The sequence below is a fragment of the Corylus avellana genome, chromosome ca9 (assembly GCF_901000735.1).
Source record: "Corylus avellana chromosome ca9, CavTom2PMs-1.0".
Taxonomy (NCBI): Eukaryota; Viridiplantae; Streptophyta; class Magnoliopsida; order Fagales; family Betulaceae; genus Corylus; species Corylus avellana.
The window spans coordinates 15,711,945-15,783,181 of NC_081549.1; the positions used below are offsets into that span (position 1 = coordinate 15,711,945).

Below are 71,237 nucleotides of genomic sequence, written 5' to 3' on the forward strand. Positions count from 1 at the left end.
TAGGATTTTTAACGGGTCATGTCAGGTCGGGTCTACCCGATTAGACCCAATTAGTTTAAACGGGTAAAATGGGTCGTGTTGGGTTACCTGACTATTTTCGTGTCATAGTCGTGTCAGACCCAATTACCCGTTTAGCTAAACGGGTTGTGTCTGTGTATAGGCTAATCATGTAATAAGTACCCGCAGATCGTAATCGGGTCGTGTCAAGTACCTGTTTTGCCACCCCTTAGTTTTTTAGTCCTTTTTTTTTTTTTTTAGGTGCCAAGCTATGTATGCAACTGACATTTTATTGGTCTTATATGGTTTTTTATACATGTGACAAATATTTTAGATGATAGATGAACGAAAGTATCAAATTGATTTTGTAAAGTACAAATATCAATTTTCTCACTTTTTAAAACTTAAACACTCTTTTTATAAAGAGACTAACCACATGTATCAATTATGCATTTCACATTAAAAATTGACCTTTATAATCTATGCATTTTTTTTCTTCTTATTTTTAGTAACACATTAAAAAAAAAATATGCCTCTTTTGCCAAAAAAAAATAAAAATAAAAGAAGAAGAAAGAAGTGATTTAAACACCTGATCACATATACTCTAAAAAACAATATTATATACAAGTTAAGAGAAGGCTTCCTTAACGGAAGGAGTCAGCCCAATTGTTTTTTAAAAATATTTCTTAAATGGGCCAAGCCCATTTAGGTTTAGAAAAACCATATTGGGATCCTAAGCTCAAACCAATGACCAGAATTTCCTATGATTTTGAGCTTCCGTCGCCGCCACCATCTTCTACCAGTGGCAGAGAGACAGGGGGGCAACCCAGGATCAAGCGCCCTCGGTAAAAAAAAAATCAAGTAATTTTAAGTCAAAAGTTGGAGGGCGCCCCTGCTAAAAAATTTCAATATCATCACCGCCCCTGCAAAATATTTTTACCACACTAAAAAAATAAAAAAATAAAAAATAAAAAATAATCTTACCTTAAATCCCTAACCCCTCTTCTAGACTCCAACCTATCCTGCGGCTCAAGCGTGGACTGTGCAGCACTCTGTCTCCCATCGACCTTGAATTGCTTAGCCGCACCACCGGTATTTTCACGCCATGGCCGCCGACGATGATAGCCCATCTGACTGATTTTTGTTTTTTGTTTTCTTTGATTGATTTTCATGAACTTTGTTCGATTTTAGTTTATCGGTTTTGTTGGTTTAACTCATTTGTCTAACATGGTGATTCGGTTTTGGTGGTTCAGAACTCAGAAGGGAAACAGAGAAAGAGTTTGATTGTGTGTGTGTGAGAGTGGTGAGAAATAGAGGGATTGGTTACATTGGTAGTGCCGTAGTGGGGAGAGATGGGAACTTGGGAAATGGGAAGGCTATTTGTGATCACACTATTGAAGCCAACAAATACCGATTAGTGACAAAACTTGAATTGGGCTCCACACTCCACTTTTGACTGACTCTGTTAGTAATAATTAAGGCATCAATTTTGTTTTGGTCTTTTTTTTTTTTTTTTTTTTTTTTTGTGCTACTCTCCTAAGTTCTAACCTTTAGAAAAGTGTGCTAAGGGTCAGGACCACTTCATAGATTTTTTGTGCAATTTTTATTTTTATTTTTTTGGTGCTACTCTGCTTAGAAAAGTGAGAAAGAATTTTATTGTTTATTTATCCTGTTCAAGAACTTTATAAATTTTAGGGGGTATCTTATTCAAGAACTTTATTGTTTATTTATTCATTTTGTAGATTGTAGTGCGGCGCTTTCATTGTAGATGCGTATTTCTCCTTTAATTGGGCAATTTGCAAACTCTAATATGATTGATTGAAATTTATGGAGCATTTTAATTGTGATATATCTATTATTTTCATCATTTTGTTTATCTTACTCTAATAAAAACAATATTGTTATTTTTTTTGTAAGGCGTGTTTTATATATTTTGGGATTTTGTCAAGCATCAACGAGTTTCAGAAGATTATTGTCAATCTCAGGTTTGTTCTTTTTATTAATTCATTTTAGGCTAATAACTATCGGAATATGCTAATAATTATATTATAATATCATTAGAGACTTAGAGTACGTTTCATTAGACATGAATTGTTTAGTGTGAGAATTAAAACTAATAGATAAATAATTTTTAAGGTTTCTGAAAATTCTTAGATTACATTATGGGCAAGCCAAAAACAATTGATGCATTTTTAAAGAAAAAAGATGCTGATTCAAATTCTAAAATGTCTTCCGCGACATCCAATCCTCAAACTTTAGCTCCTGAACAACGCAATTTTAAGATGCCAAGAATTGAATCTCAAGTAGTTGAGTCATTTGACATTTCTACTCTACAACATGATCTCGGGTTGCGTCCTCAAATATGGGAATATCCTGTTAATTAAAGAGATGAAATTAGATGTGTTTATCTTAAAGTTGGTCTGAATAGATTCATTCCTTCTAGTAGTTCTGGATATCCATTTTCGGGAATTCAAAAAAACCGCCAAAGATTTCAATCATCTTGGTATAAGATGTTTGATTGGTTAGAATATTCTGATGACAAAGATGCTGCTTATTGTTTACCTTGCTTTCTTTTTGCTAAAAAGCCAATGGGGCGGTTTGGAGGTAGTGCATTTACTATTGAAGGATTTCGTAATTTGAAGAAAGTTAATGATAGTACGCATTGTTCTTTTTTGGTCCACATAGGAAATGGGCCATGTCATAATAATGCTGTTAAGTATTGTGACAATTTGAAGAATCAGTCTCAACATATTGATAAGGTGATAGATAAGCAAACTTCGAAGAAAAATTGAACAATTGATTGCGATTGAAGACTTCAATGGAATCTATTCAGTATTTAGCATATCAAAGATGTCCTTATAGAGGTCACGATGAAGGTCCCGATTCTAAAAATCGTGGCAATTTTCTTAAGTTGATAAAACTTATGTCCAATTTCAACGACGATGTTGCCAAGGTTGTTTTAGAAAATGCTCCACAAAATGCAAAATATACTTCACTCCAAGTCCAAAAAGATATTTTACATGTCTTGACAAAAAGAGTGCGAGATGCAATTCATGAAGAAATTGGTGATTCAAAATTTTGCATTATTGTTGATGAGGCACGAGATGAGTCTAAGAGAGAACAAATGGCTATTGTTTTGAGATTTGTTATCAAATATGGTTTTATACAAGAACGTTTCTTTGATATTGTCCAAGTTAAAGATATATCGGCATTGACTTTAAAAGATTAAATATCTGATGTTCTTTCTCAAAATTGTCATGATATTCAAAGTATTCGTGGACAAAGGTATGATGGTGCTAGCAATATGCGTGGTGAATGGAAAGGATTACAAGCATTATTTCTTAATGAATGTTCTTATGCATACTATGTTCATTGTTTTGCACATCAATTACAATTAGCATTAGTTGTTGCATCTCGAGAGGTAATTGTTGTTCATGATTTCTTCAAAATTTAAATTTTATTATCAATGTGGTTAGTGCTTCATGTAAACGTCATCGTGATCTGCAAGATGCTCAAGAAGCAGATATCACATATTTGGTAGCTATTGATGAACTTGAAACTGGAAAACACTCCTCCAAAAATTGAGAAATGAAAATTGGGATAATTTTCTTGAGAAAGTAGTCTCTTTCTCCAAGAAATTTGAAATAGACATTCCAGATTTGGGTGCTCGTTATGTTAAAGGCCGAGGTCGTCTTCAACAGGATCACATTACAGTGGAACATCATTATCATTTTGATGTATTCAATGCTGCTATAGACTTTCAATTGCAAGAGCTCGATTGTAGATTTAGTGAAAAGGCAATGGAACTCTTGACACTTAGTTCAGCTTTGGATCCAAATGATGCTTATAAATCATTTAATATTAATAATATATGTAGTATTGCAGAGAAGTACTATTCTCTTGATTTTTCTGAGCAGGAAAAATTATTTTGAGATTTCAGCTGAAACATTTTGAAGTTGATATGTTTAAGGACAAGTTCTTATCCAATTCACTTGAACATGCGAGAATCTGATTTCTCTTCCTTGAGTGTGGCCACCCCTTGCATTTATAGACTTTTAACTCTTTAAGTTTTTTAAAAATTTTCATTTTACTTCTTCCGTCTCATTAGAGGGATGGCTTGCATGGACAACCCCAATGTAAGGGGTAGCAATGCGGGCGGCCAATACCAGAGGAGTGCCCAAGCTACCCCCATTTGCTGGGTGGGTAGCCCCCCTTACAAGGATGGAGCGGTGGCTCTATCACTCCTCTCAATTTGTTTTTTATTATTATTTGTTTTCTTTTAGATTTTTTTTTTTATAATAAAATAAAAAGTTCAATTTTCAACAGAAGTGGCAAAAATGCTGAGGTAACATTAACTGGGTTAATGCCATGTCAGCATTTTTAGATAATTTTGGACAAAAAGAGTGAAAATGTGAAATGAAAAATTAGAAAAATTTAAGAAGTTAAAAGTCAAATTTAAAAATATAAAAAATAAATTAAAATGGCGTGATTACTCCCGAGTAAATTTATATTTACCCTAAATTTTATCATCAGGAAGAATGGACCAATTTAAGGTACTCAAAAAGATTACAATATGCATGGGCCCCAGGGCTGGGGCATTCAAAAAAGTTATCGATCTCCTGCTATACACTATCAAAATGAGCTTTAATGGAACAACTAAATAATGAAAAATCATGTTACCATTTCCTGTGTTTTTAGGCATTCTAGTTTGAAGACTATTGAGTTTTCAATTTAAAAGATTTACAAACTATTTAACTTCATGACCTATGTTTTGGTTTTTCATCAAATGGGTGACCAAAGTTACGAGGTTACAACATTATAAAAATAAACATAAAAATCTTACAATCAAATCATATCTATGACCTTCAACATCCATTAATTCATGTCCAAACTTCATTTATATAACAGATTTACGCAAGACAAACTCAATCTAATACATAAGTAGCTCATATTCCAAACTCTTATTTTCCGGGCCATAAGAGCAAAACCTTCATACCAAAACTAATTCTCTTTGACCCAAAGGGCAGAACAAAAACTTTCACCCCAAAGAAAGCTCATGAAAGCAAATCTAAGGAGAAGTCAAATCCTTATTCAAAAAACAACAAAAACACAATAAAAATACCAGCAAACAGCTACAACAGCTAAGGCGAGGGAGGTGAAGCGCACTAGCCAACACGTGGTGGACGAGATGGAGCTATTTTGCGCTGATGGGCAGCTGACAAGCCAAGGAGCATGGTGGGCCGGCACGTAGCTGAGCGAAACCAGTTGAGGAGACTAGATCTAAATTTGAAAAACTAAATCTAAAGCCCAACCGTTTCCGGGGAAGCGAAGAGAGGTGCAACACGGTGGAGGACGGACGGAGACAGCACAGCATAAGCAAAGTGATGGACTGGTCGAAAAAATAAACTGAAAAAAGAAAGGAAAAAACAAGGAGGGCACTAAGCATCTATTTTCTCATACACGTCCATAAGCCAAGTAAGAGAAACACCAGTTTGGAGCTAGCCGTAAGCCATCCCTCAGTTGGAATCGGCCGCGAGCCACCCCTGAGTTCCGGCTTGGCTATGAACCACCATGCATTGGATTTTTTGCCAAAAATTGGGTTCATGAAGAGCTGGAGGTGAGGGGCTTCTCCTTGAGATCAAATGACAATTTTCAACAAAGCTTGTGTGGTTAAGCTCAAGTAAAAACAGAGAGGAAGAAGGTGAGCTCCAGTGGGCTGGCCAGTATAAAGCCCAATTCAAATGCACTAGTTTTCAATAGGTCCTCAACCTGACCAAAAAAGAATGTCCACAAAAAGTCCCTGGCCTAGAAAAAAGTTGCTGTTTGAATCTGAAACATATTATCTGTCAATATGCAATCTTTCCATTAATTGCACATTTAACTATATATAGTTTTAGACAAGACATTGATGGCCTTATCGTCAATATTATGTCCACATTAATTGTCTCCGACAATGATAAAGAAACGCTTTGCATTAGATAAGATGCTAAAAGAATTGTTGCTTTCAGTCAATTGAGTTCATCCAAAGCTCCTGATTCTGATGGTGTTACTATTCTTTTATACAAATATTACTATGGCATTATTAAAGATGACAATCTAGCAACTATATATACATAGTTTTTTTACTGTTGACTTTCTTCTAAATTAAGGAGTTTCGGTCACACCAATCACTACAACAAAAATGGCATTTTAGAAACATCATTATTAGCGACAACCCAAAAGTCGTCGTTGTGATCGTTACCAATGTCATACAAGAATTTAATATGCTGATATGCCATTCCTAACACAAAGGGAGGGAAATTTTCACAAGCCAGAAAGTCGCAAAAAGTTACGAGTGACGGAATTTGACCTATTCAAGACCACAATTGTTGTCACAAATAGCAATTTATCTTAGCGATGACTATTGTCGTTGTTGCTAATACTAGACCATTAGCGACGACAGTTGTTGTCGTCACTAATATTATAAAGAATTTAGATTTTACATATAAGATATATATTATGACATGTATTAGCAAACATATAAGAAAAATGAATACATATTAGCGATGATCCTCGTCTTCTCTGATATGTATAATATATACTTTAAATCTAAATGTATTAGCAACGACTAACATTGTTGCTAATATATACTATATTAGTGACGACATTTGTTGTAGCTAATATAAAATCGATACCGTTTTCGTATAAGAAACTTGAGCGTGGGTCTTTTTCACTATAAATATGAATGATTATTTCATTCCAACTTCTTGTATTCTAGTTAGAATATTCGGAAAAATATATTATATTTTTCATATATTCCATATTTAAGGGCCGATTATAATCAAATATTGTAATTGTAATAAAATTTGATTATCATACTTGTACTTACTCACTATGTTATAAATAGGGACAAATTAAGTCAATGAGCACAATATAGTCCATAGGACTATTCCGGGTGATGGACCACGTAAGTGTCTAACACCGAACCATCTGTAATCTCTGTGTAATTTCTCTATTTTATAAAATAGAGAAATTACTTCCGCTGTTATTCCCGTATTTTAGTTTTTCCCACAAACTTCAAGATAAATTAGAGCCTCATCAGTATCTTAACACTTGTTACTCATGCATATTCTCATGTAATCATCAGTACCAAATGTGCCAGCCAACTAAATAAGGTAAAATGTGGGAAATAAGGCAAGGTTTGCGTATGCTAACAAGAAAAGTATAAATCAAACTAACAAAAAAAACTATTTTTATTCTTTAATTTCATCGATGTTGTAACCCTGTTAGTTGTCATAAAAAAAGGATATATATATATTTATAATCTTACTACTGTGGGCAATCTCGAGAATTTTGATTCCTTTGTCACACCAACACGAGTGAGATGGAGAGGGGTTCATGAAATTGTGGTTCCGAGGTTGTCGAGTCATGTACTCATGTCCAGGTACGAAGGGTTGGTGGAACATTTTGGTTTCTTACGCTTTTGGTTTGACTTGCAAGTGTTTTTCGACAAGGCCAATGTTGTTAAATATTTATAATTTATAATTTATGCACATGCATTTTGCTCCGGAAACATCATAAGAATTAATAAGCATTTGGTGTGAGCTTTCATGGAGTTCTTTAATTTTCTCTCCGGGAAGGAAGGAAGATGACTTTGGAGTTTGGACTACTATGGTCAATGGTCTACTCCAAATTAAAAAGAGAAAAAGAAAAAAAGTAAGCGGAAAAGTTGAAGTTATCACGACAATGCCATTGTGTTCGACTAATTAACCTCTATCATTGCAAAAAAGGAGGAGGAATTGGTGGATGGAAGGCCTAAGAGATTTGACAGGCTGATGATATTAAAGGAAAGGCAATTATGAGCAGAGGTTTCACATAATGCTCGAGGAAATGGAGCACCACCTCTTGATGACTCCAATATTAATGCATGTACGTTATTGCGGGAGTGTTTTTTGTCACTAGATGTTGTCTTCAGATCTAGTGACCTGCCATATGCATGCTCACTTCCCCGAAAGATTTGAAAGGGAAAAAAGAAAAGTTAAAGGTATTTCATTTCGATCGTCCGAAAATGAAAAAGGAGGAGAGCAATGGGACCATCCTCCGACCCCAAAACATTTGAAAAGAAAAAACAAAAAAAGTTGGGGATGTTTTTGTTACTTTTTCGATGGTTGTTTTCGCTGACGTTTAGGGCTATAAATGAACAAGTCCATTTGAGAACCGGCTTGATAACTGCTTGTATAAACTCGACTCGAATTCGGTTTGTTTAATAAATCAGCTAACTAATCGTGAATACAAAATTAGGCTCGATTATTAAATGAGATATATTCATTTAAACTCGGTCGACTTGTGTAAGCTCGTATAAATTCATTTTTATTATTATTTTGATTTTGTAATTAGAATATCTTAAGTAAAGAGATTTTTTTTTTTTTTTTGTAAATATGACTAATTAAAGATTTCTTTTTTTTTAATTGTGTGCATTTGTTAGATCTTCAGTCTCTTTTTTCCTTTCCTATTTCTCCATTGAGCACTTCTTAATTTAATTTAAATGTTTGATAAATCATGTTTATTTATCGTTGATGTTCTATTATCTTTTTTTAATAATATTGACAGAAATTTAAAAAAAAAAAAATGCCAATATAAAATAGCTGCATTGTTTTTGAGCTATACTGAGTGATAAATTGGTTATAGGAAAAAACATTACTTTTATTTGTTCAAAGAACTTGGAGTACTATTAGAATAATTGATTTTTTTTTTTTTTTTTGTATATTAAACTTTAAAATTGGCTAAATACTTTTGCACTTTTTGATCCTTTTATGGTGAGTAACACATGTCGTTATATGATTTAATCTAACATGACAAAGTTCTGAACAAACTTCTATACGACATGGAGCTAATTACAAGTCGATGTACGAGATTGATTTTACATTTATTCATTAATTAAATCACAATGAATCATATGGTCATATATATATGGACCAATTCTGATTTATTATATAGAATTTCTATTATTATTATTGCACATATCACAAACACCGAAGACCATCAAGGGTAGTGGTTCAATGGCTCAAATGAAATCTCCAATGTGGTTAGGCATATACTAGGGTGTTGATTTGAATCTCCGCAATGTTGAATCCCCTCATATGTCTGATTAGTATTAGCCACCTTAGTTCGCATTGATGCTCTGGTGAGGCTGGGAAGGCTATGGCTCAGTCGGACTTGAGGGAGAGCCTGCGATTCCCACCATCTAGGCCCTTCTTGTGTGGCTTCCAACGGGTAGATGCTACTATGGTTACGCCCAAATAGAATAGACACAATTGGTCTCCATGGCCTATCCTTTTTTAATTAGAAAAAAAAAAAAAAAATCACAAACACCGAAGAAGCACCTTTAGTCCAAGCAAGTGTTATTTTAATCAAATCTATGGTTTAACATTGTTGCCGCTAGTGTCAGCAGTTGTGAACGAGGCAGCATTGGCTCCTGCTTCACTCTCTTTCAACGGTCCAACACCATTTGCATTCGAACCCGTTTGTGTCTCCGCTTCTTCTCTGAACTTCTTGTAGATGTCACCTTTGTAAAACTTCCTCGTCCGGAGCACCAAAACAATCGAAGCAAGGAAACCGAACAATGTCGTCCCTGTGATGATGATAAAAGCCATCTGATAACAGTGCGCGCCGGTGCACGTTAGCGCCTGCCCGGCCTTCCGAGTGACACCCAATGTTCTCATTTGCTTCACTGCCTCCTTATCATACAAACGACCGGCGACTCTCACATTGAGAATGTATGACCCGATCGGGCTCGCCACAGCGCCGAGATTGTACAAGGTGGAGTAATACTTGAGGCCGAAGATCTCGGAGATGATCGCGAAAACCAATGACCACTGTGCACCAAAGCAGAATCCAATGATGACCGAAGCAAAGTAGAGAGAATTTGGGACGGCGAAGGCGATCAAAATGTGTCCAATGGAACAGAAGAGGAGGACCAAAGTAAGCATTAATGGCCGAGGGAATTTGTATTTGACTAGTAAGATTTCGGAAACAAAACCAGACAAGGCTCGTCCGAGATAGTTCCAAATGCTCACGAGCGACACAAAGGTGGTGAGGCTGTCGGTCGGATAGCCTTGTGATTTACCTGTAAAATATAAATTAAATGATTAAATTTTTTATTTTTTGGGTGTGATGTTTGTTTTAATGAACAAAAACAGAACAAAAAGGCATATAGAAACAATTAATATAGCAAAATATAATTGCCTAAGTAGAAAACTCGAAGTTAATATCAAATTATAAGTCATACTTTTAATTGTTTGCAGAAGTGTTAAAAATGGAGGCTTATAGACAATATTGGTTATTTTACTCATATAAATTATTGGTAATTTGGTATATGCTAATGTTATCCAAACACTCAATTGATAGAAAATAAATAAATAAATTAACATGTTTTACCAACCGCCCTATACGATTTTAAAAAGTAGTAACTTTTAAAAATGCACTTAATGAAATCACAATCTCAAACGAGCCCTTATTCATTTTCTTAAAGTACATGCATTAGCTCAGCAAACTAGGGATCCAATTTCACAATTCTAGTTAAATGTTCTTTTTTTTTTTTGAGAATTCTTTATTATTTCTCCAACATTCATATATTTGAAAATTTGATTTTTTTATCGGTCATATTTTTTAAAATTTATCTTTTTCTAATTATCATATATATATATTCCTAACAATTATATTTTTCAAAATTCTTCTGTTTCCTAACCGTCATATGTATTCAATATAAATAAGACAATTTCCTTCCCAATTTTCATTCAACTCAACCAAAGTGTTTTTTTTCAGAGAGGAACGGAGAAATGAATATATATATATATATATATATATTATTATTATTTGGCTTCCCTGGTTTTAGCAATAGAATGCTTTTTAAATAATTAACCTTTTGGGAATAAATAGTAATCGAAAATTACCAATCTGCCCCAAGTTGTCAATGGCCGTCAATGTCCCGCCGAGACCAAAAGTTACGGCGACGAACAAAATGATCATGTCGATGCTGAAAAGTGCTTGAAAGATGGTGTAGTCTTCACCTCTGTCAGGCGGGTTGAATATGTTGCTCATGCAAGAATCTGGCTTCCGCTTCTTATAACTTGCTGAAGCTTCTGCAGCTGACGCCAATGGCTGCTCGATTAATACTGACGAATTTTCAGTTACTACTTTCACATCATCATTCAATTTCACCACATCCTCCTCCTTCCTCTTCAAAAGCTTCAGCTCTTCTCTTATAATAATGGCAACCGGGAGAAACAAAAACACAAGAACAACACAAGCGCTTCCAATATATGCAATCCTGGAAAACCGGAGCCGGTTTTGTATGATTATCAAAACCATGAGAAAACCGGCGAGGCCGAGAGAGATGTAGAGGAATTTATAGAAAACGTTGAGCTCGTTGGATTGTCGGACGGTTTTCATTATCCGAACCGTTCGGAGAAACACAAAGGAAACCGCCGCCGGAACCCAAGCAATTAGCAGAATCAGCGCCGCCGAGTTATTCCCATAGAGAGCGTGGTAGAGTTGCGTCATGATCGCGCCGCTTAGACCCACGAGTCCCTTCAGAAGTCCGATGACGCTGCCTCGGCTTTCTGGGAAGTTCTTGACGCACGTGACGAGAGCGCCGGTGTTGGCGAACGACTGCGAGTTGGCGCCGATGAATATGTACATGCACATTTGCCACACCCGGGGTTCGGCGATACGGCCGGTGACGGAGAGCCATATCATTAGGTAGCCGAACAGGTTCATGATCGCGCCGATTAATAAAACCACCCATGGCGGCGTTATCTCGTTGATAAGCCCGGAGAAGATTCCGAGGTTGCCGCCCATGTCCTTGAAGAAGCTCAGCAAGTTGAGTGTCGTTTGGTCATAGCCCAAGGATGTTTTGATGTCGTTTGAGTATAGGCCGAATATGTACGTTGAACCGGAGACCGACATGATTAACAACGACGCGAAGACCATGAACCATCGGCCTAGAATCACGCGCAAGCCGGAACTCTTCAAGCCTTTCCAACCGCCGCCGCCGCTGCCCTCTGCCACCGACATCTTGTTTGTGTGTGTGAGAAGGGGGTTTTTTTTCAGAAGTTCATCATGCAAATATTGTGGGTGTAAAAGTAAAAGGGATCTTTAGTTAAAGGGGGTTGGGGATCTGGGCAATGAGAAATAATTGAGTTTCAAATTGACTGGGAATTAAGTTGACTTGCAGTCCACATGGGAGGAAGGAATGGACGGTGAGGTTTGTAAAAGAGGGTAAGAATAAATATAGAGTGGGCAGCATGGTTGAAAGAAATGTGCAACTATTATGACATATGTGAAAAGGAAATGACAGGCACTATTCAATGATACGTAGCAACTTCTGTTTGATCATCACTGCCAAAAAGGAAGAAAAAAAAAAAAAAAGGGGGGGAAATTCACTTTGCCCCCTGAAGTTTAAAAATTAGCAATGTACTCCTCTAATGTTTCAAAAATTTTCAATTCAAACCCTCCGTTATTAATTTCCGTCTAATTGGACAGAAATCATCCCACGTGGGATTTTAGTGCCCTCTATTCCAATTTTGCTCTCATTAAAACCTGTTAGTTCTTGTGTTGACTTAATTCAGTTCCAAAATGCAGAGGCTACTGTTTACGGGCTCAAACACTAATATAAAATGCTCAGAATCCAATCTCCACCATTCATAATGTAGATTCATGTGTTATGAACGTCCCTGTAAAATTTCATCTCAATCGGACTACAAACGCCCATCAATCGGAGCTTTTAATCAAGACTGGACAGCATTTCCAAAATGCTGATTGCATGCCCGGTCCGGACCACCCTTCCTCGGTCCGGACCACCCTTCCTCGGTTCGGACCGCATTTCCAGAAACTAAAATTTTGCTCCACAAGGCCCTGTCCGGACACCCCGTAAGTTTTAGGCTAAAAACATGATTTTAAGTGGGTTAGGTCTAGGGTTTTGTTGGGGGTATATATACATCATTATAGAAGAGAGAGGCACGAATTTTCACCCCCAGAGAGTTCGTCGGAGGCTGTGCTAAGAGAGATCATATGTGGTGAGCGTTAAATTGAATCTCTTAGAGTTTTAATTATTCCTTTGATAAATCTATAGTTGAGAAGTCTATCGGAAGAGTCCGGTAAAGGAGAATCACGTTGAAGAAGATTGTGAACAAGGAGACGAGTTGTAAGCTTGTCGATCTTACAGAGACAAGGTCTTGCAAAGGGTTGTAAGTGTTCCTAGTGTCTGTAATCTCTAGATAATCTTTTGATAGTGATTTTCTGGGTTTGGCTGCCCCGGAGAGGTTTTACTTTTAGATCGGTTTCTAAAAGGTTTCCTCTTCGTAACCAAAATATATGTGTCTACCTCTTTATTGCTTTATATATTTTGGGTGATTGAATTGTTTATTGCTTCATAGTATTAATTCCGCATAAATTGTGTTAAACAAGTTTTCGGAGTCGGCATAGCGTTTTTCAAAACCTATGAAATTGAGGATAATTACGTAATTTCATAGATTTTAATGAGAGCAAAATTAGAATAGATGGCATCAAAATTCCACGTGAGACGCACGTGAGATGATTTCTGTCCAATTAGACGGAAATTAGTAACAGAGGGTCTGAATTGAAAATTTTTGAAATATTAAGGGGGTACATTGCCAATTTTTAAACATTGGGGTTCAAATTGAAAAACTCCTGAAACTTCAGGGGGTAAAGTGAATTTAACCCAAAAAAAAAAAAATACATATACCATTCCATTGTCAATGTGGTCCGTTTCTCCTAAACTTTCCAACAATGTCGATGTACAACCCTCAAAATGCAAAGAAAACAAAGATGAAAGTAGCTCTAAAAAATCTTCAATAAGACAAAATATTCTTATAAATTTGAAACTTAAAAACAGAAACTAAAAATGTGCAACTAATATGACATAGGCAAATGCTTTTTGGCATTCTCCTCACCATTTCCTCTCTCTTGAATTTTTTATTTTTTATTTTTTTGAAAAAAATCAAGATTTTAAAAGAGGGAAGTTGGTGGGGGAGATGGTGAGGAGAATGTATTATAGCAAATCTCTATGACATATGTGAAAAGAAAATGACAGGCATTATTAAATGATGAGTAATGCTATGAATTATTATTTTTTTATACTCTTAAAATTGATGTGACTATTAAATTTTAGATGAATCATACTTCAATTTTGATCTAATGGTGATTTTGAAAGCCACATCAACTTTAAGATGATAAAAAGACACGGCCAAAATTCTAGGAAAAAGGAAGCAAAAAAAAAAAAGAAAAAGAAGAAGAAGAAGTACACATACCATTTTATTATCATTGTCATCGGTTTTGAATCCCCTAAACTATACAAACTATACAACAATGTCAATGTGCGTCCCAAAGGCAAAAAACAAAGATGAAAATAACTCTAAAAACTCTTCAATAAGACAAAAACATAAACTAAAAAAAAAAAAAAAAGGTACACATACCATTTTGTTGTCAATGTCGTCTGTTTCCCTAAACTACCCAACAATGTTAGTAAATTAAACAGAGATTTACCCCCAAAAAAATTATAACAAGTTAGGCATTGATGACCCTTTGAGAGAGATAACCAAAAAAACCCATCTTAGTCAACAATCATTTAATATCCACGCCACGCTACATACGCAAAAACGCATCAATTGTTTGCAACTCATAAGAATTATAACCAAAAAAAACCCAGAATGTACATCTCTCAAAGGCCCAAAAAAAATGACAAATAAAAAAAATTCAATAAGACGATATTCTTATCAATTTGGAACATAAAAATACAAACTAAAAAAAATTAAAAAAAAAAAAAAAAGGAAAAGAAATTTAAATAACGAAGGGGGTTTCATTTTTTTTTAAAAATAGTATTTTTTAATAATTTGAAGAATTTTTTAAAAAAGCTTTATCGATGGTATTTTTGTCATTGGAGAGACATTGACATTATTTAATAGTTTATGGAGGATATTGACACAATTGATAGTTTGGAAAGAAAGGACATTGATGATGAAGTGCTAATTTTAGGAGAGTATATATATTTTTGTCTAAAAAATAATCTAAAAATGTGTTTCAGACGGAGAGACAAGAAGGAAAGTATACGAATAAATGATTAATTTCTTAGTATGGTTCCGAACAAAAACTTAATTAGTGTGTTCAATTGGCGATAGCATATATGTTTTGCATCACAAAGTGAGGTGAGTTGAGCATCAATTCAAGAAGGGTAAGTATAGTTTCTACATTTTCAACCCATAATTTTTTAAAAAAAATTATTGTTTTTAAGCGATACATTTTATTTTATTTGGTTTAAAATTACACGTTTTAGCCTGCAAAATCGCAATACCAAACACTCTTCATAATGATTTTTCATGTGTTGCGTAAACTACATCAGTCTAAAATTCAAAATTACAAATCAAAATACAGCAATTCAACACAATGTTTATCTTAATTAAGAATGTTGGATTTTATCTTAGTAGGTAATTGAGTTGAAAATTGTAATATATTAAGATTTTATATCTTTTCTCTTATTTATATTTTGTTAACAGTACTGCATAAATAGTAATTTTATTTTTATATATTAATTTAATCTTCAATCTTAATATATTTCTCATTCATATTTTCACTTTCTTCATTAAAATTCTTTATTCGGTATATATATATGGTTTTTTTTTTTTTTTTTTTTAAGGTGTTGAGATTTTTTTGTTAGATAGGAGCTTCGTTCATATCCATATGTATTAAAGTAGATTTCATTCGTGAGGAGTCAACAAAGGTAATATGAATATCTCTTGAATTGTACTTTTTTGTCTGTTTTCAATTGAATCGTATTACATTGGCAATGTTTTTTATTGGCTTAATATTCTACTATTCTTATTACTCAGATTTTTTTTTAAAAAATATTATTAGCTAAAAAAAAAGTTCTTAGGCTCCCAAGTTCCAAACCATTCTTCTCTTATGGATTTTGTGTTTACTGCCCAAAAGATTTGATGAGTAATGCTACAAGTTTCTCTTGAATTCCTTCAAGAATGATATGGCTATTAAATTTATTATTGTTCTTATGATTAATTATTATTGAATTGATCAAATTGTGAATTTAATAGTCACATTATTTTTTGAAGGGATTCAAAAAAAGACATAAGAAAGACTTGTAGAATTATTTAGATTTGATTGAAAGAAAAAAGTAGCTGAATTTTTATTTAATTATTTATTTTTATAAGTAAGCAATTTGTCTTTTTAATTGGGATTTGAGAATCATAAACAACGGCAGTTGGGAAGGCGGAAAGCGTGGATCCCGGTCCACCTCACTATCAACAGCAAGTGCAACAAATGCACGTGTAAGGATAACGCCAGGACAAGGAGATGGCCCACATGCTTTAATTAGCTTAGATTTTAATAAAATCGATCAAAAAAGCACGCAAATTGAGTGCATGCGTATTATACAACAACTTTCCTTTCTTACCTGTCAGCCAATTATAAACTCAACGGGACAGAATTATGGATCCGGATCCAGGCTATTCCTTCAAAATTACCAGCCGATTTTTTTTTTTTTTTTTTTTTGTTAATTTCAACCATCGAATCCCATCCAATTGTCTAACTATCGACACATATGTTTCACTCAAAAATAATAATAAAATATTATTTATATTTTAAAAAATAATTAAAAAATTAATTTAATAATATAAGATGGTTCGCTACCCCCATTTTTCCTATAAAAGATGGCCAGCTACCTCCAACCAATCCTTGGGGGTGACCGACACCACCCCCTAGGACCCTAAAAGGTGGTTCGGCCACCCCTATAGCTAAACTTAAAACAAATTTTTTTGAGTTTAGCTCTAAAGGGTGGTTCAGGCTCAAGCATCACCCCAAGAATCGGTTAAGGGTGGCTGGCGCCACTCCCATGGCTGCGATGGGGTGGCCAGCCCCCCCCCCCATGAGAAAAATGAGGTAGCCAACCACCTTGCATTATTTTTTTAATTTTTTATTATTTTATTTTTAAAATATAAATAATATTTTATTATAAGTAATTTTGAAGGAATAGCCGAAGATCCTCGTCACAGAATTATAGGTAAGGGCATTGAGGGCAAATCATTGCTATGGATTTTTTGGCCGTCTTTTCCTCAATATTGGAAGCAAATTTTGGTATAATATATTTTCACTTTCCGACCAAAAATTTTGGTTGTCTTTTCATGTTGACGTCTGATAGAACTTTAAAGGCCCTTCTTTTTATTTTATTTTAAATTTTTTTTTTCTGTGCTTGGCAAGTCAATGTCACCCACAAACTACGTGTACCCTTTCCATCCATGAAAGCCTTAGTTTAAACTTTAATTCCCTATATTTGCAATAAAATATCAGCTCAAAAAGAAAGTTTTTTTTTTTTTTTTTTTTAATTTTTTTATTCAAAGCAAGAGAGGAGAAAAAGGGAAATAATAAAAAAAAAAAATTTGAAAAAAAAAAAAGCAACTCTTTATTACATAATTTGATGGTACTCAGTTTTCGGCAATCGGTTAGTGACCATATCTCATAAATCGAAGGTTATTAATTCAGAATTTTTTACCTCTATTTTTCTCTCTTTATATGCAAGGATGAAACTAGGAAGTTCTATTGACAGTAGCTAAAATATAAATGATAAATATATTAAAATAAGTGACCAAAGAATGAATAACAAATATATTAATGTTAAATATTAAATCAACATATAAAAAATAAAATAAGTATCCATTCAATGTTAAGAAAATAAAATATACAAAATAATTGTTTCTTAAAATATTTAAATTTTCAATTCAATCACATATTAAAATGGAACTCGACGTTCCAAACAAAAAAATAGATTAGAGACACTAGACTAATGTTGTAAGTCGGTCAAGAATTCTACTATTGGTGCTAGGAAAGAATTGGGATTTTGGGAGGCAATGAGGCAAACTTGACTCATCTCAATATGAAAGAGTTAGGGCATTTTAATTCATGGGTTTGTGACGTAATGGTTATATGTATTTTCTTGTTTGATAGGCCCAATTCTTTCTTAAAAATTCTAGACTATTTTTTATGGGTGAAGACTAGGCAAAATATTATTGGATTGCTTTTCTTTTTTTTAGCGAGGGGCCATGTTACTAAATTTTGTCTAAAAACAAAATTTAAAAATATATTTAATAAAATATTATAAAACCATGGCCGGCCCGACTGTAAGCACTTCCATCACTGCTTATACGGACATGTCCAAAAAAAAAAAAAACTTGATAGTCATCAATTATGGGCTAAATTTTTTTACAAATTGGGTTATAAGAAAATTTGTCTAATTGAATCTCTATAAATGTTATGTGTCCTTTATCGTTTAAGAAGTACATGGCTTTTTCATATGCTTTTAATATTTCTGTTATACGTTTCATTTGGCCTTTTAAGTAACCAAGAGTGAAATTAAAACAAAGTTAAAATTGTTTTTTTTTTTTTTTTTTCTTTTCTAATGAGTTTTTTCTTTTTAATTATTTTTCTAAAAGGGTATAACGGGGTGACCAGACGTGACTTCTACACTTGCCCACAAACCGAGGTAATTTATACATGACATGCCCACTAAATCATAACTCTCCAAGATTGACAACGAGTCCATCTCATCTCCTATCATCAACCACCCAAGATAATGCAAATTAATGTTAGCTTGAATATTGTTGTAGATAAACAATCATTTGAATTTTGTATTTGTATTTCAAATAATCCTAGCTTAGCTACACATCTTCAATACAGTGAACTCAAATCTGATTACACTAATCAGATATAAAAATTCTTATTACAAAAGCTTGATTACGAAAAATTAATCTGAGATCACTAAACCGCCGCCGCACTGGTAATATTTTATAATGAGTTAAAAGTGTTATACAAAGCGTTGCAAGTTGTATGATGACCATAAAAACGTAGTACAAGATAAGTTAAAATAAAATCGAGCACAAAAACAAAAAACTGCGTTTGTGGTCAAGTAGGGTTCTACGGTCCCATTGAAAAGGTGGGATCAACTTTGGATTTCAATGCAAATCAAGCTTGCTGACTACTATCTTTTCTTATGGTTTGATCCCATTTTAAGGCTTTCATTTATATTTTTTAATATATATATTTTATGAAGATAGTTCGTGCTTTAGGCCCCATTTGTTTGGATATAAACCAATTTCAGCTAAAAATATTTTTTTGGTGATTAGCTCGTACCAAGAATTAACAAATATTTTTGTATATTTCCATTCAATCATATTAACTAATAAATATAAAATTTTATTCACAACATAAAAACATTATATAAAGCAACTAAAAAAAATCAACCTAAAAATTATGTTTAAATAAAATATATTGATTAGCAATGATCATTTATTTTTGGGAAAGTTTATAATAAATCTATGAGTCAACGCATGAAAACATGGGTGTACAGAGCATAAGATTTCATTTTTCACCGCTTGGACAAAATGGTTCGTTTTGGAATGGATGGACGGACGTTAGGAATTTGGGAGACAATGTAATAGAAGGGTTTAAGACACCTTTTCAATTGACTCAGTGAATTAAAATTGAAAAAAAAAAAAAAAAAAAAAAACATTGAGGGTGTTTTTAATTTTCATGCGTTGACTCGGGGATTTATACTTTCCCTATATTTTTCTATAATCCGAGGAGCTGCGACAAGACAAAAAAAATAAAAAAAATAGTGAAAAGGAGCCACTGAGAGCAAGAATATAAGAATAAAAGGCCTTGGGAGGTGGAATTGAAATCCAGTGCAATTATCTGCTTATATTATTTGCAATTTTGGCAAACAATTGTGAGAAAGCGATGTTAAGGCCCACCTGCACAAGTAGGTGTTCGGGCAACTCGAGACTTATTTGAACAGGTAAATCCTATAAAATAGACTCTCTCACAATTGCCTGTTCGAAGATGTAGGAGTGAAGAAATGATTTACGTGTGTAAGAAGCATAAACACCTCATAAATATTATTTTCTTTAATAAACTGAAAACATTTTCAAATTTACCAATAAATTAGGCAGTGCCAAAAACTCAAAAGTAGAAAATAACCTTTTGCCATACAACATTTTATAGGACCTAGACTTTGTTAACTAAATATATCTTTATATATCTCTACCAATTTGCTAAAAGAATTTTTTCTTTTTTTCTTTTTTCTTCTAATAACATCCTCCCAATTTTTTTCTGCTCCTCATGACTATCCTTTCTCTCCTCTCTCAACAGGCTTCGACCACCTCCATGGTCGTGACTCTCAAGCTCCATGACCATGGTCGATTGAGAGAGGAGAGAAAGCAAGGTAGAGAGGGAAAAGAAGAAAGAGGAAAGAGGAGAGATAATGGGTATCTGTAGAAAAGAGAAATAAAAAATTGAAAGAAATATAGACGTAGATCCATAGAAATATTGAGACAGAATGAAGCCAAAGCACATGATAGGAGTTGGATAATATCTCATGAAAGAAATGTATGAGGCTCAGATATATGTTATTTTTCTCGTATTCCATTTAGGTACACTTGTGGGAGTGGAGGGTGCAGGATCAACCCCATCATAGTGGTGGTTTTGAGTGATTTCAACGATCAAATTGATGGTGCTGGTTTGTGGAGAAGCAAATCCCAAACTGAATCCATTGCTGGGCCTGGACGACAAACAAATCACATGGACACTAACGATTGTCCATCGCTTGCCTGTCACCTGCTCGCTTTCTTTCTCTCACCCAACCCATTCACACCTATTACATCAAGAGATTTTATAAAAACCACACTTTGTTTAAATTATTATTCGTTTAAAATAAAATTAAGGGCTGATTGATAGTGTCAATGGAAGAAAAATGTGATAAAGTATTATATATATATATATATATATATGGTCTTTTGGCCAAGAAAAATGCTAAAAATTATATTTTTATTCCACAATACTAACATAACAGTCTCAGCCAATCATTATTTATTTATTTTTTGATTAATAATGACTAATTGATTGGGACTGTCATGTAAGTATTGTGAGATAATTGTCCCCAATGAGTAGCTCAATTGGCTGTGAACCACGCCTCATAAAGCGGAGGTCACTAGTTCGAATCCCCCCTCCCTCTTCCCTTGTGTGGACATGTCAAAAAAAAAAAAAAAGTATTGTGAGATAATTGTGAAATAAATTATTTTTTTTTTCTAACATTACTCCTTATCTAGGCATTTATGATTAACCTCGAACCTTTTTGGCATAGATTCCATCCCACACCACACTTCTATCTTACTTGGTTGATGTAAGTCTGACAATCATCTCTTAGATGAACCCTTATCTTTAAAAAAATAATAATAAAATAAAATAAATAAATAAATAAATGATGATAGTCTAACATTAGCAAAGTAGAATATTGAGGACGAGAAAATACGAGGAACGGACAACGCATGAATCATAATATTGAGGACGAGGAAATCATGACAACAAACATGACATTCTAGAGTAAAGATCCCTTTTACGGTATTGGATTGAGGAATCATAGGACTACTAAGGAAGGCTGAGAAGGGAAGTGAGTCTCCAGAAAGAAGGGAGCACTGATTTGGGAAAGAAAAATAAGGGTTGTCACTTGATTTATAAGAAATAATGACACATTTGGTACACGGAATGGTCGGAAATCAAAATTTCAAATTGTGTTTTAATAGGTTGTCAGTCAAGTTGGGTTGGGTCGAAGAACCGACAGCTGACTTGACGGCCGTCAATTATTGACATCAACAACCAAAATAATGAATTAATCATATTTTTTGCCAACCTTTCCTTCAAGGCAGAGTAAAGAATGCAGTCAAAAGAAGGGTTGCTTCCAACAGCTCCCCACACTCTCTAGGTTGTACCTCCCCACGTTACCGTGTAAAGCTTCCCTACTCCGATGAGCCACCCACCTTCCTCCTCCCCTCTGATTCTTCCTTCTTCTTTCTTCTTTCCCTTTTTCTTTTCTTCATCTCCCCATTTTCTTTTTCTCTTCTTCTTCCTCCTCTCCTTTCCTTCCCCCGCCCGCCCTTGTCTCCACCTATTTTGGTGCTTCGGACAATAAATTAGCTGAGGTGATTTCCAGAAGTTCAGAAGAATAAAAGCAACTGGAAGTAAGATGACATCATTGGAGCAGAAGAAAATTTCGAAAACATGTCACTCCACCACTAGTACTGCCCTCTTGATGCTGTGACCTCACAAGCATTAAGTTCCCTTTCGTCTTCCAAATTGCAAGTAAAGCTCCCCATTTTCCCTACAACTGCCTTCTATTCCTTCGCATCTTTATTCAGTCATGGATCCTAACCTTTCAGTTACAATCTATCAACTCACTCTAACTGAACGATTGGGATTCAAATTCCATCTATAGAAATGGTGACTATTGGAGTGCAGAAGAAATGAGGAGCCAGAGCCGGTAGTTGAGATGATTTGCAAACATTCTTTAAAACCTCACATCTTGAAATTAGTTAAAACATAGAAGCAAGCAAGAGAACATTATTAGGTAGCATCCACCAATCTCACAACTACAGACTATCCCCCTCAAATGAACCTGAATAATAGGTTGTGTAAATAGCATTTACTAGTGATATAAAACAGAACCTGTCTCAATACCTATCATATGATGGACGACCACCTGCACTAGGACGATCATAAGGACCAACTCTCTCCCTATAGCTCCCCCCGTCATAACGGCCAGGCCTTCCACTTCCAAACCTGTTGCCACGACCTCTTAGGCCTCCGTTCCTGTCATAACCTTTGTCTTTGCCATATCCACTGTGAGGTGCCCGATCCATATATCTCTCACCTGCAAAGCGATCACCGCCAGGTGTGTATCTTTCATGGCTATAATGATCACGGCTATCATAGCTGTCCTCTTTGCTATCCATACGATCCCTGTCCCCATAGCGTCCCCCATCATAACGGTCATCATAGCGATCTAACCCAAAGCGATCTCCACGGCTACCACCTCCACCAAAGCTAGAATTTGAAAAGGGCCGACCACCACTCCCTCTACCACCATCAACTGAAGGACATTCACGGGCAAAGTGTCCTGGACGACCACATTTGAAGCAGTCAGAACGCCCTGCTGATCTGTCTCCACTCCTGTAACTGTCCCTGCCACCAGATATATGGTCCCTTTCGTATTCATAACCTGGACCTTGACCACCCATTTTCGGTTTCGCCTTGTTCACTGAGATGACGTGACCATCTAACTCCCGCCCATCCATATCCCTGATAGCCTCATCCATAGCTCGACGATCAGCAAAGGTAACAAATCCAAATCCACGAGGACGACCAGTATCCCTGTCCACCACGACCTATACAGACACCAAACATTAGTCCAGTTATGACATTAGAACAAATACCTGACCCATGTTCAGTAATGTCAGTCCAACAGCAAAATGGATCAATACAATCGGAAGAGAGTTGTTGAGAATTCTATGTTTCATGATTGGCAACATAAGCATGCCTCGTTTGCAGGGGGCATATACTCTAATGAGAGCAACACTGTTAAAGCATGCAGCGAGAGACAGATTAAAACTGCAAGTGAGAGGATCTTAAATATTTTAACCATAGCACTTTATGCTTCTTCATTTTGAATGTCACATACATACGTTACTAGGGCAATTTCATAGCATAAGTATTTCAACAGCATGGGAGTCGCAAGAATCAGCCAGAAATACCTCCATTAATTTTCTGCTCATGTGCACAAATCACAATCAAGAACAAAAGATCATCTAATTAAAAAACCCAACTCAGATGCACTCTTTCAAAGTGAATTTACCTTTACACACTACTTTTGATAACAAATGCAGCATCGCTAGCTCATTGTTCATTCACCATAATATGCCTCACTAAGACAGAGGCATCAAAACAGATAGAAAGAGTTTCAAATCTAGAGCAATTTGAGTATTACAACTCCCACTCTTATACACTGTCAAAATTCATGAGAATGTTCTCAACAGCATGTGTAGGCACACCCCGCCATTGCTGATCTTACTGGTTGGTTTCCCGGCTCCAGGTTAGGTTTTATCTTCATTTTCTGGCACCTTTGGTTCTTGGCTGGTCGAGATGGCCTCTTCTAGTTGGTTCCACATTGAGGCTAAGTCTTTTGAATTTGTTTGTGTGGAGGAGGTCTCGGTTTTACGGGTGTATGAAAGAAGTAGAAGGCTCGTTCAACCAATATCAATGGGGAAGGTCACTGTGTCATGGTTGCTAGACACCATGAGGTCTATCCTTCCGGCAGAGAGCTCAAACAAATTCGTGAAGTCTTTGAGGGTGGGGGTTAAAGCTTTCATTGCTCAATGTAGTTCGAATCGTTTTGGTTGTTTTGTTGTTGTCATGGAGTACAGCGGTGACGGTAGATGAGGTTTTGTGATTTTTTTGGAAGGAAGAGGGGGTAGGGGATGGTCAGGATTTGCGCTTGAGCTGCGGAGATTCCTTGAAGCCTTCCAGACACCTTATGATGGTGGAAAAAGGCCTTTGGTGCCAGTAACATGTTAGCTGGCCAAGGTGGTTGATAAGCGGTTGTTTGTGAAGGTTGTGGCTGGACAGAGGCAGCATGGAGGAAGCTCCAGCAGTCACAATGCTTCAGTGCTGAAAACCCAGAGCAACAACTGTCAGGAGGCGTACAGGGACATGAGTGGTAGTGGTAAAGACGTGCATGGTAGCAGCGAAAGCTCTGCTGATCATGTCAGCACTGCAAAGGAGGTGTGTGTTTGTGGCAAGGACACTAGTACCGTACTTCAAGCCTTGAGGAAACAGCTGAAAGATTTGAGACTGGAGCTTGATGGGTCGAAGAAGGTTGAAAGCCCTTGGTGGGCTGTGGTAATCAACACGAAGCCCATCCCTTCAGGAGGGGCCCAACCTGCTCAAGTTTTAAAGTTCGCTGGTATTGGGCCAAGCAAAGAATGGTTCTATAAAGGGAAAAAGCTCTTCTTTTTTTCCTGATGGCCACAAACTAATAAATTGGTCAGGCCCAGCTTAAAACCCACATTTAAGTGGGTGGTAAAAAGACAGGTCAGGACCAGTCTATCTCAAGCGATGATTTTTGTGCAGGTCTGGCTTCTGCGGGCGTGGGTGTGTGTTCAGATCAGCTCACAATCCCTCCATTAGCCCTGCTGCAAAGCCACGTCAACAATGGCACCCTTCGAAAGGGGAGTCAGGATGCTGCGAGTGGCAGAGTAGTAGAGAACCCTACCGCCAGCGACTCTCAGTCATCAGCACCGTCTTGGGGCACGCAGTCGTGGCACCTCCATCAGTCCTTTAGCCATATTGCTGTGGGCAATATGGCTGAGTGGGATGTCTGCAATCTGGAGCCCCTCTCGATGGTGTAGAGCCCAATTTCAAAAGCTCGTAGTGTGTCCCAAATCAAGAGATCTCCAACGCCAACAAGATTGCAAACATCAAGCATTTGAGTCATGGAGGTTTGGCGGCAGAAGCAAATGCTTCTCTTCTGATGTGAGGGATACCAGGTCCTCGGGTGTGGGTCTTCCTACAGGTAATAATAGTGTTTATTCTTTGTTGGATTCTCGGGCGGGTAGTGCTGGATGCCCTTTTTTTGAGGATTCATGTTGGTCGATTGTTCTAAGGGAGGGGAAAAGGGTTGTTGTAACTGGTTTTTTGGGTATGCCATGAGATAAATTTGAAAAAGAGATCATGGTCGCTTCTATTGAAGCTAGCTGCAACAAGGATGTCCTGAGCAAGGGTTCTCCTCCTAGATCTTCTCAGTTGACTCCTAAAGGTAGCAAAGAGTTGAAAAGGCTAGATTGCTCCATTAATTATGCCTCTAAATGATCTACGTCCAAGTCTGGCAGTAGAAGAGGGTGGGTGTCTTTTGTTGCTTTATGAAGCCGAAAATCACTTCTTGGAATGTGAGAGGACTAAATGAAGTCAATAAACATATGCATATTAGAAATCTCCTCAAGATGTGGATGCCTGACATTGTGACTTTACAGGAGACTAAATTGGAGCAGTTGCCCAAGAGTATTGTGCAAAGCTTGTGGGGCGTGCAAAATCTAGATTGGTGCAATTGGATTCTAGAGGGGCATCATGTGGTATTTTAGTGATATGAGATAGAAGAGTAGTGGAAAAAATTGAAGAATGCATGGATAACTATACAATGGTGGTTAAATTCAGGAGCATTAGCAATCAGTTTGAGTGGACATTCGCCAATGTCTATGGCCCTAATTCAGATGTTGATTGCCGGTTGTTATGGGAGGAGATAGTGGGTTTGAGTAGTTGGTATTTGCCTAGGTGGATTGAGGGCGATTTTAACATGACCCGCTTTCCTAGTGAGTGATCAGGAGAGGGCAGCTTCTCTCTCACTATGGAAGAGTTCTCAAACTTTATCTTTGAGCAAGGTCTTATGAATATCCCCCCTCCAGGGTGGGAATTTCACATGGCCTTATAATAGGAATTCTCCTTTGTGGTCTAAAATCAACAAGTTTCCCATCTCTCCAGAGTAGATTACCTAGAGTTCTCTCAAATCACTTTCCTATTCTTCTTGATTGTGGCATTTTTCAAAGGGGCAGAAGTTATTTTAAATTTAAAAACATGCTGCTGAAAACAGAAGGCTTCGCTGAGAAGGTGAGGTACTAATGGTCTTCATACTGTTTTCATGGCTGCTCTACGCTTCGTTTTGGCTCAAAAATTAATAGCTCTGAAACCTTACCAAAAAAACGTGGAATTATACGGAGTTTGGTAATTTGGAGAAGAACAAAAGGGCTCTTCTAGATGATTTAAAAGGGCTGGATGGAATTGAAGAACAGAGACCACTTTCTAGTGAGGATATATTGAGTAAGGAAGCAGCTACAATTGAGCTGGAGAAGATTATTCTTTTGGAGGAGAGCTGGAGGAAAAAGTCGATGGTGTTGTGGTTAAGAGAGGGGGGAAAAATACCAAGTTCTTCAATCGGGTGGCTAGTTCTAATAGAAAACGTAACACCATAGAGAATTTGGTTATCAATGGAGACATCTCTTCTAATCTGGATTAAGTTAGGATTATATAATCAAATTTTTCATTAAGCTGTACACCGTGAACAAAAATTGGCTGCCAAACTTGGATGGTCTTCCTTTCCAGTCTATTAGTAAGGAAGAGGTAGCTTGGGTGGAGCAAGCTTTCAAGGAAAGGGAAGTTTTCAAAGTGATGAAAGTTTTGAACAGGGATAAGACTTCAAGTCCAGAAAATTTCTCTATGGATTTCGTAACATATCATTCGTAACCAAACTTAATTAAAACTCATAGCTACTTGAAACCACAAAAAATAAATATATCATTCTCTTTTTGATAAGTACAAAAAATAAACTTATCATATTGAAGATTTTTGTAAGTCTATGTCATCACAAGCATCTCACTATTGTTTAAATAATAATAATCCATCCAATTGTTCAAAGAACCAGAATCTTCTACACAAGGCAGAACTGTACAAAATCTTCAAGAAAATGTTAGTTGAACACAGGGCTGAGCACTGAAAAGTTAATACCTACATACATAAAAAAACAAAAAACCCCTCCTATGACGTATATATCGGTATTTGGCAAACATTCTGGTGCATCGTCTATACTTATATTAATCTACATTCAGTTTTTTAATTTCATTATCCAAGTCAAACATTGCTTTTAAGGCATTCAAGGATCCTTCCACCAAAAATAAAATATGGCAGACAAGAAAAACCACAGGCAGGCAGGTGTCATAGTATAGTTGCAATCTACAATCACAACATGCTATCAAAACAACAATTCAACTGTAGATCGACATACTCTTCAGCAAGAAATCTTAGAACAAACATATCGGGTGTGTTTGGGAAAGCTTTTTCTTATTTTTGCTTTGTGCGAATAGTAATAAGAATTGGTTGATGTGATATAAAGGCGAAAGGACTTTTGAATTTGTTGAGAGAAAAGTGAAGAAAATTGTTTGGTAATGTGAAGAAAGGTGTTCCAACTTTTTTGAAAGAAATGAAAAAGGAGAGAGAGGGCTTGGGTTTTGCCAAACACAACCATCGAACTGTAATGTTATATTGAAAATGAGTCATGCCAACGCTAAAAAGAAAAGTCTCTAAAGAAAAAATGTGCAACTAAAAAAGATAGAAGTTATAGGAAACACATGCACACACTAAAGCGCCAATCTCAAAACAATCTTCTGGAAGACAAATTCACAATAGCAAAAAACTTAGTTCAGCACCCTAGCAATAGTATGAGATTAATCCATAGGGATGTCATTAAATGCAATCAAGAAATTACCGAGATGCATATTAGAATGCAAACTAGACCCTAGTGAAAGATAAATACAGAGTGGAAAATGAGTCACAATCCCACAACACCCAACCTTGGGACAAATTTTTAAAGAAAGCTAGAACTGCATGGTTGAATCAATAAAGCACCCAAAAAGATGCCTGGAATGTGGCATATTCATGCTGACAACTAATGAGCTAAGTGCATCCACAATGGATCCTTTAAAATTTTCTTCAAATTTTGAAGAATAACCCCACTTTTTCAATTTTGAAAAACCACTTTTGAAAAACACTCTACATCCCATTTTTTATTTTGGAGAATGACTCGTTTTTTTACTCTTTCTTTATTTTGGGGAATGGATCCTGTAGAATGGGGAATCATCAATCATGGAGAGATGAGAGGAGAGATGAGAGGAAGTTTAATTTTTTGTTAGGTTAAGAAAAAGAGAAATTAATAAAATATGGGATAAAAGATGACAGTGATCCTTCATATATGAATGATAACTGTAGTATATCCATTTTAAAAGGATGTGAAAAAATCAGATGGGGAGTGGATTTAAGACGTGGCCCTTTAAAATTTGAAGAAAATGGCTCTTTTTGAGCAGATGCTCTAAAAGAGTACCAAAATATGGAGCAAAACAATCTTGCAGTTGGAATTGCACACTAATAACCCATTCTTAAAATCTCAAAGAAAATAAAGTAGCCCTTTTCTTGTAATCAACAAAGAAAGCAAGCACAATCCCTTAAGTTGACTTAAACATTATCCACATATACAAGCTCTAAAATCACCAACATGTGTCATAAAGCACCAAACAAATAATTAACAGCGAATAAAAGATAGCAATTCAAGGGAGAGAGAGAAAAAAAGCGTAAAATTTGATTCCACAAAAATGAAATTGTGATTTTACACAACCCCAAGTTCCATTGAGAAATTATAATTACGAACAAACAATTTAAAAAAAAAAAAATTAAAAATTGGGATGCATACCAAAGCTTCAACAACTTTGCCGTAGACACTAAAAGCAGCTTCAAGGTGTTTGTCCGTGGTCTCCCACGCCAAGCCTCCTACGAATATGCGATTGTCTTCCCTCGCAGCCATCTAATTATCAATTTCAAATTATAATAAACAACCACATAATTTGAAACACAAAGAGAAAACTGAAAGACAATGTTAGATAATAAACCTTAACAGAGGAAGAGCAGAGACGACTGAGGTTTACAGCTTCCTTGGCTGTCTGCCAGGGGTAGGTGCTGTACGAGGAAGCTTTTGTGCGAGAAACCCTAACGTAACCGTCAACGGTGAGATTCGGCTTCGCATAGAAGATTGATAAACATCTGCTGCTGGATATTTTGAAGGATCACGATCTGTTTTCACTTTCGGCAATAAATCGGGCGCGTTTGGTCTCGCGCTTTTTATGGCTGAGAGACAATTTTTTCTTTTCCCTTTTTTTTTTTTTCTTTACTTATATACTTTATTATTCTTTCCTGGTAAATTCTAAATACCTCCCTTTCAAATCACGAAAAGGAATTGACTCGAAAAAAATAAAAAACAAAAAGGGAAAAAAAAAATGGTAAAGTTCACTTAATTTCTTCAAATTACCACTTAAATAACAATATATCCCCTAAACTATTAATTATAATAATTTACCCCCCAAACTATCAAAATAATGACAATATACCCCTCCAATGCTAGCAAAATTATAAAATCACCCTTATAAAATTTTCAATAAGACAAAAATACCCTTAAAATTTTAAAAAAAAAATAAATTTTAATATTTTTGTTTTTATTTTAGTAAGAGTAATTTTGTTATTTTGTTAAAATTTGAGGTATATTGTCATTGTTTTGGTAGTTTGTGGGGTAAATTATCGCAATTCATAGTTTGGAAAGTAGATTATCATTTTGGTAGTAATTTGAGAGGGTTAAGTGGACTTTACCAAAAAAAAAAAAATCACAAAAAGGAATTCGACAAATAACAATAATAAAGATAAATAAACAATAATACTAATTATACAGCTTAGATTACTTATCGCACTCATTTTATACTAATTGTTGTGGTTTATTTTGAGTAATTTTTCTTTTATATTTTTAGGAAAATCTTCATCTTTACTTTCTCCGGATGTTGTATCACTATTGCAAATCGTACTCTCAATTTTTAAAATTTGAAACGTAGGTCTTTTGTTTTAAAAATTTGCAATATCAACCTTAGTGTTAGAATTTAAAGTTAAATTAAACTCTTAATAAATAAAATATCCCTCGTACCTTTGTAAAATTATAAAATTACCTTAATAGCTTGATCCACAACAAGCTTGGTTGTGGGTTACAGTAACATCACTTACGGTTAGGCCGTGGGTCAACTAGGGGCAAATTTTTAAAAAAAAAAAAAAAAAAGAAAAAAGGTATTTTTGGTATTGTGACATCCTTAGTTAGAATTTAACGAAAAATCTTAATGGATTTGTGAGATTACAAAGTTTTCAAAGACGGCGACTCAACATTGCAACTTTTTTAAATTTAAGAGTACAATTACAAAAGTGATTAAAAAAAAAAAAAAATTGTAAAAATTTACAAAAACAAAATCATGAATAAGTGCAGCTGATATGGAAAGTCATTGAGGATCATATCAAACTCGGAGCCATGAAGATGAACTATCAGACAATTATTGTGCGTTCGTAAATCTTTTGTGCATTGTGTTTATTTTTCTTTGGATACACTTCCAATGGCCGATCTGCATGACCGCAAAGTAGGTTGTATGACATTGTCCTAAGGTGTGAGTGGCGGTGAATCTTATTGTCTTTTTGTGTTTTGTTTGTTTATGTGTTTTGCAATCACCCGTTGTGTTTATTTGTGGACTGGATGTAATGAAGTTGACAATTTTTTTTTTTTTTGACATGTTCACACAAGGGTCGGGAGGGGGAATTTGAACTAATGACCTCCGCTTCATGAGGCGTGATCCACAACCGATTGATTTACCCTTTGGGACGAAGTTTGATGATTTTTAAGCAAACACATGTGTACTCAATGAAGTTAATGATTTGTAATGAAGTTAGTCATTGATAAAAACAATGTGTACCCCATGCTTTGTACAATGAAGTTATGAAATTATGAATTAATTTAGTTATGAAACCATTCAAGGCAACCCTTCTCGCGTTGCCAACCTCTACCTGCCAACAGGATGGCATGCAAGGCTTCCGTATCAGGGATCAGGATTTATTGAAATTCATAAGAAATTTCAGTTTCTGAAATTTTAGATTTAAGTCGTTCATGTTCTATCCAAGGGTCACTGCTTTGCCACGTGTCCTACTACTAATAAAATAATAAATATTTATTATTTTATTATTTTATTAGTAGTGGGACACGTGGCAGGACAATGACCATTAGATGAAAAATGGACGTCCTAAATCTAAAATTTTAGAAACTGAAATTCTCCTAAGAATTTCAATGGATCCAGATCCCTGTATCAACAGTCTTATTCTTTAATTACGGGATCTTCCCATCAACTGCATCCAAAAGAAAACTACTTAAGTTGGTTGAGTGTATTTAGGTTATGTTTGTTTCGATGTAAAATATTTTTCGTCAAAAAATATTTTTAAGCGGAAAAATATTCTTCAAAATGATTTTCTTGAAAACATTTTTCGGTGTTTGACGTTACAGAAAATCACAAAATTTTATATATATATATTCATTCAAACATATTAAACTTTAAAAAAAAATATTTCGCCGTTAACTTCCCTGATTTACCCCTAAAAAGACCAAAATATCCCTATTTTTTTCTTTTTTCTTTTTTAATTTGGAATTAAGGGTAAATTTGAAATTTTATAAAAAATTCAGGGGTATAAACATCATTTTCTCACTTTTAACGTTTGAAATCTGACAGAGGGGTTCAAATTGATTGCAATTGAAAGTTCATCAGTCCAAATTGAGAGGTTTTGAAATTTGGGAGGATTCTCAAATCGCTTGGTAATTCAGGAATCTAAAGTAAAGTTACTCCAACTTTAAAATTACGAAAATGTCTCGACTGGATCCCCACGATGACCTAGCTGGGCCCCACGAGTCCCGACTGGGTCTAAGTGAGGTCCCTATCGGGTTCTGGCGAAGTCCAAGCGATGGTTCGATTGGGTCCCAGTGAGTCCTGACGGTGTCTCAACCAAGTCTTGGCGAAGTTTAGGGGGATGACCTAGCGAGTCCCAACCAAATCCCAACGTGTCTTAGCTAGGTCTCGGTGAAGTCCAGCTGGTGACCCGACGAGTCCCAATCGGGTCCTGACAATGGCTCGACCAGGTCTTGGTGGGTTCTCAATTTAGTCCCAACTGCATCTCGACGAAATCCAGACAGTGTCCCAACGGTGGCCCAACGAGGTCCCAACAAGGTCTCAACAACATCCCGGCTGAGTCTGTCGATTTGAGAATGAGATGCTCAAACTTGAAAAATGGTATATGGTTTTAAAAAATAAAAATTATTTTTCGAAAATTAAAGAGGCTTTTTTCAATCAAATCGAATTTTTTTTTTTTCGTTGACTATTATTTTTCATCGCATTAAATACCTAAAAATACGAAAAATATTTTCTATAAATCATTTTACCGCATCAACAAATGGAGTTTTAGAGTGATACATGATGTAGAAAAAAAAAATCACGATATAATTTGCATTTTAATAACCACTAGAAAAAGCATTTCCTAAATGGCATATAGGTACTAAATTACACTCTAACTCGTGGGAATTCTGCAAACCATTATCCCATGTAATCAGAATATATATATATATATATATATATTAGGTCTATTTTAAAATATTGATTAAATAATTAAATTAATCTTTTTTTTATAAATTTAAACTTTTGAGATAATTAAGTAGTAATTTAATATAGTATTAGAATAGAGGTCATGAGTTTGAATTTCAAACCTTGACTCTCATAATTTATCCTAATTTCAGTTAAATATTTTAAGTGTTAGACTTATCTTATCGAGAGATATTGAGGTAACACTTAAGCCTACACCAATTTCAATTAAATATTCTAGGCATGGTATTAAATTTGAAATATTCAAATAAGTACTGGTGATTTACAGTTCCAAGCAACCAATCATAGAATCTGGACCTCTTGTGAGTCTTGTTGCCAAAGCCCTTTATTTGTCTCTATCACACCATCCTCTTCCTTGTCTTTGTTGACCTCTTCCTTGTCTTTATTGCCAACGCCCTTGATGTGTTATATCATATGATCTATTTGTTTATAAATAGTGTTAACTTACCTCTTTTTATGTGCTAGCTTTAACACAAAACTAATGATATGGAAGAGTGAAATACACAAGAAAGAGACCAGGAATTGTACAATGCCGGCCAAATATATATATAGGCATCCATGTCCCACAACCCCCAAACAAATGCCGGCCATTTGATCTCTTCCTTTGTCTCTCTTGCTCCTAGCTATCACTTGTATTGCTATCATTGCTAGCTCATCCAATAACTTTACTGTAGAGAGAGAGAGAGAGTTTGAGCATCAGCCATGGAGGAAGCTAGGAGGGTGGAAGAAGGGCTTGGTCACAAACCACCTCCCAAGAAAGAAGATGATCATGACAATGCTTATATTAGGGGAAAAGTAGATAGAAGTGACGGTGGAGATTGCATAGAGCATGAGAAAGATGATAGGGGCCAACTGCTAGATGATCAGCCAGCTGAACAAAAGGAGGAAGAGCAACCTTTGGTTAAGCAGAAGAGCAAGAGGGTTGCAACCTTGGACGCTTTCAGAGGCCTTACCATAGTGGTTTGTATATATAGACTATAAATTTTACACTTTAATGTTGAAAAGATTTTAGATATTGTTTTGTTGCATTATGGTTTAAAAGTATTACGACAAGACATAAAGGTAAAAATAGTTTTAAGTGTTTTATGAATGTTTTGTGTTTAAAGTTGTTTGTTAATGCTTAAGCATCTCCAAAAACGTTGTCAAAGGAGACCAATCTCGTTAACATCTTGAACTTAACTTCAAAAATAATGTTAAATAGTACTACACTCCATTTTACCTACATTCTATGGCTGATGTGGCAATGACCGTCAGCTCTTGAGTTTTTCATTTTTTTTTTTTATAATAATTTCTGATCCAAGGGCTCGGTGCCCATCAGCCAAATAGAATGAAGGCCTCTTAGTTCAAATGATTTGATTAGATTGAGAGGAACTTCATTAAGAGGAGTTGATTTTGTAGGCCCCATTGAAAAGTGATGGGCTATGTTATAGTTTCTCTAACCAATAGTAGCCAATGTGTGTAGCTGATGGTATTGGTAGACGATGCTGGTGGAGCCTATCCTCGTATTGATCACTCTCCATGGAATGGATGCACATTGGCAGACTTTGTGATGCCCTTTTTTCTCTTCATTGTTGGCGTCGCTATCGCCCTCGCTTTAAAGGTGGGTATTTTATTTTACCAACTTTAAATCCCGACCATAATAGGATAAATTATGTTCTTCTAACACGTCTATAGGGCACCCATCATTTACTTATTTGTTATTTCCCTGTCCATTCTAATGGTGTCTCTTTTTACTAGTAATCTTGGTCTTGATATTGCAGGAAGTACCTAATATCAAGGATGCAATTAAGAAGATCTTTATTAGGACATTGAAGCTTCTCTTTTGGGGAATTCTTTTGCAAGGTAATATTAATATAATGCAATTTAACAATATTGACCATTTGAAAACAAAAACAATATTAAATATCAAATCCAATTAACTAGTTAGGAATCATTGCTTACTGTATAATACAACCCCGGGCGTGAAATTTTGGTGGCTGTATTGTATTTTCGCACCCCAGGAGGATACTCTCACGCGCCTGATGATCTGGCTTATGGAGTTGACATGAAGACCATCCGCTGGTGTGGCATCCTCCAGGTCTTTTCTTCACCCTGTCGTTTCTATATTTTCCAAAAATGAAAGCATATATATATATATATAATGTCGTTTATGAATGAAGAATGATGATGTGTTAATGGTAATAGCTAGGATTACATGGGACAAAACTTAAAAAATAAAAAATAAAAAATTAAGGGGGGAAATAATTTTGCAAGTAAAATACTCATAAAAATATATATTTAAGGGTATATTTTTAAGAAATTTGGGGTGGCCCAAAAGCCCCCAACCATTAAGGTGGTTCCAGGGTTCCAACCCTATCTCTCAAGCACAGTAACATGTATGTGACATTTAAAATTTGAGTAATGCTACATATCACACAAACATCTCACAAATTTTTCAAAAAACTGACGTGACAAGATATATATATATATATATATATAGTACGTAGTATTATATTACTCATAAATTTTAATTTCAAGTATATCTCGTCATGGATTAAGTTTCAAGATCATGGGTTTAAATCCTACGTTAGTTGAGAAATAAAATAAAATAAACCACATTTTTATCTTATAATTATCTCATACTGATATGAAAATTTTAACTAATCCTCAAATCAGCTCTTGTTAAAAATCAAAAATAAAAAATTAATTGAGACTATCACATTAATATTGAAAAATAAAACTGTGGTATTGGTATATATGATTACTCAAATATTAAAAATGAAAAAAAGTGTTATGCTAGCTAATGACTAATTTCTTGTGCTTTGTTAGCAGAGAATAGCTCTGGCATACTTTGTAGTAGCCTTAATAGAGACCCTGACAACCAAGATCAGACCAACTGTCCTACACTCTGGACACATCTCCATTTTCACTGCCTATCGATGGCAATGGTAAGAAACCAACCTCCATTAAACAACCTCAAATTTACTGTCTCAAATCCTAACATATATCTCGATGTTTCTAAGCGTTACTACTTGAATAGTGATGCTATTTGAGAGTTTTTATTTTTATTTTTTATAGTGACATATACTGATTGTCTTGTTTTGCTTAGACCTTTTTAACAGTTCTGATTTTGGTAAATATGTCCATGATATAGGATTGGAGGGTTCATTGCCTTTCTCATTTACATTGTCACGACATATTCACTATATGTTCCAGATTGGAGTTTCGTGTTACACGACCAAGATGAACCAAACAGATACACAGTATGTGGCAGATATGTATTCCAACATAAATTTCTTATAAATTGAGTCATAAGAATTCTTTCAACACATTATAATAAGTCCCTTAAACATATGAGAAACACACACGCTTCTAGAAATTGGGTCGAAAGAATTTTCCTATTAACTCATTTTGTAGGAAATATTTGTCATTTGTAATAGGGGAAACTTAAAAACAAATAAATAAATAAAGCCTATGAATTTTCCGGGGTTTTGAAAATACCTTCACAAAGTTCAAATACTCTCAATTAAGGGTATTGAACTTTCAATTTATTTCGATTAGCTCGTTGTGTTAAATTGACAAATATTTGGCTAATTATTTGAGGTCAAATGTGGGATGAGAGGACACTTAGGACCTGCATGCAACGCCGTTGGATATGTGGATCGACAAGTCTGGGGCGTCAATCATCTCTATACACAGCCTGTTTGGACACGCTTGAAGGTTTGTTCTATAACCGGGGCAGAATTTAGCTCCTATCTTCTTCTTCTTCCTCAAAATGGCACAACTGCAATCCATTTGATGATCTTTTCTTGACAAACTCGTAGGTTTGCAAACTTGGGAAGGATGCTCCAAGTTGGTGCCTTGCTCCATTTGAACCTGAAGGGCTTCTGAGGTTTGCTGTTTTATCAACACATGAAAAACTATAAAGGGAAACTTTCACTTACCGTCCAAAGTATCACAGGTTTGCAACGTAATCTCGTATTATCAAAATTTGTAACCTTGGTTACCTTATGTTTTAACCCCTTTTAATTCCACTCTTACAATTCAGCTAAAGACCTTAAGGTTTAAAGTTAAATCGAACCGTAAATCGGTAAAATGTCACTTATGACCCAAGGCATGGCCATGGTTCACCATACCCATAGCCACGGTCAGTAAGAGAACTTTTAGTTTCTTTTTAAAAAATTTAAGAACATGGGTATTTTAGGTATTTTGGTAGTTTCCGTTAGGATTTAACAGAAAATTCGAACAAATTAATGAAATTAAAAGGGGCTTAAACATACAATACCGGCATTACAATTTTTGATCATTCGAGATTACGATTACAAAACCCGTGATATTTCGGGAGGGTAAGTAAAGCTTTCCCAACTACATATTATTTTCAGGCAAATACGGAGTCTAAAAACACTATTTTTAATTGGTTTTATTTTGCCCTAGTTCGATTTCAGCTATCCTCTCAGTGACCATTGGCATCCATTATGGGCATGTTCTGATTCATTTTAAGGTTACAAGCTTCAAACCTACACACTATTCCACTCCTGACTTAAATTTTAAGCTCAAGAATGTGGACTCTTTTGCAGGGTCACTCTGAAAGGCTTAAGCAATGGGTCTCAATGGGGTTTGTCCTGCTTGTCCTGGCCATCATTCTTCATTTCACAGATGGTGAACTTTCTTGACCTTGTGCCTCAAAATTATTGAATATAATTAGAAGCATTCATCTCCTAGCTGATTGATCAGAAGTAGAAAACAAAAAATTAAATACTCCTAAATTATGAGCGTTTCTGAGTTGTTTTCCTTAAAAAAATTATTCACCAAACATTTCTTCATTATACAATGAAGCACATAAATTTTTCGTAATCTGGTCGTGTTTTGCACAAAACCAAACCAAACCATAACACCCTCAAAGTTTTTATTATAGGAAGAGAGAATTTAGCATAGACACGATCCGCGAACCCGACACAAACCAAACACAAAATTAAAGGATTAGGGTTGGAGAGTTTTACCCGATTAATTAAATGGGTCGAGTCAGGGTTGACATGTATAATTTTATACACATACTTCGACACGACTTGAACCTGACACATGATATAATGGTAAGCAATTTTTTACTTGACCCGCGAACCCGACACAAACTCAATACAAAATTAGAGGGTTATAGTTGAGGAGTTTGACTAATTTAATTAAATGGGTCGTGTTATAATCTTATACATATATCTCAACACAATCCGAACTCGACACACAAACACGAATTGCCACCCCTACTTTAAAGCAATAGCTTTGTGTGAATTGTGCATTATAAGTAGTGTCCACTTTAATTTCTCTTTTTTCTCATGTGGAACTCTCTTATTACAAGACTTTTAATTTAAAACCTTCTATTTAAAACATTCACAATTCACAAACCACAAACTATATATATAAACTAATTTTGAAAACTTTTTGGACACAAACTTCCATTGGCTTGCAGCTATTCCTATGAACAAGCAACTCTACAGCATCAGCTACGTTTGTTTCACAGCAGGTGCTGCTGCAATTGTCTTCTCTGGGTTCTACATATTGGTCAGTACTCTGTTATATAATCTTCCCTAGCTATCTATGTATGGTGAATATCTTCATCGATTGCATGCAAAATAGGCTTCCCGACCAGGATTTTCTTTTAACCTTCTTTGTTGTCTTTCTTCGATCTTCATGAATGATCTACAGATTGATGTTTGGGGATTTCGCACGCCATTCTTGTTCTTAGAATGGATAGGAATGAATGCGATGCTGGTGTTTGTGATGGCAGCTCAAGGCATCTTTGCTGCGTTTGTAAATGGATGGTATTATGAAACTCCAGACAAGTCACTAGTAAGTGGTCCTCAATTATTTCTTTTGATTATCCTAATTTCTTCAGGAAAAACAACTTTTTACAGTCAGGCATCCATTTCGGGTACATTTTCGTTAAGTTGGCATGCTCCATCCACCATTAACTTTAAGAAGAAAAAAAATAAAAACTTCACAAAATTCCTCCTGAACTTCCACACGTTTTGAAAATTACTCTCTTAAAGTTCAAAAACTCTCAATTTAGGATATCGAACTTTCAATTTTTTACAATGTCCCCCTCCGTTAAAATTTTTCGTTAAATCTTATCAAAATTTCTAAGATGCCATTTTTTTTGTTAAAAAAAAAATTGCAATTATTTAAGCGTAAGTATTTTTGCAAAATTCTGTTAAACACTAACCAACGCCTGAATCTTAGCAATTTTTTATTTTATTTTTTATAATAAAAAATATGAGTATTTTGAAAATTTTAACAAGATTTAACGGAAAATCCTAACGAATTGGAGACATTGCAAAAGGTTGAAAGTTTGATACCTTAAATTGAGAGTTTTTTTGAACTTTAGGTGGATAATTTCAAAACGTGTGGAAGTTCAAATGGTTAAATGAAGTTTCCAAAAATAAAAAAAACCAATGATTGATGGAGCATGCAAACTCAGGGAAAATGTACTCGGATTGAGCCATAATGCAACTAATTAAGCATTTCTGTTTCTTCAAACAAGTGTTAACACAAAATTGCTAATAGGTCCATTGGATACAAAAGCATGTGTTTATCAATGTTTGGCACTCAGAGAGACTGGGGACCCTCTTATATGTGATATTTGCTGAAATCACATTTTGGGGTGTAGTTGCGGGTATCTTGCACAAATTGGGAATTTACTGGAAGTTGTAAGAGGAAAAAGTTGTGGAAGACCAGATTTGATATACTTGCAATTTGCCACATTCACATATATAGCTTAATTATTTTATGGGTTAAGTTTTTTTTTATGTATTTGTTGTATTAAATGTGAAAAACACTATAAGATATGAATAAATTTCGATTAATATTTTGATTTTATTTCATAGAAGCACATTTCATACTCAATTGGTCCTGGCATCCAAAGCAGTGGTAGTGGTAGAGTCAGAAATTTATATTAGTTTGGGTGGAATTAAAACAATGTATTGACAAGATAATTTTTTTTTTTTTTTCCTCTTTATATACTATAATTTTACTATGTATATAAATTTTCCTTTTAATATAGACAGTTAAATTATTTGTAAGAAATTCATCTCTTATTTTGTTACAAAGTCTTATTTTAACAACTTTCATAGCTGAAAATGCTCGTTCGGTAGTCATTGTAGACACTAGAAGAGCCAAAAATCAAAATAAGACGAATCAATCTATCAATAAGATGGTATGTCTATGATTTTCCTGCCTCTATCAATCCTAGACATAATTACAAAATGGAAGTCTTTTTTTTTTCTTTGAAATTTCGAATGATTAAACACATCATATACTTATCCATAATACTACATATATCATCAATACTAAATTATTTATGGATATCATTTGGATCCAAAGTTGAACTAAATGTCAAGAGTTCTATTGCCTTTTTACTAAACCTACTATCGAGTACTTGTAATTAAAAGTCTCGGGTAGCATTGAATTGTCAAAATGATAATAATACTCCACTGTGATGTGAATTGACCCGCTTGTTAAGTTTTAAAAATTAACCTCATTAGGTATTCAAAACTTTACTTGTAAATCTCTTTCATCACCCAAGTGCCTTGGTGTGAAATAGATGGATTTTTAAGTTTTATGTGCAAAACGTCACTTAGTCGTCAGATGGATGTTCTGACGTCTACTTAAGTTGATGATTGATCCACCTTTTATAATATTTTCAAGCACTAACAAGTTGCACCAAACATCCTTACTAGACTAAAAATAGAATGAAAATAAGAACCTCAACGAAAATCACCAAGGCTCTGTTTGACAACTGGTTTTTGGGTAACGGCGTTGGTTGTGTACTGTTCAATCACTTTGAAATTATCTGCCAAAAGCTGCAGGAGTTAAGACAGTGAACATGAGACTTACTTCAAATAATGCGCCCATTTCCAGCCGCCTTTCGCTATTCCAAAGACAGAGTGGACTGTGGAGAGAAATGGGCGCTGGTTTTCTGAAGAAAGAAGAAAAAAGAAAGACGGAGGTTTTCTGAATAATGAAGTAAAGAAAAGCAAGAAGAAATATCACTATGTTTGCTGCAGGGGCATTTTTGGAACAGCAAAAGAAGGCTGGAAATGGACGCATTATTTGAAGTAAATCTCTTGTTCACTGTCTTAATTCCTACAGCTTTTGACAGATAATTTCAAAGTAATTGAACAGTACACAGCCAACGCCGTTGCCCAAAAACCGGTTGTCAAACAGAGCCCAACTGGTTTCAACGTGCCAATTTGATTATCTTCTTTTCTAGTTTCTAGTTCATCAATAGCAAGCATATGTTCAATTTCTGTTGCTTGGGCCACTTCTAGTTCATCATAACGTTTACATGAAGTATCAAGCACATTGACAATGAATCAATGCTAATTTTAATCGATGAGCAAATCAAGCACAAGCACAAGTTCAATGTGTGGATGGGCGTGGCAGAAATTATCGTTGGACCCAAGATTGAAATAGCACCATATCTACAACTTTACAATAATATTAGAAAGTATACAAATATACAATGCCATTAGGACTTTGCTCACCCTTTTATCTCCTCACTACTTGACTTTCTCAAGTTTTTACACTAGAGTTAGCAGGAAAAAAAGATGAAGAATATGCTGTAAAAAGGATCACCCTTTAATAACATATACCCTATCATCTAATGGATATGGTAACAGGGAGAAGTGAACTGTACGGGAAGACCATTGCAATTCTAAGAGGATCAATATCTGTAATTGTTATATCACTCCCAACCCATCAACATCTTCCAAACCCCTTCTGCAATCTTGTCCCTAGGAACAGATAAGCCATCCCCTTCATCAAGCAAGACTCTGTAAACCTCCCATTCCCTATCTCCAATTATGTGCCTCCCAATCTCAGCCTGGAAAACAATCAAGTTCAATTTATTTCTGCTATTTTGAGAAAAAAAAAATAATAAATAAATAAATAAAAATAAGAAAAAAGGCCAATCACAGCAAATGCATTTTTAAAATTGGGAACAGAAAACAAATCCCCAAATTTGAACTAGTGTTGTGACATTCCTCATGCCTTCTAGGGAGAAGTAAACATTTGCAAGCATAGACTATGGTGGTTTGTAATTTAAATATAAGCAGATGAGAAATTACCAAAAAGATGCAAGTATTTAGCATCTTGAGAGCAAGGGTCATGTCATAGAAAACAAGAGGCCGGCCCTTGCCAGATAACTCCACAGGGTTTGCAACTAGCAGCTCCATGTCGGGACCCCGGGCAACAACAGCTACTCGGAGAGGACGAAATAGTTCCATTCGAAGACGAGATGACACTGCATTCTGCTTGCTAGGGTCGACTATCTTCTTCCCATCAGCTTGCACAATGAACAAGTCAATCTCACAATTTCCTCTTTCTTTTATAGAGAATCGCCCATAAGAAATCTGCATTCATGATAAGCTTATGCATTAATAATACAGAACCAGATATTGCAGTACAGTCCAAGAATTCTTCCGTATTTTCTTTCAAATCTGATCAAAGAAAAAGTCTATCCACATTTTTTAATGGGAGCATGCCAGCCAAGAATGTGCAGCTGTGACTTAAATCTTAAAAGAAATAGAATTGATTTAGACCTTATCATACACAAGCAATCTTTCCCTAGAAGGAATGGGATATTGGCCTTGGATGCATAGGCTAAATGACATGGCCATAGCAAGATTTCAATAATTTATATACCTGAATATTGTAATCCTTTAGAGTTCTCATTATGTCATAAAGAAGACCTTTGTGGTCCTTGCAAACAATTTGCACGAGTGTGTGAGCAGGACTCAGTGAGTTGTCCATTGTGACAGAAACACTGTCAGAGGTCACAATTCCACTAGGGAGTTTATTAGGCATTTCCAAGCTAAATGTATCCTCTGTGATTGCAGAAGGAAGAAATGAAGACGTCTGTGAACATGCAGTAATTTCAGGGCCTGCCATTGCAATATCACAAGTTAGAATCACATCCCCCAGAACATCTTTTAAGCGGCTACATGTGTCCTCCTGCCTCTTCTTCGTATGTAGAAGCTCCCTGATAAAGACACAAGATTAAGAAGTGAAATTACTTTTGGAACGAGACGATACAAAGAAACATTGACTTCATCAAAGAAAATCTTTTATTCATGTTTTGAAGTCGACTAGCAATATTCCTCCCATATTCTCATGTATCCGTCTACTAATTGCCATAGTACTCATACAAACAGTATCACCAAAATTTAGATCTTGGGAGAAGATGTTGTGCACTCCCTTCCCCCTCTTTCCACCAGAAAAGAAATAAATTAAAGTAGCAACAGAAGGTTTCCTTCTTTTTCTTTTTCCTAATCCGATTTAAATGTCAACTCTTCGTTAACTACACTTCAATTGCATTACTATAGTAGCGGAACTTTTTAATTCATGCTGCCTTGAAAATATTAAGGTTGAAATATAATTTTAGTCTCTGAATTATGTGTAGGTTAAATTTAAATTTAGTCCTTGAAATTCCAAAAAAGTTTCAATTGTGTGCTTATTATCCTATCTGAACCAATAAGCATACAAAAACTACATATAAAAATAGACTCTCTTTTGCACATGTCATTTTAGTTTTAACGTTGCATGATAGATCATATACAAGTCTCACAAAATCAGAAAATATAGAGACATGTAACATGCATATGACTCATGAAAGTGTCTGTCACATCAGCAATTTCGTTTTCTATAGAGAAGGCAAAACATAGTAAGGGCAACAAGAGGTCTTTTCAAGATTCTATCAAATAAATTGAAACAATTGATGGTTCGAGGTCGAAATCTGAAATCTGAAATCTGACAACTAGTTCAGGGACCAAATCATGTTTTGACCAAAAATATACTTTCCCAAAGAAACAGCCTGACCTAGAGGATATCCCCATCAACATGAGAGTGGCACTACTCAAGTCTGCAGGCAGTCAATTATTTGGACTGTATGAGTCACCCACTATGTGAGATATTATCACAATTTCAGATAAGATTTGAGATCATTTCATATTAAAAAAAAAAAATGCCTGTAATAGTAAATTTGCAATAAATGAAAATTGTAGAAGGCTAGCAAAGTAGAAGATATGAAACTCTGAGGAGAATACTATCAAGAATGTAGAACCTGGTATCTGTGATGAAAAACAGGTCCATCACTTTGCCATCAGGGGTGGTTGATACCTTCACTTTCTTTATAGTAAGCTCAAGCTCACATAGAACCCCCGTCACATCTGCCAAAAAAGCACAAATATCCAAACCAATTACAGGAAAACAAGGATACTTTTTTTATTCCTAAGCAATAAGTTAAAACATGGAATCCCATGACAATGCTACTGTAAAACTGCAAATTCTCTTTTCTTCCCCAAGACTCTCAACAATTAGAACAGGAATCTATAAAAGATAGAGACAAACTATAGAGACCACATGATGACACTAATACAAAACGATTCCAAATATGAAAGAATCAAATTATGTGATTGAGAATCCTTTTAAAAATATAATTGATACACAATGAGAAAATTTCTAAAATAGATTAATTATCAAATCAGTACCATTTACACAAAATATAACAAACATGTAGACACCAAATCAAGTATTAATTTAATCCTACAAAGCAGACTTGAAAAAAAAAAAAAAAAAAAAAAAAAAAAAAAAAAGTTTACCATGCAAAAGCCCTCTTCGATCATAACAACAGAACTTCAAGAGGAACACATCGGGAGGCTTCGGCGGCTGCGGGTCAGGTCGGAAAAAGGATATCCCAGAAGCTGAAGAACAAGAGGGGCAGACCTCCACTAGCCTCTTCTTCAACAAAGACCACCTCGTCGTTGATTTTCCGACCACCCAGAAAACTATGTAGCACCATTTGCCGTCCGTAGATACATCTTCAACCCACACAATCAACAAACAAATGGATCGAAATTTCAATTACCCATTACTTATTTCACAAAATTAGAGAAAAATCTCAAACACCCATCACTTATTTCACAAATAAAATGAAAAAAAAATTCAAGTACCAACGACGCGTTAACCAAAATTTTAAAGACAACCCGTGTTTGGTTGCTGAGAAAAAAAAAAAGGATAAAAAAAGAACTGTACTTTCCTATTGTTTCCAAAAATGAGAATATTCCAAAAACTGAGCCAAGTACTATCTCAAGCTCAAAAAAAAAGGAAAAAATAAAAAATAAAAAGGTTTAAGGATTCAGTTTCTTCAGCTTCCCTGTACTTTCTCAGCAACCAAACAGAGCAAAAACTATGTATATGCAAAATCTTAAAATAATATCCGCCTTTACCTCCTCTGACAATGCTCAGCCCAAAGAAGAGAATGATGCGACACAAGTCGCAACCCAGCCCGGTCTTGTCAGGGCAATTCACAGTAATCACGTTTGGGTCCCCTTCTCTCTCTGAAGGTCTGATTAACACTACGTCGTCGTATAGTATACCCATGTTCTCCTCTTCTTCTTCACCAATCTTTAATATTTTTGGGCTTTTCAGAGTTGTTGTTACTGTGTCACTCAACAGAGAAGCAGCAGAGTTGAGAGTTGAGAGATACAGAAAACAGGGCAGCTGAGAGCCGGAGAGCTAAACAGGGATTCTCTTCTCTCGCTTATTGCTTGCGCTTCATTTGTTGTTGGTGTATCTTTGTCTCACTCTCTCGCGCGATCTCACCCTTCCTCCACTTTTTTGGGGTTTGACGATCGTATATATGGATCGTTTAGCGGCCTTCAATTTCTCGGATACGAGATATTGGTTTGAAATGAGAACATTGAGACCATCAAAATGATGGTCCCCTCACTCCCCTTGGCCTGTGCGGTAGGCATTGACTCAGATTTTTTTTTGTTTTTTTTTTTTTTTTCTGTGGATTCACGAGAAACCATCGAAGAGATCATTCAAGAATCAAGATATTTTAAAAAAAAATAAAATAAAATTAGCTATTTTTATAATAAAATGAGATATGGTTCAACTGAGCCCCATCTAAAAGCATTAGCAGGAGATATCTTGTATGTCATTATATTTTTTATGTTTAGAAAAAATTTCAAAAAAATCACAAAAACCTACTCACATCAGATTTCTTACATTTAACAAACCAATATGTAGGGAACCAAAAGTAATTTCCTATACATTATTTTAATATAAACATTTATCTTTAATCTCTCATCTTTCATCATTTTGTCTTTAATTGGAGATTGTGTTAAAATTTTGTGAAAAAAGTGAGGGTAGGTAAGAAATTTGTATTTTGTAAAAAAAAAATATATTTTAATAGTATTAGAAAATGTAAGAAAAACTATTGTGGAATATATTTTCATATGAAAGTAAAAAGTAGTTTTGTGTCCTAAACTTAGGAAAAATCAAAGGGAAGCTACTGCTAGTGCTCTAAGACCTAACTTTTACTTACGTGGTACAAAGTCATATAAGAGTTGTGTAAGGTTCAAAATTGAAATTTCCAAAAACAAAAACAAAAACAAAAATCAAAACATATGTTCACAAAAGTTGGGTTTTAGATGAAGCTCAGTTAAGCTCGGCCCTATCATATCTCTAATAAAATATAGGGGAAAATGCAGTTTACCCCCCCTGAAGTTTCAGGAGTTTTTCAATTTTAACCTCAAAGTTCAAAAATTAGCAATCTACCACGCTGAAATTTCAAAAATTGGCAATTTAAACCTTCCATTACTAATTTCCGTTAAATTTGATGGAAATTTAAAAAAAAAAAAAACCTGAGGGTAATGATATAATTTCATAGATTTCCGTCCATTTAGACCGAAAAATTGAACGGAGGGTTTAAATTGCAAATTTTTTAAATTTCAGGGGAGTAGATTGCCAATTTTTGAACTTTTGGGTTAAAATTGAAAAATTCATGAAACTTCAGGGGGTAAACTGCATTTTCTCCTAAAATATAAAGAAATGATTATCGTCAATATTTTGCTCATATTTTCGTACAACATCAATAGATCAATCATTATATTTGTAGGGTCCACCATTGATTTATGTGGGATCCACATAAGTTTATAAATCTAATGGTTGATTTGTAAGATATATGAGCGAAACATGGCCAAAATATTAACACTAATAATTTCTTTAAAATATATGAAAAATGTTAGGGTTACTAACTCTTTTACTAACAGAGGCTTACTAAACTGATATGTAGCTCATTCATTGGAGAAAAATAAGACAATTAATTAAGAGAAATATAACAAGTACCAATGTGATGTAAACCGGAAAGTAAATGATTCCATAAAGAAGAGCGATGATTCGCACTTGACGAGTTCTATTAAAAAGTCCATATCTAGAGTTTCACACCTAGGATTGGAGCAAGATTTGTGGCATTCGAAAGTTAACTCAAATATATACAAAGTCATGTTTCACGCAAGTTTGCTAATTCCAATGTTTACTATGTCAAAATAGCCTATATTCGCTGGCAGTTCAAAAGCCGTCTGAACGAGCCCCTTCCGGAAGTCACCGTTCACAAGCCGTCCAAACGGGCCTCTTATATTTGTTAAATTTTGACTTTAATTCGTATTTCTTATAGGTTTAGGGTTTGGGGGCCTATAAATACATGTTTTATAGACCCTAGAATGTAGCTTTTGATTATTATTCGGTTTTCTTCAATAAGAGTACTCAGAGTTGAATATCTTCTTTATTTTTCTTCAAACCCTAGATAGTATCTAGCATTTTGATTTGTTGATAGTCTCACGATCTTAAGAATATTTATCCCTTCTATTGCTGTATTTCAAGCCTATCACGATCCTACGCTTCATTAATTGGTATCAGAGCCCAAGTTACTTTCCATGGCTCCAATCACAAGGGAAAGGGGCAACTACTATGCAAACTTGCACAACCTGTACGAGTGCAAGGAATCAGTTGGTGGAGAAAAAAAGGCGACATGGTAGCAACATATGGAGGAGCAATTCGAGGCTATGAGGGATCAAATCGAAGCCCTCACTACCCGATTATCCAACATGGGTGGTCACAACGAATGTCATCATCGGCTCCCACCGCACGTTTCTGAGGAGGAAGATGAACATGGTGATGCATACGAATCCAAGATCCTTTTTACGGAGCACCGTACACAGGGCCATCAGCCCCTTGCGCAAGCTCATGCCAATTGGTGGGAGAACGGGTTCGAACTCGACATTCCAGAATTTCAAGGGGATCTACAACCCGAAGAATTCCTGGATCGGGTAGCGACAATTGAAGAGGTTCTCGATTTCAAGGAGGTGCCTGAAGATCAACAGCTTTCTTTGGTAGCAACCAAATTTATTGGGGAAGATTTTTTGGTAGATTTGGCCTCTCCACCAATCTATGACATTTATCCTGACAAAGAGGATCTATTGGAGGAGGTAACTTTATTTGTTGATACCATAAAAATTGTTGAAGAGAATGATATCCACCCGATGCTTGATGAAAGCCCTAAAAGTGAAGTCTTGGATTTGGAAGTTGATTTCATTGGGATAGAAAGTATTTTATCAAACTGCCTTGATGCTAAGATTTGTGATGATTTTTATGCAGAGAATAATTTGATATTTAAAAGGAAAGAGGTCATTGATCCTTTTTGGGAGATATTCATGGCACATGAATCGGAAAACATGTATGACTGTCATGTGAAGCTAAGGTTTTTTGAATCTAGTGCGAGAACTTTTCAAGTTAATAATCGCAATCTTGTGCTGATTAGAAAAATATTATTTCTTGTGTGATGTTACATTGTTTTGATTTAGAAGACAAAAGGATGGAATGAATTAATTGGATATCTAAATGATAAGGGAAAGATCCATCAGAATTCGATGACGAATTATCTCCAATAAGGGGATAATGATATAGGGGGAAACAGGTGGAAGTTACCCCCTATAGACTTCAATAATGAGGGTGTAAATTCGAGGACGAATTCTCTCCAATCTGGGAAGGAGATCGAAAAGCTAAGGATTCCATAAAAAAGAGCGATGATTTGCACCTAACGAGTTCTACTAAAAATGACATATATAGAGTTTCAGACCTTGGATTGGAGCAAGCTTTGCGGCATTGAAAATCTAACTCAAAGATCTACAAAGTCATGTTTTATAAGATTTTGCTAATTCCGATGTTTACTAGGTCAAAAATAGCCTCCGTTCGCAAGCCGTTTGAACGAACCTCTTCCGGAAGTTGCCGTTTGCAAGCCGTCCGAACGGGCTTCTTAAATTTGTTAAAATCCGACTTTAATTCGTATTTATTTTAGGTTTAGGGTTTGGGGGCCTATAAATATATGTTTTATAGACCCTAGAAGGTAGTTTTTGATTATTATTTGGTTTTCTTCAATAAGAGTATTCAGAGTTGAGTTTCTTCTTTATTTTCCTTCAAACCTTAGATAGTATTCAACGTTTAGAGAAGATTTCTTTGATTTGTTGATAGTCTCATGATCTTAGGAATATTTATCATTTCTACTTGTTGTATTTCTAGCCTATCACGATCCTACGCTGCATCACAATAAGTGAACTACACATCAGTTTTGTAAGCCTTTTGTTACTAAAAGAGTTAATATCCCTAATTTTTCAAAATATATATAGAAAAAAAAACAAAAAACAAAAAAACAAAAAATTCATTAGACGCCACTTTAATTAAATATTTGACTGGCTGCATAGTATTATTTGTAAAGCATTCTAGTTCAACAATGCCTATATTAAATTAAAAAAATAATCAGGTTCTCTTTACTTTTTGAAAATTGTAAAATTAAACAAAAATAATAATATTTTAAATAAAATAGTAATAGTGAATAGTAAAAATGCTAAGCGAATATAAATGTTTTGAAAATATTGGTAGTTAAAATAAATAAATAAAATTAACTAAATTAAAGTTGGACAAAAGCTAGCTTGTAGCAAAAAATACCAAATTATGTTTCACATTCAACTATTCATTTTGAGTAGGAGTGTAAACGAGTCAAGCTTGAACGAGTAGTGCTTATCCAAGCTTGGCTCGTTTAATTTTTTGTCGAGCTCGAGCTTGACACAAGCCTCATTTTGTGTCAAAGCTTGGCTCGCCAGAGTGGGTATCGAGCTCGAGCTCGGTCTCAAGCTTGAGCTTATAAATTTTTGCCAAGCTCGAGCCAAGTACTTGAGCTCGAGTTAGGCTTGCATCGGATTATTTAAATTTTGTATTTTAATTATAAAAGAAATTCAAATAAACATAATAAACAAATTTTATTAATGATACGACTATCAAGAAAACAAGGTGAATGTGAGAGATCCATAGGGTGAGAGGAGAAAGATTATACTAAACAAGACCTATATTCACGTCACGTAATTGCATCTCTTTGTGAATATTGTCATGACCACCGTCACATGAAGCAGAGCTAGGTGGAGGCGTGGTCACTAGGCATAAGGAGCATCAGACATTATGTCTGATTTGAAATGATTTAGGGTTACATTCAAATGTGAAGAGTAAAGACAGATAGAAGACGAAATGAAGAGTCGAAGCTGATTTGGGGAAAGTAAAGCAAAGTATGTGATTAATAAAAAGTGCATATCTCAAGATGATGTGTAAATGAGAGATGAGCGTGTGTTTTATGTGTTTCCGCATGCGTTTTGAGGTGTACGTTTTATGTGTTAATTTGAATTTGTTCTAAAGACTTAAGAGGGAAGAGGTGTCAAACATTTTTTTCTTTCTTGTTTTCTATATGCGTTTTGGGCTGTCATGTGCTAAAGAGGAGTTGATGTTGTGTTATCGAAGTGCAATCGAATAATAATAATAATTTTTTTTTTTTTAAAGTACAATCTTCTCTCATTTATATAATGAGAAAAATAGTTATGGTTGACCAATTTTGCACCTAAAATATGTTATAGTTTTAATAGATTAAATGTAATTTTTATAAATTATAAGAAATTTATACTTAAGCTATAATAATATGATTAAGGATAATAAGTTTCCGTTCAATCATATGATTAACAATTCAAATTGTTGATTCAACTAGCATTAGATACTTAATGGTTAGATCATTTAAGATATGACCATATTATTAACTTTTATCATTAAATTATATACTATATAAGTTATTTTTATTAATTAATATGCCTACATATATTTATGAATTAATATGTAAATATATAAATATATACAAATCACACTAATAAGCGTGCCAAGCTTTTATATGAACTTTAAACGAGCGAGCTGAATTTTGTACGAGTATATATCGATTAATAATCGAGTATAATTTTATGTTCACGAACGATTCATTTAATAATTGAGTCGTGTACGAGCCAAACCCAAAAAAGCTCACGGATAACTTTATTTATTTACTGCCCTAATTTTGAGTAACGATTTGCCTGACTGTTGCAAGACTGCAATGCTCAACAAACAATGAATAAAAATATATATTTTAAACAAAATAATAAAAATATATGGTTAAAATGTTCGGTCGAATATTTTTTTTAAATGAAGTAATTAAAATAATGTGAATGCTTTATAAATTATAAATCTAACGTGTCAGCGTCGGCAACATCTCTTCCTGGTATCACGAGTATCACGAGTTGGAGATATTACTCTTGGGAGAGAGATATTTACTCTTGGGAGAGAGATATTCCACAAAAAGTCACGCGCACACAACTCACAAAAACAGCACGAGCCGCCATCACGTGTCTTCTTTTGTGGGATGGCTCATGGACCCTCACGTGTTTATCTTAACGGAGGATTCAAGAAAACTGACCCCGTCAATTCTCACTCCTTTTCTTTTTCATGTTCTCCAATCTCCGGGATCTAGCTCACCTAACCACCACCTCTCTTTTATTATTATTATTATTATTTAATAATTTTGTTATTTTAATGTAACGTTTTCGAAAATTGAAATATAAAAATGTGACATGCTTATTAAAGGTACGGAGTCATGCTGAGCCATGTCATCAATCTTGGTAGATTCTAATAATTTGATTTATTTAATCAAAATGGTAGGACAAAGCTAAACTTGAATCTACTTAAAAAAAAAAAAAAAGAAGCTAAACTTGAATCTTAATATATATATATATGCAGATGCGAAAACAGATACTGTGTGTAACGTACCACATTGCTACAATTATTATTATTATTTAGAAAAATTATATTTTACCCTCCAAAGTATGTGGAGGTTTGCAATTCAATCTCCAAAGTTTCAATTTTGACAATTCACCCCCCAAACTTTCAAATTTTTGCAATTTAACCAATTATATTCAAAACCTTCCATATTGCTCCTAAGTTTTTATTTTTTTATAAAAATAAAAAAAATTGCGGTGGCCGTAGCCACACCTTGGCTATCTGGCCATTTTTGCAGCCCCAAAATTTTTTATATAAAATAATAATAAAAAATATGGACAATATGGAAATTTTGAAATAATATTGGTCGAATTGCAAAAATTTGAAACTTTGAGGGTGGATTGCCAAAATTAAAACTTTGAAAGTCAAATTGCAAATCGCTCCAAACTTTAGGAGAGTAAAATGTAATTTTTTCTTATTATTTAAAAAATAAAAAATAAATTAATTTAAAACAAAAAAAAACAAAAAAAACAAACCAGTCTAGCATTCTTTTCATTTCAAGATGAAGAACACGAGTCCAAATGTTCTGCATAGAGTGGCAGGGTCACATTAGGGCCAGTAAAGGCATAGGCCCTTACAAACCCTATAAAAATAAATTATTTCTACGAAAAATTCTGAACTTGGCCGCGCATACTTGTCATTTAAAAGAAAAAGAAAAAGAAAAAGAAAAAGAAAAAAAAAAATTCTAAGAAAGTTTATATTGTTCGTGAATCATATCATTTTATGGTGAGTTATAATATAGCAGAAAACAGAAATAAATAATCTAATACAACTAATACAACTAATTGTGATTCCTTTAACAGATTCATGCATCATCAATCATAGGCTGATAGCTTCCAAACAGATGTTACTATAACATTAACAGTTAACTATTATCTAATTAGCAAACCCGACATTTCAAGTCATTAGCTTTCTAATACCATCACGTTTGCCTTCATCTAATGTTAGAATTAAAAGATATGGCCATTTTACTTCAACTAAGTCCACGGATGTCATATACAAACTTTTAACCGAATTAACTCTAAACTTAAATCTTACAACCAAACATGTTTTGACAATAAATTTTCCAATTACTACAAACCTAACACAATTGAACCATCTAGCCCACCACTAAATATGGGTCTTTAAAGCAAATATTTTATCAAAACCTTAGTACAACATTTATCAAACTACTTACCTAATTGTAATTAAACTTGAAAGATACATTAAATATTTTATAAGATGGACGGATTGATCACAGAGCTAGAATCTTACCGAAATTATATAATTTTTAATTCTATCTTTTAATCTAACTCTTGTATATCCAAATCTTGGCTCGACATAACGGTAGCCTGAGCCCACATAGAGAGACATTAACAAATTTGAAATTATTTGGCACCATTGTCAAGACAACAATAATGTGGATTTTATAATTGGAGTAAAAGAGACATTCAAATCTCTTGAACCATGTGGAAGAGACGGATAATATTTGTTTAGTGATTAAAGTCGTTGTTAGTCATGGATTAGTGTCCACAGTGGCAGAAGAAGATAGAGACGCCCAACCAAGTGGATCTGAGGAAGGTTGCTTTCTTCAGACCCAAAGAAACCCATTGCTTTCTCAACCAGTCACCACCATTTTTTTATATATGTCTCCCCATTTGCTCGTCTCTGACGCAAAACCATGACGCCATGCTTTCATTGGATCTTCACAGCTGTTTCCCACCACTCTGTCGGAATTTTCATGTCTCACCGATCTTACAGACGTTGTTTGGCAATGGAATGAAAAAAAAAAAAAAAAAAGAGTGAAACGCTGCTATAGGAAATTTAATTAATATTAGAGAAAGAACTGAGAATATTTTGTATAAAAAAATAAAAAAATTTGTTTTGCGGTGATTTTTTTATTTGAATAGTAATAAAAATCGATTGATGTGATGTAAAAAGTAAGACCGTTGGAATTGATTTTGAGAATTTTTTTTTTTTTAATTTTTCGGTCCGGTACGGTCCGGCCCTTTGCCAAACACAGCTACTGAGTGTACAAAAACACGTTTTCCAAATCCATGGAAAATTGTTGTTGGAGTAGGTTTATTAGTATAAGAATTAGGTTAATCACTTTTTTAGTATTTAGATTCTCATGTTTTTATTTTTTATTTTATCTTAAGTTTCAGTTCGTATCATAGATAGGACTTGACTTATGAATAAATACTAATTTAGTACTTTTGTCACCATTACATCACCCAAACTAACAGACTACTATGAGGTAGTTTTGGCCACCCCCTGCAGCTCATCTAAGGGTGGTTGAACCACTCCTAAGGCCTTTCAATGGCAAAAAAAGGTGGCCGAAACCACCCCTTGAGGCCATGGGAGTGATCGGCAGCAGGGGTGACTGAAACTACTCCCATTACAGTCCATTAGTTTGGCTAACAAAATGGTGACATAAGTATTAAACTGGTATTTACTATAAGTCAGGTACCATATGTGATACGAATTAAAACCTAAGCGAAAAAAAATAAAAACGTGAAAACCTAGTTACTAGAAAAGTAATTAGTCCTAAGAATTATGTAGGTCCGTTCGGCAAATCATTTTGTCCTTTTTTTTTTAACTGTCTATACTATTTTTTTAAAACAAAAAATCAACATTAAAATATTTTTATTTTTTATATCTCATTATTCACTTTTTATTATTACTCAAATATAAAAATTACTATAAAATATATTTTTTTCTTTTTTTAATATAAAAAATTTTAAAATTTTATACTACATCAGCTACCATATCTAAGGCAAAATGATTTGCCAAATGGACCCTAAATTTTGTCTTTCTTTCTTGAACACTCAGGTTGGATTTTCTTTATTATTCGAAAATTTTAATACAAAAGTTCTTTTATTTTTCTTAAATCACACTTTTTGAAGAAAAATTGAGATGTTTTATATATAAACAAGTTGGTTAATCGATTATTAAAGGTTGATAAATATAATAAAAACAAGTTCTTTTAAGAAATTGAAGTACTCATATTCTCTAACACGTTGGAAAATTTAATTGGTTAAAGATGATGATTTATATGTAGTTTCCAGTTCCGGCCTATTCTTTTAAGAAAATGACGAATATCATAAAGTAAACCCATTTTCACACGTGGCAGCAACCCATCTGTTAGACAGCGATCAGACGTTGGCTGACGACGACTTGATTAGAACATGTTCCCGCGCATAGGGAGGGGGGCAGGAAAACTGGTCCACATCTTTTTCTGTAAATGTATGATATTATTATATGTTGTTAGGTTTTCTTAATATTACTTTGACATTTTCAATGGTCGGCGGATTTGTGGGGGAAAGCACGCGTAGGGTAGGCCTCGTGGACTGAGACCTAACAAGTGGCTCATAGATAATGACTAGGACAAGTCTTCGGGATTCGGCATAAATTATTGGTAATTTCGAGGGTTAAATATTAAGTACTCTTTGAAATTTTATTATTTTATTTTTTATCTCTTAAGATTTAATTTATCTTATAAGACTTCCTATAATTTTGATAATAGGTTAAGTTAATCCTCCGTTAGTTGACTTGACAGAATTTCACGTGGATCAATCAAATGTTGATACGTAACACCTACTTAAAATTTTTTTAAATTAAAAAAAAGTAATTAAAAAAAAAAATTAGGGGTGGCTTGAGCACCAAGGGGGTGGCCGATTTTTTTTTCTTTTTTTTTTTAAATACATTTTTTAAAAAAAGAAAAAAAAATTTAAGTAGGTTTCACGTGTCATGTGTCAACATTTGATTGGTCCACGTGAAATTCTGTTACGTCAACTAACGGTCAACTAACGGATGACTAATTTGGTTTATTATCAAAACTACATGGACCTCCTGTGATAAAAATCAAACCCGAGGAAAAAAAAAATAAAGTAATGAAACTCGGTATTTAGTATTTAACCCTAATTTCTATAATAAATATGAGAGCAGTTTTTATAGAGTTTACTTGTTTAAAAAGTGAATGAATTGTTTAAGATTTGCTACTATATGTATTCATGTAAATACTCTTTCACATTTATTACTGGCTATGGGTGTAAAAGCAAAAACTAGGAAACCGGTGAACCGAGAAACCGGTTTGAAATTGGTTGGAAAAAATCGGTAACCGGGTTGCCTGATTTTAGTTATCGATTTTGGGGTTTTTAATACCCGGTTATAATCGAGTAACCAGTTATATAATAATAATAATAATAATAATAATATATTTTTAATTTTATATATATACTTTCAAATTTAGTATATTTATTATTATTTTTTTACTCTAGGTTTGTTTTTTAACATGTTAATATTTACTATTTAGTGTTTAATCTCATAAGAATGAGATTTGTAGTTGAATCGGTTATATATCATATATGTAGTCTATGTAGATGTAGTTTAATCTCATGTATTATGTAAGCTTTTAAAATGAATTTTTATGGCATTTTAAGGCTATTTTGTTTTTTTTTTTTAATGGACACAATGGTTAAATTAAGCCTAAAAATTAGGCTCAATACCTAAAATAAGCCCAAAAAAGAAAAAAAAAAGAAAAAAAAAAAACCGGATAACCGGGCACCAACCGAAACCAGCTGGTTATTGTATAACTAGTTAACTGGGTACCCGATTCTGGTTGCCGGTTTTGGCCAATAACCAACAATTGGGACGAGGTTTTCACCCTTGATGCTAGCAATTCAGACATCAAAATTGATAAAAATCTCTAGCTAGGTGTTTGACTTACTTTGACAAGTTCAATGGCCGCCGGGTTTGTGGGCAAGTCCTTATAGATTGAGACCTAACAAGTGGCTCTCAAATAGTGACTAGCACAAGTGTTCAGCATTTGGATCCTTAGTTAGTAAATATTGGTTGTTGTTATTACTAGTAATTTGGATAGCAAATGTGCGAGAGTGACTATGATATTGATTTGTCCGAATAGATTGACGGGCTATCCAAAACCTACTTGAACAAATACTTTCCACAAAGATTCATATTTACTGATCGATAACAATTCAGACATCAAAATTGATAAAAATCTCCAGCCAAGTGTTTGACTTACTTTGGCATGTTCAATGGTTGGCGGATTTGTGGATAAGCACGCATAGCATAGTTCCTCGTAGATTGAGACCTAACAAGTGGCTTGAAGATAATGACTAGCACTACTATTCGACATCTAGATCCTTAGTAAATATTGGTTGTTGGGATCGTTAGCAGTTCAGATAATAAATATGTGAGAGTTTTTATAGTATTGATTTGTCCGAACAGGTGGATGGGCTATTCAAAATCTGCTCGGGCAAATACTTTCCACAAAGACTTATATTTACTACCAACAATTTAAATAACAAAATTACTAAAAATCTATTTCTTATTGTTTGAACTTGAGGCTTGTGCATTGCGTCTATTCTTACCATCTTATAGAGGACTACATCAATCCTTTTTAACTACTTACACCTTCATGTTTGTTGCTTCCTATTTATTTCTTCCTACTACAACTTGGAGCAAAAAATTAAGAAAAAAAGAAAAAACAATGTGTTTTTTTTTTTTTTTTTCCCTGTGAGATGTAATTATTTCTCTAACTTGATATATATTTAGAGGAATTCATTTAAAATTTTTATTTTCTCCTAATCATGCATGTGCTCAAAAGTTTATTTTATATTAAGACCATACTGTACTTCTGGGAATACTCCAAATATTAACATATAGAATTAAGGCTGAAGGACAAATGCATTAAGTTTAATATCACAAAGTTGAGTATTAAAATTTTAATATGATGTTTTTATAATAATTTTGAAAAAGTGCTTAGAAATATTTAATTTGAATTTAGTTGGGACAGACGGGGATTGGATAAGGATCCACCAAGTTGAAAAAAGAAAGAAAGTATATGATTCATGAATGTGGCTTTTACTGAGGGAATCTTTTGCAAGGAGTGGACAAGGATTCCATGAAACATGCAATCAGATGTGGATATGACACGTAGGGTCGGAACAATTATAAATACTATGAGAATGAAAAATGTTAGAAGTCAATAAGTTTCTTATATTTGATTTATATTTTTTTATAATCAACCATTGAATTTGTAGGATCCACCATTGATTTATATGAGATCTACATAAGTCTACAAATTCAATAATTAATTGCAAAGAAATATTAACCAAATATAAAGAATTTATTAACTACTATCATTTTTTTAAGTGTTCTTTTAGTATTTTTTTTTAACTATAATGTAATTTTCAAAATTACTATTAAATTTAAAATTATTATTATTAACTTTTAATCTATTGATAATCTGATTTTACATTAAATTCATCAAAAGTGGGTCAATGTTATGATTTGTACAACACTAACCAAAAGTGTATTTGTTTGCAAAACCAATTTCGTCACACATGACGATTGTGTATCCTTACATCAAAAAGAGTCAGCACTGACAACCCCAATCTCTTTCAAATTCTTAGCTGACAAGGACACCCTATACTTTTCCATATGGGCTGTTCTTAGGATCCAAGTGAATCCCCTAAATCTTAACATTAATGCTATTTGGCGGAGTCTACTATAACTGTCACATAATTGAGCAACAAATATTAAAAAAAAAAAGAAAAAAAAATTGCATTCAACTAGTTATTTTGACTGAGTAATGCTATAAGTCTCTCTAAGAATGATGTGGTTATTAAAATTATTATTGGACGTGTGATTTTTCATTAATGAATTTTGATTAAATAATAATTTTAATAGCCACGTTATTCTTGGAGGGACTTAAAATAAACATAAAAGAAACTTCTAAAATTACTCATTCTAACTAAAGAATTAGTTAACTTTGTTGAGCATGACAACTCAATAATGAATAAGTTAAAATAATGAAAAATCAATTTGATTATCTCATCTTCTTTAATAGACTAATAGTGAAAGAAAGTAGATTTTTTTTTTTAAAAAAAAAAAACTAAAATTTATAGTAAAAGTGAATAGTTAAAACGCTAAGCATGATGTGGGTGTTTTAAAAAAGTGGGTAACTAAAATAGAAAAAATATATATTTTAAAGTTAATTTTAGCTAAATATTTGTTGTGTCGGGTGTGAATTGTTGACTTTAAAAAAATGGGTAGCATAAACTAAAGAAATAAAAGGGAAAAAAAAAAAAAAAAACCCTTTAACTAAAATAGAGAAAAATTGAGTGAGCCAAATAAAAATGCTTGAGCAACTCTCAACAAAAACAAATAAGTTGACCACCTAACCTTATGATGAATTTCCATACAAAATTCCAGGAGTTTTGGGAGACACAAAAACTGTTCATAAAAGAAACTTTTAAACTGATTAATAAAGACCCTACAATTATTTATTTATTTATTTTATCTTTTCTTGCCGTCCAAGGTTAGGCTGCTGAGTGAGTCCAAGTTAAGAAGATGGTGTAACTTTTTTTTTTTTTTTGGTGTCATTTTCAATTAAATGGGCCCCACCCCAACCTCTCTTTCTTTCCTTTCACTCGCCAATAAATGGCACATGAAAAATCGTCCCACACAATCCTTTGCCATAGATACGCTGCTTAATTGAAAGTAACATTTCAAACAAAAGTCCAAACATTCTTTAAATAACACACACCCCACCATCTGTTCACAGGAAAAAATGCTTACTCCTTCACACGTGTAGAAGACCCATTCCCTTTGTCATTTTCTTCTGGACTTGTTTTTCTTCATGGCTTTCATGGGATTTTGAGGCACATAATTCTGTCATACACAGTTTTACAGGATTGGGATTGGGATCTCAATTGTACTCGAAGCAATTGGCACAATGACAACAACCCTCTCACAAAACCCTACACTAGCATAAGGTTGGTCGGATGGTATATAGATTGCCCATTGACCCTAAGCGAGTTGGTTCGATTTAATATCTGACCCTTTTGGTTGATTGAACAATACCGAAACCGACAATTGATGGCCATCAGTAGGAGGCCTAAGAGTGTACTCGAAGGGGTCAATGTTCAGTCCTAGTTTGAATTGATACAATAAAAGGGTTATCCACCAAGATAAGTAAAAACTACTGCAATTACCATCTTTCATCCCTTCAATGTTAAGTGTCTTTATCTGTCAAGACCATTTCATACAACAAAAGGTTATAAAGCTTCCAACAAACGTCTAGTTGGGATAATGAAAACAATAGCAAGGACTTTCTATGCCTAAGGCCCAGCAACTGAAGAAAGTAGTCCAGCCTCAGTCCCGCTTCTCATCTGCCACTCCCACCGCTTCTGAAACAGACTCTGGTGCACCGGGTACAGCTTCAACCCCCACCTGGAAACATGAAAAATTCTATTTCAGTTACCCAAGAAGCATATTTATCCAAAATATAATACAAATAATAAAAATCATCTAATCTGTTTCACACTATCGAGAAGAAAAAGGAACAATTACAAAAAGTAATCGAAATATCATTAAATGCAAAGGCCTAGAAAGGGAACAATTACCATTAGGTCCATTAATTAAGGGCAACTTAGGCTTACTTTTTTTTTTTTTTTTAGATCTGCCACCCCTAAGGGTCATGGGGCGGTCTGGGGTGGCCGAAGCCACCCCAGCCCCAACTAGGGTGATCCGGCCACCCCTTAATTTTTTATAATTTTGTTTTATAATTTTTTTAAAAAAATATATAATATTTTATTATTATTATTTTTTATGAATGGGACAGATGTCCTATTTATGGCCTCAAGATCTCTTTAAAGAGATCCTGACCATTAATTATATATTCTCCAGTCCAAAATGGCCTGGAGAGGATCCTGTTCCCTTCCTAATGTACTTTCAGCTGCCCAAGGTCTACCATTGCATTAAATGCCAAGGAAAATTCTATAATGGCAATCTTCAACCTTTAGAAAACAATCAAATGATGAAAAATTAATCTTAGTTTCAAGTAGGTCAAGTGGTGAATATTTGCTTCCAGAATCCAGATTCTAAGTATATAACAATCATAAACTCAAAGCTGCTCAAAAGTGGCAATTAGAAACTTCTTTGCTACAAAACATAACAAACAGCACACTCCAGCAGATCTAAAGTTCATATCCGAAATATCTTTAATGTCAAAAATCATTAAAAACAAAAACAAAAAAAAGCCTTGCTGTCAAACCACCAGCCATCAGTATTCATGGTAAGTTTATCCAAGAGGATTCGTCTGTTCTGCACATTCTCAAGTCACTAATATGAAGCATACGGAGCTACCATAGTGCTAAGCAAACCAAAGTGACTAGCAACCCAATTAACAAGTTTGAATAGGTCAAATAGTCATGCTAGACCAAAGCCTCTAATTTCTGTAATATGACGTGATTGTTTCACCAAATCAAAAAACAATACGTTTGATGGTTGGACCTATAAAACGCAGGGATATTTCAAGAGAAAACTAGCAAAAATTTATGGAAGCATTTGGAATAAGTTGCAAAGGTTATATCATAAAAGATTGAGATTCTCATGAATCACATTATGTACTGACCCAAACACAACATATACAAGAACTTCAACCATCCCAAATTTATTATTTAGCAAGAATTCTTTAAAGTTGTAGACAAAACCCTACACAGGGGTAAAAAAGGGGTGGGACTCTTATCACTTCCAAGACTCTGCGAGCTTTATTGTGGCCAGCAAACTCAAGGCTTTAAAAGTTGATTTAGGGAAATAGAATGAGGAGGTATTTGGCGATGTAGGGAGAAAGAAAAAGATCCTTTCGGAAGAGGTTTGCGCTCTTGATATCATTGAAGAAAGCATTATGCCTCAAGGAAAGAATGAAGAAGGCAGAAGTTTTAAGCGAGTTAGAGAGATCTACTCTCACGGAGGAGGTGAGTTGGAGGCAAAAATCTAGGGCATTGTGGTTAAGGGGGAGGGGGGGTGGTTGTGTGTGATAAGCGCACAAAGTTTCTTCACAAAGTGGCCAACTCCAATAGGAGGAAGAACTCCATTGACTCCTTGTTGATTGATGGTACATCTCTCACTAACCGGGTGAGGATCAAGGAGCACATTGTCCAGTTTTAAAAGGAATTGTATACCAAGCAGTTCAGCTGGCGGCCTTTGTTGGATGGTCTTTCCTTTGATTCTATTGGGGAGGCTGAGGCTATCTGGTTGAAGAGAGAATTCGAGAAAAAGGAGGTGATGGAGGTAGTGAAAGCAATGAATGGTTACAAGGAGTCAAACCTTGATGGTTTCTTTGTGCCGTTCTTCCAAACTTGCTGGGATTTATTAAAAGAAGACATTAAGAAGGTCTTTCGTGACTTCCATGCTAGAGGTAAGTTCGAAAGAAGCCTTTATGCTACATTTATCGCCGTCATTTCGAAGATTCCAGGGGTTCCTGATCCCAAGTACTTTTGCTCAATCAACCTTGTGAGTAGCATTTACAAAATTATTGCCAAGATTTTGGTAACCAAGCTAAAGATGGTGTTGGGGAAGATTATCTCTAAGTTGCATCCCATACGTTCCAAGAGGTTCATTAGAACACCATCCACCCCATGAACTGACAAATTTAGAGTCTACCACCACACTCTACCAAGCCTCTCTCTCATGTGCATAGCACCATAGCCATTCCTTAAGAGAGCTCAATTGAACATCAATAAGTTCTGGACCCCCAACGCTCCAAGGATCGGAGAACAAACCTTAAACTAGCGTACTAGATGATATTTGAACTTTCAACCTAGCCCACCCCATAAGAAATCACATTGAAGCTTCTCAATACGGTTTGCAACAACCGTAGGAAAAGGAAAGAGAGACATAAAGTACGTAGGTAAATTGGAAAGTGTACTCTTTATAACGGTAACCCTACCACCCTAAATACATCATTTTCTAACTACCCAAATGACGCTCTATCCCACAGCCCATAATACCTACCAACCCATCCACATCAACAACACCACCCAAAGGAAACAAAATTAACTTAGCCAAATTAACCTTCAAGCCTCAGACAACTTCAAAACATAAAAACAAGCACCGCATATGTCGTAGATGATATGGGTCAGCCCCGCAAAACATCAAATTATAATCTGCAAACAGAAAATGCAAGATATCAATCCTTGTCCTAGAGAGAAACCAGATAATAGTCCCACACTCACTGCGGCAGAAATCATCCTACTCAACACCTCATCACAATGACAAACAACAAAGGGGACAAGGGTCCCCTTGTCTCAAGTTGTAGGAGCTACTAAAAAAACCGGTAAGAGTGCTACTCACCAAAAACGAGAAACGCACTGTGGAAATAAAGTGAGCTATCCAAGAGTGCTACTTTCCCCCCAAAACCACACCTCCTCAGCATGTCCATAACATCATAAAATCCCAATTAACGTGATCATAGGCTTTTTCTAAGTCCAGCTTACAGAGTACACTCGGCTCCCTAGATCTTATTTTACTATCAAAACATTCATTGGCAATAAGAACAAGATCTAGGATCTGCCTACCTAGGATTTGCCCACGTATGGGGTGGAAATATGGTTCCTTTTTGGTATGATCTGTGCTATAGGGATATGGCTCTTAAGGACATGCTCTCCTGATTTATTTGGCATTGTGTGTGCAAATGATGCTTTTGTTGCGATTCACTAGGAGTTGTTGGGTGGATCCACTCAGTGGAATGTAAGCTTTGCTAGAGTGCCTCATGATTGGGAGGTGGATGTTTTTGCCTCTTAATTCAAGGTATTGTATTTAGTTAGAGTGAGACGGGAAGGTGAAGATAAGCTTTGGTGGGTCTCCTTCAAAAGAGGTTTGTTCGTTGTTAGATCCTTTTACAGTGTCTTAGCTCGCAATAATGGCTTACACTTCCCTTGGAAGAGTGTTGACGGACCAAGTTTCCTTTAAGGGTGGCCTCTTTTGATTGGTCGATGGCCATAGGAAAGATCTTTACCTGGATAATCTAAGCAAACTACATGTCATCATAGTTGATAGATGTTGTATGTGTAAAAGAAACGGTGAGTCTGTGAACAATCTTCTTCTCCATTGTGAGGTTCCTAGTGCCTTATGGGATGTATTCTTCAGTCAATTTGAGTTATTTTGGGTTATGCTTAAATGAGTAATCGACTTATATGCATGTTGGTGGACTGCCAGGAGCACTCGGAGTGTTGCTATGTGGAAGATAGTGCCATCATGCCTTTTGTGGTATCTATGGAGAGAAAGAAATGACAAAGTTTTGAGGACCACAAGAGAACTTTGGAGGAGTTTAAGTCGTCATTTTTTTATATTTTGTATCTTTGGACAGCAGCTTTTGTTTCACCTTAGTGATTAGTTATCATGATTTCCTTGTTCTGTTTTCTTCTTCTAGTTAGGTTTTTTCTCATGTATACTTCTTGTGTATCTGAGGGCGCCTTACGCTTTTAATGATATTTCGATTACTTATTAAAAAAAAATAGACTTGCACCCATTACATGCAAGTTGGGGAAAAGAAATAACCATACAACGCTGTTCATCACAGCGGGAAAATGTTTATGCTTTCTCAAGTATAAGGCTTGTGTAGCAAAGAACCTACAAATAGATATCTCAAAATCCCGATTTCTTCAATTGAGTGCCAGTCTACGATTTCATGTCTATATCCTTAGGGAAAAAGAAATCTTCTACAATATTAATTAGATAGATTTCATATGGAGCAGGGAGCTGCTATCATAGCCACAAAGTCGATGGCTCACAGTTGTGCTATCCTCATGCATTCCCAAATCTTCAACATCAAAATAGTTCCCTCAAAAGAGGATATAATTATCAATGATCTCTACCACAGTGGAGGCAAAATTTTCCCACCACTCCAGCTACCTCAATGCCTCATCCTTAAACATGTTCTTTCCAAAAGAAAACAAGTTTTTGACTTTATTTTTTTCTTTCTTTTTTGGGTCAAAAGAGAATAATAATGCAAAAACTGATTCTCTTAAACCCAACAAGATTCCAAATTGCGTGTAAAAACAAAGGGGAGCACTGAATAATCAACAAAATGAAAAGCATTAGCATTGGCTCACTCACTTTGCTATCATTTTTGGCTGCAGGCTTATAAGGACAAGCCGGAGGAACCCTCTCTGGCTTCCTGTATTCCCAGCCCAAAATCCCATAAACTTTTCCCTGAAAATTTCACATAAAGAAAAAAAAAAAATTTGAATTGCTAACAAAAATTAAAAAAGAAGAAAGCGAAATTGGGCAAAAGTGAATTAGAGAACCAAAATTAAAGGTAATTTCCTCTACAGGAAAGTGAGAAACGAGAGCCCAGATTAAATAACAACTACGAGCGCAGAGAGGGATTCTCTTACCATGATGTAATAGAAGAGAAGAGGAAGAATATTGACGATGGGGACGAGGAAAAGGGGTAATAGACACGCCAAGCAGACCTGGAACATAAAATAAACATAGTTTAAGGTAAAAGAGAACTCGATCAAGCGCATGAAAATGGAAATTTCAGAGATTTTTACCATTTTCAGGATCGTCTTCTTGGTTTTGCGTACGATCAATATGGAGGCCGATAGCTTTTGGAAAATTCAGATGGTTTGTTTTTCTAGCGTGAAGAGAAGGATCCTAATATCGTTATTTCTTATATAAAATTGTCTTTTGTACAAAGTCAGTTTTAAGGTAAACGTCATGTCGTTGAGAGACTCTCTCTATAATCTGCGAAAACGGCAGGAAAAGAAAGAGGATAGTCTAAAACGATGTAAAAATTTGGCCCATGCAGGTCTCGAACCTGCGACCTTCGCGTTATTAGCACGACGCTCTAACCAACTGAGCTAATAGGCCAAGTTTGGTTAGACGTCTGACAGTCAAATATTCATAAAACAAAATAGACCATTCGAGAGTGAAAATCCATAGTTTCTTTGTTTTTTTCTAGAGCTACACCGTTCGTCAAACAAATTTTTGTTTGATAATCAATAGTATGTATATAAATACACTCCTAATGGTCCAATATTATAAAAAGCTTATAGGATCAATCACTTCAAAGTTCAAACTGTGTAGTATTTGAGGTGAAAGGAGTAGATAACGGCAACAAATCATTTCACACTCTCCAATATGGGATCATCCAACCTTTTTAACTTATCTTCCTATTGCCCTATCAACCAAAGATAATCTTATTTGGCTCTTATATATCAACGAGTGGGAATCACCAAAGGTATTTCGTGTAAATAGGTATAATTCATATAATCCCACAATAATAATGTTGTAGTTCCAGCCAAAATAAAAAAAAAAATCAAAAGATTAGATGATATTGTCACATCACCATTATAAAATAAAAATGTGGTATCTAGCTCTTGGTCACGGGTGAGCTGTAACATATCCGACGAGAGGCCCTAACCATGGCCATCTAAATTGTAGGGGCCTATCTACTGCATTAGCCCAACCAAGGGCCTGCATTTGCACGTTATAAAAGAGAATAACTAAACTGTATATAACAGCAAAATTGTTTTTTGCATTCATAATAGAATCCATGGGTTTCTCTCCAGAATACTTAAGAAAATAGAGGAGGATAAAAAGTAGTGTACAAATGGACAGGCAACACATGATATACTCTCTATGTTATGAAGTAAATAACATAATCGTTTTGCCATGAATTATGATAACCGAGATTGAATGTAGATGGCCATAACATGACAATGTATGGCCCCCCCGTCCAGGGTTTCTTTCAATTAATTACTAGCACTCGCCCCCTTACAAGGCACATCAGTGCAGCGACAAACAGGTCTACCAGAAGCTTCCCAGCCATTGAAGCCACGTTCCAGAATCAAAATGTTCTTTATTCCTGCATCATCCTTGATCTCCTCAAGATGATTAGCAAACTTTCGCGCACAAGTTGGTCCACGAACCTAGAAAACCATAACATTGTATAGATATCAGGAAACCCTTCAACCATATTTGGTAAATTTCAAACGTATCATATTATCAATGGAGCTATTGACTGATGCAACATGTCAAGCCAACTATTTAAGCTTCAAATTCTTTGTGGTATGTGAAGAACCAGGAAAATAAGGTGAAACAAATGCATCAGAAATAAATGTGCTGTATCTGAAAGCAACCTAAATGCAACAATTTTATTTACATATGGTGTGAGGAAAAGAAGAAAAATTTAGAAAAAAATGGTTTAAATCAGATTGAAACAAATTTATGAATGCAAATTCAGTATACTAATGCTAAGGGCAACGAAAAGAAATCACAAATTTTTGTTTAATTGAAGAAGATTTGTTCTTAAATAATATGCAGATACAGACGTTTGAGCGTCACAGTATATAGAGTCAAAAATCTTGAAGACTGCATTTTTATTTTTGATAAGTAAAGCAAATTTATTAAAAGCACAAAGAGCGTGACCCAACTCCACGAGAAGTATATAAGAGAGAACAACCAAAAAGATCAAGAATTAGTGCAAGGCTTTGTGGCTTTTTTAAGTTTTCCATCTAATGAAATATGCAAAACTTCAAGATAAAGTGGTTTTCCACAGGGATCTTAAAGACAGGTGATGCACATAGTAAATGAATTTATATAGCATTCGAATAAGCTACTCCGTTGCAAAGTTTCGCCGGTTTAATACCAGAACCAATGATTTGAAGTGGTCAGCACATCCGACAGCAACAGTCATTTAGCAATCCACAAATACAATGACGAATCACAGAGTACAAAATAGTGGCTGCAAGTCAGATTTCAGACTGCATTCACTTCACTTTTTTATGTCACAGGAAAAAAAAAAAATCAACAAGAAACAACTGATTGATTAGTACTCCAACACTAACATACTCCACGCCGCTAAGAATCACATGCTCATGCTGCATTGCGTTTTCCAATTCAATTTGTTTTCGTCAGCACAGCACACCTCCCCTCCCCACAAATGGTATGTATAATACAATTTTATCTTTTTGGGGGAGTTTGGGGTACTTGTATTAGAATTTTTTGAGTGCATGTAAGTATGTAACTTTTCATTTCAGCATCACAAATAATATGAAGTAGACAGGGATTGATTTGAAGAAACCCAGTAGATAATCGAATCCAAAAACGAATACCCAATAAATAAAAAAATCAGGAAAACCTAACAGGGTTTGAAAACTGCAACATAACCTGGCTGAGAGCGCAGTGGAAAACAAGGGTATCTTTCCCCTTCACCTCCTGAATAAGATTGGATATCTTGTCAGAGAAAGTGTCGCTCGCATAGTGCAGAGACCCAGATATATGACCGTCATAACTTCTCTCGTCATCCCTGGAAAAACCCGTCAACACATATGAATGGAAGAATCAAATAATCCACCGAAAAAAGAAAAGCTAAATTATGAATCAAAATTGGAAAGAAGAGTGTATGCTAGTGAACGAACCTGACATCTATGATGGCAATATTGGGGCGGCGTTTGAGAGAGAGCAGCTGAGAGCCAGTTAGGTAGGAGACGCTCCGAGCCATCCCTCTGCTTTTCTTCGTCCTTCTCTTTCTGTCCCAGATAAAAAGGAGGAGCTACCTCGTTGCACTAGGAATCTTACCTTTCACCACTATTTTACAATCTTGAAATTTATTCCTTTTTAACTATAAATAATCTATGAGTTGATTAATATTGATAAGTCGGTATCATCCAATAATTATTTTATTTAATTTATTATTTTATTTAATTTACTATATCAAAATTTAAAAAAGTATGCAAGCAGCAAGGTAACCCTTATAATTTAGGGCGGGCAAAAGAGGTATTTGCCAAATAAATATGTATCTGTTTATCCTATGCATGTAACTATTATTTATGACGCTTAGATGAACTTTATTACAAAAAAATATGCATAAGATAAACAAGTCGTAAACAGATCATGTCAAATACCTGTTTTGTCAGAATATGCTATAGAGTTAAATCAAATATTAAAATGATGAAAAATGATGTCCTATAAAATTTATAAAATTACAATATTATATTCATGAATTTGTTTTTTTTAAAAAAGGAGTTATTTTTAGAAGCATTATTAGTAGCCTTACCAAATTTTACTCACAAAAAATACACTTTTCTCTATTTTAACTATTAATTTTTTTAGAGCACTCATAGTCATATCATTATTTTAACAATTAACTTTCGATATTCTATTTAAATATTATATTTTTAAAGATTTGTTTATTCTTTATTTAATTATTAAAGGAAAAGAGAGAAACGGAAAATAAAAAGGTGGAGAGATAAACTATTTTTCATTCAATTGGTGAGTAAATACTACTCACTATTAAACTTATCACTTTTTTTCCATCAAATTGGTGAGGTTGAAAATGAGTGTCTTTAAGCATTTTCACCAAATTATCAACATCAAATTTAGGATAATTGAAACCATTTTTGATGATACAATTCTTAAAGGGTTAACTTTTCACCTCTAATTTTTAGTTTTAAATTTAAAAATAAATTTTGAGGCATTAAAAACTAAATATTAATTCATAAAAATTTAACTTAAAAAAAAAAAAGAAATGGGGAAAGAGAGAGGGATTTCTACGAATTAATTAATTTTTTTTTAATAAAGCCATCTGACTCTTACACTTGTCTGACTCTTCAGTGCTCCTTTCGCAAAGGCTTACCCGCCATCAAGGCAACAATCCTCTAAAACGCCATCACTTTTGGGTCGCTTCTCAGTTCTCTGAGTCTCACTGTCTCTCTCCGCACGCAAAGAATCAAAACTCTCCGGCATTGTCTTCACGGACGGTCGAAGCTGCAATGTCCGACGACGACGCTGACCCTGATTACCTTCTCTTTCTCCAAAACTATGATCAATTTGAGGTATATGCCACAGGAGAAGGCGTTGACGAAGACGAAAACGAAGACGAAGACGAAGACGAAGAAGAAGGAGAAACCGAAGACGAAAACGAAGACGAAGACGAAGACGACGAAGAAGAAGGAGAAACCGAAGACGAAGAAGGCGAGGAGTATGTTCCGGCGCTAGAATCTCCTAGGGTGGAAGAAGGGGGCCACAAGCGGAGGAGAACCGAAGGAGGAGAAGCGTGTTGCTCGTACGGAGTTGGGAGCGCTGAGGATTCCCAGGGGAATGAGTGGAATCGGAGTGAAATCGACGGCCTCTTTTGCCCTATTTGCATGGAAGCTTGGACCACTGACGGTGGCCATTATATCTGGTGCGAATGCTTACTCTTCCTTGGCCATTTTTTTTCTCACATGTATTCGAATTTTCAGAACCTTGAATCCTAGGGTTTTATTCCGGTTACATTAGAAAAAATTTATAATCTTTAGGTTGATTTGGGCACTAGGGTGGAGTGGGTAAGGGATTTCTTTTTCAGGTTTCGTAGTGGTAAACTGGTGAAATGTTGAATTTTGGATTCATAGGAGCGTGAAGGCATCAAAAGTTTGTGTAAGAGGGCTTGTGTGTGTTCAGGGTTTCGTTTAATTTGATAATTGACACGAAATCTTCTGTGGTTAATTTTAGTGATTTTCACTCTCTTGGTGTTTATTCTTTTTTTTTTTTTTTTTTTTTGAGGACTGCAGCTGTCTTCCTTGTGGGCACATTTATGGAATGTCTTGCATCAAGAAATGGCTACAACAACGTGTAAATTCTGGAAAGGTATTGTCTGCTATATAATTCTGACGTAGTTTTTATGAATTATCTGGAACGAACCTTTTGTTTGTTGACATTTGTATTGCCCCCGCTATGTAGTGTCCTCAATGCAATAAGAAATGCACATTGAAGGATGTAAGGAGGCTTTTTGCATCGCAGGTTGTTGCGGTTGATGAAGAATCACAAAAGGTCACCTTAAATCTTGTGGGGATGTTATTATATCCGAAGAAACTTAACAGGAATCTGAATCTGAATCATGGCTTTTTTTGTTTGCAGAGAATTCGATCACTTGAGGCTAAATGTGCTTCTCTTGAGAAGAAGGTGGGAATTTTATTGGGCAAAGAAAAAAAAAAGTTGGTCACATCTCTTAATTGATGGCCGTGTTAGATGGATTTTTCAAATCTGTGATACCCACATATGCAGGGGTTTGGCAAACTGATGATCAGGTTCCGTCTGCTATGGTTTGCTAAAAAAACCCCAAAGAAAAGGGCATAATAGTGTAACGACCTAGTTTCAAGTGGTCCTTGGTTAGCATATGGAGCAAGTGTTTAGTTTTATACTTGATGTGTAGGGTGTTGATTGGCGTAAGAAAGAAGCTCAATGGCAAAAGAGAGAAGCTCAATGGCAAAAGAGAGAAGCTGAGTTGCATCTAAAAGTTTGCCAGCTGACAGAGGTATGTTTGATTGGAAATTATGTACACTTTTTGATTGTATGAATTGCACAACCAATTGGGTATCAGAAATTCTTACTGGTCAGTGTGCGTTATGCTTTGGTGCTTCTTACGTAGCAAATATCAGCAGCCATGTTTTCTGTGAGCTTCTACTACTTTTGTTGGCAATAGTGTCATTCCTA

The 71,237-nt window shown here is 34.9% G+C and overlaps 7 protein-coding genes and 1 non-coding gene across 8 annotated transcripts in view; 2 read left to right on the forward strand and 6 right to left on the reverse strand.

Moving 5' to 3' along the window:
- Positions 1-8,957: 8,957 nt before the first annotated feature.
- On the reverse strand, positions 8,958-12,111 carry LOC132191788 (uncharacterized). The gene is made up of 2 exons (XM_059606886.1): positions 10,929-12,111; positions 8,958-10,102 (listed from the first exon to the last, which is right to left on the reverse strand). The coding sequence occupies exons 1-2, from the start codon at positions 12,049-12,051 to the stop codon at positions 9,393-9,395; spliced, it is 1,833 nt and encodes a 610-aa protein (XP_059462869.1). The 5' UTR covers positions 12,052-12,111; the 3' UTR covers positions 8,958-9,392.
- A 10,298-nt stretch (positions 12,112-22,409) lies between these two features.
- On the reverse strand, positions 22,410-29,605 carry LOC132192260 (glycine-rich RNA-binding protein RZ1C-like). Its single transcript, XM_059607538.1, has 3 exons — positions 29,370-29,605; positions 29,174-29,284; positions 22,410-23,273 (listed from the first exon to the last, which is right to left on the reverse strand). The coding sequence occupies exons 2-3, from the start codon at positions 29,282-29,284 to the stop codon at positions 22,560-22,562; spliced, it is 825 nt and encodes a 274-aa protein (XP_059463521.1). The 5' UTR covers positions 29,370-29,605; the 3' UTR covers positions 22,410-22,559.
- Positions 29,606-33,680: 4,075 nt separating this feature from the next.
- LOC132162367 (uncharacterized) lies at positions 33,681-39,659 on the forward strand. The gene is made up of 13 exons (XM_059572605.1): positions 33,681-33,938; positions 34,441-34,578; positions 34,739-34,820; positions 34,979-35,055; positions 35,790-35,905; positions 36,112-36,220; positions 36,561-36,677; positions 36,782-36,849; positions 37,392-37,458; positions 37,535-37,616; positions 38,419-38,510; positions 38,655-38,798; positions 39,513-39,659. Exons 1-13 carry the CDS (start codon positions 33,681-33,683, stop codon positions 39,657-39,659), a joined length of 1,497 nt encoding a protein of 498 aa, XP_059428588.1.
- A 1,752-nt stretch (positions 39,660-41,411) lies between these two features.
- On the reverse strand, positions 41,412-45,619 carry LOC132161672 (ACT domain-containing protein ACR10). The gene is made up of 6 exons (XM_059571844.1): positions 45,233-45,619; positions 44,606-44,824; positions 44,068-44,173; positions 42,651-42,987; positions 42,074-42,358; positions 41,412-41,829 (listed from the first exon to the last, which is right to left on the reverse strand). The coding sequence occupies exons 1-6, from the start codon at positions 45,384-45,386 to the stop codon at positions 41,692-41,694; spliced, it is 1,239 nt and encodes a 412-aa protein (XP_059427827.1). The 5' UTR covers positions 45,387-45,619; the 3' UTR covers positions 41,412-41,691.
- A 14,323-nt stretch (positions 45,620-59,942) lies between these two features.
- On the reverse strand, positions 59,943-65,404 carry LOC132191298 (uncharacterized). Its single transcript, XM_059606246.1, has 4 exons — positions 65,312-65,404; positions 65,153-65,230; positions 64,872-64,967; positions 59,943-60,203 (listed from the first exon to the last, which is right to left on the reverse strand). The coding sequence occupies exons 1-4, from the start codon at positions 65,312-65,314 to the stop codon at positions 60,126-60,128; spliced, it is 255 nt and encodes an 84-aa protein (XP_059462229.1). The 5' UTR covers positions 65,315-65,404; the 3' UTR covers positions 59,943-60,125.
- Positions 65,405-65,556: 152 nt separating this feature from the next.
- Positions 65,557-65,630, reverse strand: TRNAI-AAU (transfer RNA isoleucine (anticodon AAU)). Its single transcript has one exon. It is a non-coding gene; the product is annotated as a tRNA-Ile (tRNA).
- Positions 65,631-66,277: 647 nt separating this feature from the next.
- LOC132191313 (dual specificity phosphatase Cdc25) lies at positions 66,278-68,343 on the reverse strand. Its single transcript, XM_059606263.1, has 3 exons — positions 68,183-68,343; positions 67,932-68,070; positions 66,278-66,691 (listed from the first exon to the last, which is right to left on the reverse strand). Exons 1-3 carry the CDS (start codon positions 68,263-68,265, stop codon positions 66,515-66,517), a joined length of 399 nt encoding a protein of 132 aa, XP_059462246.1. The 5' UTR covers positions 68,266-68,343; the 3' UTR covers positions 66,278-66,514.
- A 1,045-nt stretch (positions 68,344-69,388) lies between these two features.
- The window catches only part of LOC132191312 (uncharacterized), a 13,731-nt gene continuing 11,882 nt past the window's right edge, over positions 69,389-71,237 (forward strand). The window contains exons 1-5 of the mRNA XM_059606262.1: positions 69,389-69,948; positions 70,316-70,391; positions 70,485-70,574; positions 70,662-70,706; positions 70,957-71,058. Coding sequence (XP_059462245.1) covers positions 69,536-69,948; positions 70,316-70,391; positions 70,485-70,574; positions 70,662-70,706; positions 70,957-71,058 — 726 coding nt within the window. The 5' untranslated portion in view covers positions 69,389-69,535. The remainder of the gene's footprint in view (positions 69,949-70,315; positions 70,392-70,484; positions 70,575-70,661; positions 70,707-70,956; positions 71,059-71,237) is intronic.

Bases quoted from the DNA above. Each gene is read 5' to 3' on its own strand.
- LOC132191788 (XM_059606886.1), bottom strand. From the start codon at position 12,051: ATGTCGGTGGCAGAGGGCAGCGGCGGCGGCGGTTGGAAAGGCTTGAAG. The intron at 10,103-10,928 runs GTAATTTTCGAT...TATATTTTACAG, and splicing joins TGACAACTTGGGGCAGATTG to GTAAATCACAAGGCTATCCG.
- LOC132192260 (XM_059607538.1), bottom strand. From the start codon at position 29,284: ATGGCTGCGAGGGAAGACAATCGCATATTCGTAGGAGGCTTGGCGTGG. The intron at 23,274-29,173 runs GTATGCATCCCA...GTGTCTGTATAG, and splicing joins GCAAAGTTGTTGAAGCTTTG to GTCGTGGTGGACAGGGATAC.
- LOC132162367 (XM_059572605.1), top strand. From the start codon at position 33,681: ATGGAGGAAGCTAGGAGGGTGGAAGAAGGGCTTGGTCACAAACCACCT. The intron at 36,221-36,560 runs GTATGTGGCAGA...TAATTATTTGAG, and splicing joins ATGAACCAAACAGATACACA to GTCAAATGTGGGATGAGAGG. The intron at 37,459-37,534 runs GTTACAAGCTTC...ACTCTTTTGCAG, and splicing joins ATGTTCTGATTCATTTTAAG to GGTCACTCTGAAAGGCTTAA.
- LOC132161672 (XM_059571844.1), bottom strand. From the start codon at position 45,386: ATGGGTATACTATACGACGACGTAGTGTTAATCAGACCTTCAGAGAGA. The intron at 42,359-42,650 runs GTATATAAATTA...TCATGAATGCAG, and splicing joins TAAAGGATTACAATATTCAG to ATTTCTTATGGGCGATTCTC. The intron at 41,830-42,073 runs GTAATTTCTCAT...ATTGTTTTCCAG, and splicing joins TAAATACTTGCATCTTTTTG to GCTGAGATTGGGAGGCACAT.
- LOC132191298 (XM_059606246.1), bottom strand. The intron at 64,968-65,152 runs GTAAGAGAATCC...TGAAATTTTCAG, and splicing joins TTCTCTTCTATTACATCATG to GGAAAAGTTTATGGGATTTT. The intron at 60,204-64,871 runs GTGAGTGAGCCA...TCATGTTTCCAG, and splicing joins CAGCCAAAAATGATAGCAAA to GTGGGGGTTGAAGCTGTACC.
- LOC132191313 (XM_059606263.1), bottom strand. From the start codon at position 68,265: ATGGCTCGGAGCGTCTCCTACCTAACTGGCTCTCAGCTGCTCTCTCTC. The intron at 68,071-68,182 runs GTTCGTTCACTA...GGGTTTTTCCAG, and splicing joins ATTGCCATCATAGATGTCAG to GGATGACGAGAGAAGTTATG. The intron at 66,692-67,931 runs GTTATGTTGCAG...ATGGTTTTCTAG, and splicing joins TCCACTGCGCTCTCAGCCAG to GTTCGTGGACCAACTTGTGC.